At 26.8% G+C, this 69,231-nt stretch overlaps 4 protein-coding genes and 2 pseudogenes across 7 annotated transcripts in view; 5 read left to right on the top strand and 1 right to left on the bottom strand.

Annotated features, from left to right (window-relative positions):
* Nucleotides 1–6,796: 6,796 nt before the first annotated feature.
* On the bottom strand, nt 6,797–7,754 carry LOC145973262 (uncharacterized). The gene is made up of 2 exons (XM_083102521.1): nt 7,634–7,754; nt 6,797–7,368 (listed from the first exon to the last, which is right to left on the bottom strand). The coding sequence occupies exons 1-2, from the start codon at nt 7,752–7,754 to the stop codon at nt 6,797–6,799; spliced, it is 693 nt and encodes a 230-aa protein (XP_082958647.1).
* A 3,295-nt stretch (nt 7,755–11,049) lies between these two features.
* LOC145973261 (aminopeptidase N-like) lies at nt 11,050–20,257 on the top strand. The gene is made up of 10 exons (XM_083102520.1): nt 11,050–11,507; nt 11,653–11,836; nt 13,437–13,584; nt 14,981–15,062; nt 16,425–16,786; nt 17,134–17,411; nt 18,280–18,458; nt 18,623–18,982; nt 19,072–19,141; nt 19,922–20,257. The coding sequence occupies exons 1-10, from the start codon at nt 11,050–11,052 to the stop codon at nt 20,045–20,047; spliced, it is 2,247 nt and encodes a 748-aa protein (XP_082958646.1). The 3' UTR covers nt 20,048–20,257.
* Nucleotides 20,258–22,301: 2,044 nt separating this feature from the next.
* Nucleotides 22,302–34,795, top strand: LOC145973260 (aminopeptidase N-like; annotated as a pseudogene).
* A 2,521-nt stretch (nt 34,796–37,316) lies between these two features.
* LOC145973244 (aminopeptidase N-like) lies at nt 37,317–46,836 on the top strand. Of its 3 annotated transcripts, none has more exons than XM_083102490.1 (12): nt 37,317–37,470; nt 38,446–38,947; nt 39,059–39,517; nt 39,646–39,829; nt 40,803–40,950; nt 42,335–42,416; nt 43,052–43,413; nt 43,765–44,042; nt 44,922–45,100; nt 45,263–45,619; nt 45,714–45,783; nt 46,544–46,836. In XM_083102490.1, the coding sequence occupies exons 2-12, from the start codon at nt 38,466–38,468 to the stop codon at nt 46,682–46,684; spliced, it is 2,742 nt and encodes a 913-aa protein (XP_082958616.1). In that variant the 5' UTR covers nt 37,317–37,470; nt 38,446–38,465; the 3' UTR covers nt 46,685–46,836. The 3 variants fall into 3 exon arrangements, with proteins under 3 accessions (XP_082958616.1, XP_082958614.1, XP_082958615.1); XM_083102488.1 differs by having other exon boundaries at nt 39,056–39,517; nt 46,544–46,832; XM_083102489.1 differs by having other exon boundaries at nt 37,395–37,452; nt 39,056–39,517; nt 46,544–46,832.
* A 4,434-nt stretch (nt 46,837–51,270) lies between these two features.
* On the top strand, nt 51,271–55,189 carry LOC145973243 (putative G-protein coupled receptor Mth-like 11). Its single transcript, XM_083102486.1, has 5 exons — nt 51,271–52,175; nt 52,688–52,766; nt 53,648–53,829; nt 53,973–54,138; nt 54,579–55,189. Exons 1-5 carry the CDS (start codon nt 51,308–51,310, stop codon nt 54,850–54,852), a joined length of 1,569 nt encoding a protein of 522 aa, XP_082958612.1. The 5' UTR covers nt 51,271–51,307; the 3' UTR covers nt 54,853–55,189.
* Nucleotides 55,190–63,514: 8,325 nt separating this feature from the next.
* Nucleotides 63,515–69,231, top strand: part of LOC145973644 (putative G-protein coupled receptor Mth-like 10) — a 5,759-nt pseudogene continuing 42 nt past the window's right edge. The window contains exons 1-5 of the transcript XR_014439525.1: nt 63,515–64,481; nt 65,058–65,136; nt 67,887–68,071; nt 68,215–68,380; nt 68,802–69,231. The exon at nt 68,802–69,231 is cut by the window's right edge and continues 42 nt beyond it. The product of XR_014439525.1 is annotated as a putative G-protein coupled receptor Mth-like 10 (transcript). The remainder of the gene's footprint in view (nt 64,482–65,057; nt 65,137–67,886; nt 68,072–68,214; nt 68,381–68,801) is intronic.

Below are 69,231 nucleotides of genomic sequence, written 5' to 3'. Positions count from 1 at the left end.
ATAATGAGAAGAATCAATTGGTGTAGAGAAAACACATAATTGTTTTTAAGAAAAAATATGAAATTGTTAATTGCAAATTACATATTTTTTAGCATAAGCTGTCATCCGTGTACGTTCGACGTTCGGTCATCTTCGGTTTACAGAGGAAGACGGATAGATTAGCTTCTGTCTCATTCTCTCCTGAGAGGTCTATTGTATCTTACCTATCTCTCTAAATACAATAGCTATGTGATCTTCGAAATCTCGATCTGGCGAGTTGGCGATGCAAGTTGCATCGTTGCAAGTATCGCAGCGATACTTATTATCACACATAATATTTTCCTATTGATTTTTTTTTTTATAAAAGTTTATATGTTGTTTAAAAAAGAGAATATAACATATACAAAAACAAATTTTACATATTTTTATCTAAATTTTTATCTAACATATTTTTATCTCAATTTTTATCTAAATTTTTCCACTCTTGGCCAATATGTACGCTTTTTTATTAAAAAAAATTTCTTTAAAAAAATAATTGTAATAAAATAATATTTAAATTTATTTTAATAGAATTGTATTTTGTTATTATTATTTTGTATTAATGTATGACGTACATCTTGTTGCTCAACGGAAACCGCGAGAAGGTGGTGGTCTCTTCCGTTAAAAAGGAAATGTAAAAAATTTAATAAATGAATAATAATAAAAATAAAATTAAAATAAAATAATAAAATAATGATAAATAATAAATAAAAATAAAAAATAAAATTATAATAAAATAATAAAATATAATCAATTTTCTAATTGATAAAAGATCAAAATATTATTTCACATTTCCTTACATACATATATATATATATATATATATATATATATATATATATATATATATATATGTATCTTTACACACTTATTTTTTAAGTGATGTATATAAAAATTTATTTTAAAATTATTTATCGCAGGAAGGGCCTGCTATGTCAGCATCCGCATGGACTTTTAAATTGTTTTTATTAGCGGCATATAATTTATCCGCCGACATAAGAGAAATGCTCTTCATTAATGAGCATTATTTAAAGCTGTTTCTCCTCTAGTTTTTAATGCGGACTTAAACATACAAATAGCATTAACGGAAACCGTTGAAAAGCTATTACGTATTTTCGTTTTTAAATTGTTCAAAAGAGAAAACATTCTCTCAGGATCGGCATTAGAATTCGGAAGCGTTCGAATAGTATTTATAATATTCGTTAAATTGGAATATTTAGGAACATTATTCGTGTGCCGACGTTGTAAAATTGCTTTCCACATATTGTCAAAATTTAATTTAGAAAAATTTTGTTTTTCTTCCTCTGTAAGGTCTGATGCTAATGCAATCCATTCTTTTTTTAAAGCATCTTCATCAAAACCGCCGAGAGTTTTAGCTACGAGAGAAACATCATCAAATGATGTTTGTCTATTATTATCGAATAAACTTACAGATGGTTGAAAAACTTGTAACTTTAATAAAAATTCATTATTTATAGGTAACCTTTTACAAATTTCTTCTGCAGCAGTCACATAAAATGTTAAACAGTTCTCTCGAACAATTTTAACTATGTTTATAATCTTTCAACGTTAATTCGTTCAGATATTCCTCACATTCTGATCCCAAAATAATTTCATTTATAACTTTTTGATTTTCTTTTAGTGAGAATATAATATTTGTAAAAAATGGTTTTAAATATTTTTCTTTTAAAAAATTTCGACAGATTTGGAAAAGAAAGTTTCTAGATTTTGGATGTAATAAATAAATCCTTGTTTCTAATGCTTGAAAGAATGCATTAAATGCATTAAAGAAATTTAAAACGTATTTTAAAAACAGGAAATAAGCTTTCATCTCTACGTTGTCCATCATAGACAATAGATATTCTCCAGAATTTGTTTTTTCACTTACAACCATTTCAGTAAGAAAGTATTTAATTGTATCCCAAGATTCAAGAAGCCTTTCGATGCATAAATAGTGCGAAAGCCAGCGTGTATCACATAATTTCAATATTTTGCGATTTGTTTCTTGGAAACACTCACAAAATTCACGAAAAATAGCCGTACGTTTGGGACTGCTATTTAAATATTTAGCAATTTTTGTAAGAAATTCATCGCAGAAATATGCAGGCATTTTAGAACAAGCAGCATGCGCTGCTAATGCGGAGGAATGACACGCGCATGAAAATGTTAATACATGTGGGCATATTTCTTCCAATTTTTTTTTAAACGATAAATTTCTCTTAAACGATAAATTTCCCCGATAAGTTTCCCTGTCATGACGGAAGCATTGTCGCATGACAAGGCAACAATATTTAAAAATGGTATCTGTAATTTCCACATTTCACTTTTAAATGCATTGAACAACTTTTCTGCGCTTGAATCTTTGGCATCAATATTTATTAATTTAACTAATTGCGAGCGAACATCTAATGTCCCCGGATCAACGTATCGGACAAAAAAAGTCATCCATTTATTATTAGTGAGATCAGATGTTTCATCGATAAATATCGAAAATTTTGTGTTTTGAATAACATTGACAACACGATTAGTCTCAATCGGGCATACAACGTTTGTAATAATATTTGTACATTTTGTTCAGCCCATACTCATACTATTCAACACATTAGGATCTTTTCCTATATGTTGGAAAAAATTAAGAATTTCTTTTGCCGTTTGATAAGGAATATTTTTCTCAGCAATTAATGCGACATATCTGATTTCCACTGATTTCTTACGCTCATCAAAAGATAAAAGTGATTCATTAATTTGTATATTTGAATCCTCATTCGAAACTCTTGTTTCAATATAATTTTTTTCTTTATTTATATGAACATTAGATTCTGCGTGACGATAGATTTGCGATAAACCGCCAGCGATAGATATATCACAAATCGAACAAAAAAATAAGCTTGCATCATGTGGCACTTCACGTAACCAACATTTAAATTGCTGAATTTCTAACCATTTTTGTTGAAATTTTGATTTACGCAATTTTTTTATTGGCGAATCAACATTATTATTATCAAAATAACTATAAGAAATTAGGCTCTGTATAAAATATGAACTTAAATTTAAACGGGCCATCAGAGCCAAACGCGGATGGTAGTGCGTAAGTTCAACGAGAATTAAGTTTTCGTTGAAACTTTATTTGTGTGCACAGGACACAAAATGAATAGCTCAGTGATAAGAGCAGTCGCCCGGCAAGCGAAAGACTCGGGTTCGATTCCCGATTCAGCGACTTTCGGCCCGATATTTTTCTCGCCTACAACACTACAGGGGGAGAAAGAGGGATAATTAAATAATTTCTCGAATTGAGAATTATTTTAAATTCGCTTAGTATCGTACCAAGAAAATTTTGTGCACACAAATAAAGTTTCAACGAAAACTTAATTCTCGTTGAACTTACGCACTACCATCCGCGTTTGGCTCTCATGGCCCGTTTAAATTTAAGTTTATATTATTATTATCAGTTAGCGTATTTACCTTAATATTATTTTTGTGACACGCAAAATCCGCATGTCTTGATAGTGTTGAATTGCACGAATAATTATTATTGCATATACTACAATAATAAAGACTATCGTCGGATAGTACTTTGCGTATCCAAGATTTATATCGATCATCACTAAGCCAAGCTTCTAAAAAATTTCGCTTACATTTTTTAGTTAATTGATCACACATTTTGATTATCTATTCTTAACTTAATTTACTTTCTCGTCGGCACAATATCACCAATCTTTTATCGATTGCTTTGAACTATCTTTTGACTGGGTCACGTATTCGCAAGACGAGCACAGTCAACAGTCAACAATCAACAATTAGTCGATAACAGTCGACATATGAGTCGAGAAAAAAACAATGTCAAACACATATAATATTTTTAATATATATTTGAATATACAGGGTGTCCCAGACCACCCGTACATCCCTTTTAAAATGAAAATAAATGGCTTTTATCAAAAATCGCGAACAATTTTTAAGTAAATCGGATACGCTCTATCAAATGGTGATATTTTCAACTTCTGATTCCGACCGGAAATACGCCATCCGGATCGGAAGTTGAATTTTTTTTGGAGGAACATGGTACTTTTTATTACAGATTCGAATTGTACATGAAAAAATAAGAAACTTTTGTATCAAACGTTTTTTCTGAAAATGCCTCTGTCAATCTTACAGTTTCAGTCTTACAGTTACTTTCAAGGTCAATTTTAAGGTTGACAGAGGCACTTTCAGAAAAAACGTTTGATACAAAAGTTTCTTATTTTTTTCACGTACAATTCGAATCTGTAATAAAAAGTACCATGTTCCCCTAAAAAAATTCAACTTCCGATCCGGATGACATGTTTCCGGTCGAAATAAAAAATTGAAAATATCACCATTTGATAGACCGTACCCGATTTACTTAAAAATTGTTCGCGATTTTTAATAAAAATCATTTATTTTCATTTTAAAAAGGGTGTATGGGTGGTCTAGGATACTCTGTATATTTCATTTTTATACCTCTATTTTTGTATAACATTTTATATAACATTTATCTCTTTATGTAAAAATTTATGTAAAATTTATTTATTAATTATTATTTATTAATGTTATACATTTTTTTATACAATATATAAAGTTTGAAAAAAAAGAAATAATAGGGAAAGATTATGTGATAATAAACGTCACACATGTTGCATCGCCAACTCGCTAGCTCGAGATTTCGAGGATCATACTCTCTAAAAGTGAATCAGTGAAAATATCACTAATTTAAACAGTAAAATAGATTTCACTGAGAATCAGTGAGTATTTTACTGATCTTCAGTGGAAACGCTTATTTTTTTGTTATTTTATCTTATATCTCACTGATTATGGTCAGTTAAAATAAAATTCACTGTAAAACCAGTAAATTTCACTGTAAAACCAGTAATCGCTAGTTTTCGTTCGTTTACCGATACGATCACTATTTCTCTCGTATTTAATTTTAGTCATAAGAATTATATAAAGTTTGCAAAGAGCGACATTTAAAATTAGAAGTATTATTTCGATTTAATTTCTGATACAATCTCAATAGAGAGGCTTCAGATATTAAATCGATCTTTATAAATCGGACAAATAAATGTCTGGCGACTTAATGAAAATTATTCGTTATCTATTTAAAATAATAAGTTCAATATGCATGTAATATATAAATAAAATAAAATTTTTAATATAATAAATATTTAGTAAATATAAATAAAATTTTTAATTTTATATGAAAGAGAGATAAATTGTAGTTTAATATTACTGACAATAACGAAAAAAATATTACTGATATTGAGAAATATTACTGATTGAAACAGTCAAAATTATTAACTGATTCTTTCAATAAAATATCACTGATTTACAGTGCTGTACTTATAACTGCTGTAATCAGTGACTATTTACTGTTTTTCAGTGATAATACACTGATTCACTTTTAGAGCGTATATTGTATTCAGAGAGATTGCTATTGTACTCAGAGAGATAGGTAAGATACAATAGACCTCTCAGGAGAGAAGGGAACAGAAGCTAATCTATCTGTCTTCCTCTGTAAACCGAAGATAACCGAAAGTGGCCGAACGTCGAGCGTACACGGATATGAGCTCATGCCTTAGTGCGAAAGTGGTGGGGATACGAATCGTGCCGCCGCTGGACGCAGCGTATGCAATCTGGTAGCCTTGCTTTCAGAGCATTTTCTCGAGAAACAAAAAACGATTATCTGTATACCTACAAACTGACAAAGGTAAAGAATTTATCGCGAGTGCTATAAATTCTTAAAAGAAGAAAACATCTGTTTTCATATAGCTCGTAATTCTGACATTAAAGCAGCTATAGTAGAGCGTATGCAATCTGGTAGCCTTGCTTTCAGAGCATATTCTCGAGAAACAAAAAACGATTACCTGTATACCTACAAACCGACAAAGGTAAAGAATTTATCACGAATGCTGTAAATTCTTAAAAGACAAAAACATCTGTTTTCATATAGCTCGTAATCCTGATATTAAAGCAGCTATAGTAGAGCGTTTCAATAGAACACTTAAGAAGAGGATGTGGTATTTTACGCATAAAAATACTCATTGTTCAATATTGTTAACGCTTACAATCATACTCGTCATTGATAATGTTTACGCTTACAATCATACTCGTCATTCTAGCAACCCTTTCATTAAAATGAAATCCGCGTCCGTTACGTTGGAAAATGCGTGTATCAAACAACAAAAGTCTAAATACAAAGCGGGTGAACTCGTACGCATCAGAGCAAAAGCAGCGTTTGAGAAAGGATACGAGGGTAGGAGTGAAGAAACGTTTTCGATTCATCGCGTTCTCTGGAAACCGGTATATAAACTAAGTGATTTACAGGGCGAGGGGATTATAAACTGGATTTTTGATGAGCAAGAATTAACGGATTTTAAAGACTTGCGAGAGGGGAAATTTATCATAGACCGTGTCTTAAAAATCAAGGGACGGAATAACAATACAAAATTACTAGTTAGCTGGCGGGGATACTCTTCTGAATTCGATTCTTGGATTCCAGCCTCGAGTTTAATATCAAAATGAGAGGGGAAGAATTTTACATAATCCTCCCGAGCAATAGTAGCATGCGATACGATCTCCGACCTGGTTTATCTGAAACAAAAAATTCCAAAAGGGTCTTAAAGTATATTAAAAATTGTAGTCTCTATCGGGTGGCATTTTAATTTTTTTTATTTTTAACAATTTTATGTTTCAGATAAACCAGGTCGGAGATCGTATCGCATGCTACTATTGCTCGGGAGGATTATGTAAAATTCTTCCCCTCTCATTTTGATATTAAACTCGAGGCTGGAATCCAAGAATCGAATTCAGAAGAGTATCCCCGCCAGCTAACTAGTAATTTTGTATTGTTATTCCGTCCCTTGATTTTTAAGACACGGTCTATGATAAATTTCCCCTCTCGCAAGTCTTTAAAATCCGTTAACTCTTGCTCATCAAAAGTCCCGTCTATAATCCCCTCGCCCTGTAAATCACTTAGTATATAAACCGGTTTCCAGATAACGTGATGAATCGAAAATATTTCTTCACTCCTACCCTCGTATCCTTTCTCAAACGCTGCTTTTGCTCTGATGCGTACGAGTTCACCCGCTTTGTATTTAGACTTTTGTTGTTTGATACGCGCATTTTCCAACGTAACGGACGCGGATTTCATTTTAATGAAAGGGTTGCTAGAATGACGAGTATGATTGTAAGCGTAAACATTATCAATGACGAGTATGAATGTAAGCGTTAACAATATTGAACAATGAGTATTTTTATGCGTAAAATACCACATCCTCTTCTTAAGTGTTCTATTGAAACGCTCTACTATAGCTGCTTTAATATCAGGATTACGAGCTATATGAAAACAGATGTTTTTTTCTTTTAAGAATTTACAGCACTCGCGATAAATTCTTTACCTTTGTCATTTTGTAGGTATACAGGTAATCGTTTTTTGTTTCTCGAGAAAATGCTCTGAAAGCAAGGCTACCAGATTGCATACGCTCTACTATAGCTGCTTTAATGTCAGGATTACGAGCTATATGAAAACAGATGTTTTTTTCTTTTAAGAATTTACAGCACTCGTGATAAATTCTTTACCTTCGTCAGTTTGTAGGTATACAGGTAATCGTTTTTTGTTTCTCGAGAATATACTCCGAAAGGAAGGCTACCAGATTGCATACGCTGCGTCCAGCGGCGCGGCGCCAGGGGCCGAGTGGTGGGGGTTTGTTTTGACGCACCATAGTAGCCCGTATCTACTATTAAATTTACTCACTATGATATTGTAACATATTTTATATAATCTTCTTCTATAATTCTATTTATAATGATACTTCGAATGTGTGATAATAAGGCAATTACAAAATCATTTATTGCTGACAATTGTTAAAATCTTTTTTAGATAAATGTATTCATCAGAAATGAATTTAGAGAATCCAGGTATCCATTTGAAAGTCTTGATGATATTGAACGCAAGCTAGCAATACGGTGGTCGGAGATCGACAGACAGATAAAATATTTTCAGCTCCTATTCAGCTATTGAAAAACTAGATTTATAAAACATCGAATTATTTAGAAATATCAAAAATATATCATGTTTGAAATATATTGAAATATATTTCCAAATTTATTAATTTACACACACATACACATATTCATATATATATACATACATGTATGTGTGTACATATATGATATTAACTTAATTTAAATATACAACTTTCTGTTAAATATTAAAATTTATAACATATATTAAAATATATCACATAATACTAGATATGTATTAAATTTGAAATATGTATAAGAAATAAAACTTATTATATATAATACGACTTATTAATATTTACTATTTCAATTTTTAATTTAAACTGAGAATGAGAAGTAGATAAATAATTATGCTTTTCGAATGGAGTTTGTATTCATGTATGTTTAAACGTAACATGAAAGAGTATTAACATGATAAAAAACTTAATTAAATGTGTTATTGATACTGCACCCATTGTGTATTTCGAAATACCAGCCAAAATACTGATTCCACACTAATAAATTCAAAAATGATTTGATTTGTTCTTTATGAACATTGATGATCGGCAGAAGTCGAGAGAGAAACTGTTTTATGATCTTTAAATTTATAAATTTTTTCGTCAGTCAAAATTGATCGCATCAGAATACATATAACAAATGTGTTTCTGAAATTTCTGAAATAAGAAATTTATCTTAAAATGTAGTGGAGAAATGTAAATTAACATTTTTTCTTCTTTGCCATGAAAAAACATTGCCTGTAGCAAATACAATATCAAAATAAAGCAAGTTATTCCGTTTATTGCTCATAATATTAGAACAATAAATGATAAAAATAGAAATAATTATTCACAAACGTTATAAGCAAAGTAAAAAACAATATTATACATCGCCGCACTTGTATAGGATTAGTGCCAAATAGAAAGTATAACATAAAATATCTCAAGTGATACGATATAGGCAAGTCTCTTTTATTTATTTTATACAATAAGCTCTTGAAGAAAAAATACTTTCTTATGAAAAAAATATAATATAATATACAAAATATCTTTATCTTATATATATTTAGGGAAGAATCTTCTCAATTTTAATTCTCTCTCGCGAATGTTTTCCCAGAAAAATTGTCCTTACAAAGGGAAGTTTTAAATATAAAAACAAGGAATATAAAAGAATACAAAGACTAAATAAATATATACGAATTGACTTCTATCGATGAGTAACATACTCCTGTGTTATGTATAACCAAGGCGATATCTATATAATACTATGTACATCACCTGTTATCCTGTTTATTATCTGGTATGCCGTATCTGTAACATGTTAGCGCCGTCAGTTTGTGATAGCCTCTTGAAGCTATAAGATCGCAGATTGACTGTTCATGCTTTTGATATTAAACCTATAATTGTGAGTTCAACAAATAGGGTAAGACATGAATTAAATATTCAATAAAATATTCTACTTCTACATTTCTTTTTTTTGAATGTATGCATATGGAGTAAGAATGTGTGAAATAACAATCAACTATTTTATTTCTTAAAAGAGACATTTCTACTTTCGGTTGAATGTATTTATTTATTGCAAATACTATTTTCATTCCTTGCATATATGCTAGCTAACAATATATTTAGACATGTAACGGCATAATTTGACTTAAAATACAGAAAATGTAAAATACAGGCAACTTTTTTGACGTTATAAAATATGTGTATGTTCTACCTTTCATTGTCTCTATTAAATTATCTCAAAAATATTTAATACTATTTATATTTTGTTTTGAAACAAAATTTTTTTAATAAATATTTAGAATATATATTTTGTAAAGTTAATAATAAATATTCGCTAAAAAAGTTATATAAATAGAATATGATAATTTAAATATATATAACGAATAAGAATGAAGAATGTGAGATAGGTTAATATTTTATTCGAATAAATTTATTCTATGACAAATGCTAACAAAGTGATTTTTAACATTTTTATGTTAAAAGTTTGATCCGAATAATTATATCAACAAAACTTTTAATAAATTTAATATCGGTTTATTGTTCGTTTATTCTTCGTTCGATTTTAATACAGCACTCTCTTAAGGTTGAAAGAAACAAACACACTTTGAAAGTAACATGTTAGTAAATACACAAAGTTCATCACGTACAGAAGTCAGTTGCTATAAAACGCAAAACATAAAAATATGTAAGAAGAAATCTTGAAAGTAATTGAATTTCAGAGAAATAAAAATTATGATTAATGTGATTTCACCTTTTCAGAATTACATAAGTACGTTCTTCAATAAGTTTATATTTTTAAATTCTATCATATTTGTATTTGTATTTAACATTACGTTTGTATATATTTCTTGTACATATGTTTCTAATAACGGAAATGATTTATATAGATACCTGAAAGAAATTTAACATGAGATTATTAAAACTATTCTTGAGTAGTAGTATAATATACATTGCTGCAATAGCAATGAAGGATACTACCGATAAAGAATCGGATATCGTGCAATGCAATGCGTTAAATTACAATTTGTTAGACAATATATTTCCATTGCATTATAATATAAAGTTAAATTTTATCCACAATATCTTGGCGAGTGAATATGTAATCACTATTTATATCAAATATGCAACACAATTTATAAATTTTCATCTATCGAATTCAATAATAAAATCGATATCATTAATGAGTTCGGAATTAAAGCAAATTCCCAGTGGAAACATTTCTGAACTAAAAACAACAGATTATGATTTTAAAACCAATATTGTCCTCTGCAATTTCAATGCTACCATATTGCCAGGAATATACAATCTGCATATATGGTTCGAAATTCCGATTAATATAGTAAGAGAGTTTTTTGGAATTACGTACATGAACGAAAATGGAGATAAAAAGTAGGTAGAAGAATATATTAAAATATCAAAAACAAATTGTGTATATTTTTGTATTTACGCTTATAATTGTCTAACATTAGTAATTATTTACAAATCGTTAAAATGTAGCAGGTTGTTAATCATAATGGGTATCCCAACAAGAGAGCAGCAATTATTTCCGTTTTGGAACAAGTCAAAATCAAAAATTACTTTTGATATTTCCATAAAGCATCATCGAATTTATAAAGCTTTGTCGAATATGCCGATAGGAGAATCGTCTGAACTGTTATATGATGAAACATGGACACATTTTAACAAAACTGTTTTGAATTCTATAGATGATATAGCATTTGTGGTGTTTGATTTTCATCGATTCAAAATGACTGATACCATTAGCATGTGGTGCAGACCGCAATTGATACCGTATATAAAATTTGCGTCATATATTATTAAAAGTATTACTATGTACTTGAGAAATTATTGGAATAATTCGAAGAGTTTCCTTGAGTGGACTACTGTTTTATCTGAGAGCAAAGTAGATCATATCGCAATCCCGAATTTACAAGATGAAGTCAAACATATTTTGGGATTCGTCTTTCACAGGTAATATACACATATAATTAAAAATAGATATATATTATATAATAATTTAATAATAATCTAATGTATTTAAATAAAAATTTATATTAATATATCTAAAATTTTTCATACATTTATACAGCATACATATTAGTATAATAATTTTTAGAGAAACAGATATCATGTATAATGAAGAATTGGATACTATAGCACGCAAAATGATAATTGCACCCTCAATAGTACGTAAGATGATACAAAAATATGTTGGCAATCTGTTCAATCCATTTTATTGGTTTCATGTATGGTTAAATGAAGGCTTTAATGTATTTTTCCAAGTATATATTATCGATGAGGTAATTTTATCTTTAATTCTATTTTTGAAAATGCAGTCAAAGTAATTAATAGTACAACAATGTATACAGAAAATTCTTAAATATTTGCGTAAATTTTTTTGGATATTTTTTCAATTGAAAAATATGCTAATTCGAATGTAAAACTTTAGAGAAAGACACCAGACTCGAATCGTCTTGGCCTTGCCATATGTTGTCAAAGTCACTGTCTTGAGTAACATTCAAAAGATTTTAGTCGTCGCTCGTTGTTTATTAAAAAGTTATTAACAAAAAGAATTTCCACGAATTATATGCAACATGCGATTATATGAATTCCTAAGCAATGTTGATTTGACTTCTAAGTAAGTCAAGGTTATTTTAATTTTCTATGTTGTATATACGCTTTTGTTAATAACTTTTTAATAAGCAACGAGTGACGGCTAAAATCTTTCGAATGTTACTCAGGACAGTAACTTTGACAACATATGTCAAGGTCAAGACGATTCGACCCTGGTGTCTTTTTCTAAAGTTTTACCAAAACTAACATTATTAACACAAATTTTAATTTTATAACAAATAGGAGTCAGACGCGAATAGGAGTGCGCCATACGCTTGGCCGAAACATGGTGTTAATAATTATTAGTAATAGATATTTGTAAGCAAAATGAGAAATATCGAGGTAGAAGTATAAAGTCTGAATAGCTTAGTCGGAGGTAAGAGCAATCGTCCGACAAGCGAAAAATTCGGGTTCGATTCTCGATCCAACTTCGCCCAGTCATTCTTCTCCCCGATGTTTCCTTAGAAGTGTAAAGAGGGATTTATGAAAAATCTCGGATTTTTTTTAAAACTTAATTGTACATTTGGTATATGGATCAAGAAAAATTTGTGCGCCATATACAATTAATCAATTTCATCGAAAAATTAATTTTCAAAAAATTATCATATATAATATACTATCATATATAACACTATACGCGTCTGGCTCTTCTTTGCTGTGAAATTTAAATTTGTGTTATTCATATTGTTATTTATATAAAGCCTTTTAATCCTTAATTGTTAAAATTATTAAAGAGGAATTTCTAACCTAAAATTATTAAACAAAAATCTTATAAATTTATTTTTTATGTAGTTATAAGAACATTTACTTTTTTTAAATCATGACCATAGACGTATAATATATAGACTACGCATTCCCACTCTCTCCATTGTTTTGGCAACGTCAAATTTTAGAAAGAGAGAGCTTATTTTTATGACAGTTTCTTCTTTGTCTAACGACGCGTGATGGGGGAGAGAAATCGATCAAGACATATGTCAAATGTAGTGTTATGGTACCATATTAAATTTTTGCCCCACTCTTGTTATTGATAGATAGAGAAACTCACACCTCGAAACCATGTTATCTCCTTCTCAAATTTGTTCAACTTTTTAGCCAAACGCGAAGTCTATGTATTCTACGTCTATGACCATGACACACTTAAATATAAAAACACGCTTTGCTATAGTTTCAAACTTTATAATGTACAAAATATATAAAATTATGTTTAGCATCGATTGATTATAATTTTTTATATGTGTCTTAACAACTTCTTTTTCTCGATTAATTTTACTCGAATTATACTTCTAGACTGTGCCAGATTTTCGGATGATGAATTTGTTTATAGTTCAAATTCAACATGAATTACTTGATCTCAATACTTATGTCAATTTAAGTTCTATAGAATATGAAGACGATATTAAAAATTATCTATACATTTTTCTTTCTCGTGTTAAAGGTATGTACATATAACATTGTATAAATAAACAAATAAGCTATAATTCAATATTATAAAGAAATCAATATCATAAAGAAGAATGAATATCAGAAGAATCAATTATAAACAAAGTTATTTGTAATTTGCAACTTATTTATTTACTATTTATTTATATTATTTACTTATTTATTATTATTTTATTATAATATTTTATTACAAATTAATTCTTGCTATGACAATAAGAAAATAATATCAAAATCTTAAGACCTATTTCCTTATATTGTTTCCAATTATAACATGTTACAATTGCACATGTTACAATTGCGAAAAATATGAAAAGACATAAATATGATTTTGTATAATGATTTAATTTATTAAATTTAAATATATTTAATTATAAACAGATTCTTCCTACACATATTCGAACAATTGTAATTACTGTATTTCAGAAACTAGGCTTTATTTTTTGAATATGTAAATAGTTCATTAATGTCAATATTATTCAATTATTTTATTGTGCGGTAATTCATTTCCATAAAGTTTACTTCTATTATAATTTTCTTATCAGTATAGCATTTTGATTGAGAATGTGTTCAATATCTTGCATAAAATATGTTTTTTTTTTTTAAATACGTTTATGGGCATCGTGGCACTTGTCATGATTATGCCTATAATGAACTAAATTGAATGCTATATCTACATAATAGAAGACTTTCTTTTTGGTCTCACATTTTTACATAAAGTTATAAATGATTGCACTGATTGTTTCGATAACTTAATGTTACTCAATTGGCATATTCTGAATGCATCTCAGCTGAGCTTGTTTTTTCATGGGTGTTTTATCGAAATGCCTGTATATGGTAGATATACGTCTACTAATAGTTTGTCAACAAAAAGATATTCAGATAAGATTGATTTTTTTTATTCAAACGCTCATTCCCTTTAATAAACAGCCGATTCGATATCTTAGTTATATAGTATATATAAACAAAATAATTAAAAATTATCGTACATTTTTTTATGTCTGTTTTCACTTTTTCTTATTTTATTTTTTTCCTTTTTAATTTTTAATCATGTTATATATGTATTGTTTACCTCTCTTTTTTCTTATATCTTTTATTTTTTTATGATGTAATGCTATCACTATCACGACCAAAAAGAATTTGAGGTAAATGAAATTTATCAAATTTATCTAATCGTTTATACTTTCTATCTGTTATAATTATTATATTTTTTTGCTTGTTTTTCATTGAAATATACTAAATATTTTTTTAACTTTTGTTAGATAGGTTTAAATACGCAAACTTTGTTACTTAATTTTAATTTCAGATTTATTTATGTAACGAACTTATAAGCAATGCACAATAGGAGCATTTTAAATATATTATAAATTATTTTTTTATTTGTATCATTATAGGCTCCATCATATGGCGCATGTTAGAACGAACATTGTCGCGTAGTATATTTTCAAAAACTATCAACATATATTTGAACAACCAGTGAGTATAATATATTGTAATATAATAATATAAATACATCGTAGTAAAAAAGAAAACCCAAATATACAGAGTGATTCATTTTAATCTTAACAGAGAAATATTTCGAAAATATGCAATTTTACAAAAAAACTTTCCAAATAAAAGTTGTATGGTATAGAGGGGGACGTACAATGGTGACTTTCATTTGACCTTGAGATGTCTACTTAAGGTCAGATGAAGGTCAACTTAAGTTTTTTAAATAGAAGTCCCTATTTTTTATTATTTATTCTTGTAGCTTATCTCGAGAGCTTTCCAAAACACTATAATAAAGTATTTCTTCATTGAGTACTTTTCGAGTTATGAGGCTTGAAATAATTTCTTAATTTTACATAAACCATAAAATATCTAATAAAATATTTATTTTCCGATTATCTTACCTTAATACTTTTATGTACAAAATAATGAGAGGAATCAATTGGTGTAAAGGAAAAACATGGTTGTATTTAAGAAAATATGTAATTGTTAATTGCAATTTACATATTTTTTCTTCGAAACAATTGCTTAATGAAGAAATACTTTATTATAGTATTTTGGAAAGCTCTCGAGATAAACTACAAGAATGAATAATAAAAAATAGGGCCTTCCATTTAAAAAACTTAAGTTGACCTTCATCTGACCTTAGTAGACGTCTCAAGGTCAAATGAAGGTTACCATTGTACGTCCCTCTCTATACCATACAACTTTTATTTGGAAAGTTTTTTTGTAAAATTGCATATTTTCGAAACATTTCTCTGTTAAGATTAAAATGAATCACCCTGTTTAATAAATTTGACAATATGTTTTCTTTCTTTATTGTTTAAAAGAGATACATATTTGAAGAGTCTCAGATTTCCGCTGTTATTTTTATTTATGAATGTTTCTTGAATGAATTTCAACTTGAGTTTTTCTTAAGAAGTAAAGTACAGTTTAATCATTTTTAAATTACAAACTGTGTAATGCAAATTATGTAATATTTCAAATGCAAATTATATAATATTTCAAAAACCAAGTAACATACAAACGTATGGATAGTATAAAATTTGAAAATGAAAGTGAAAAAAGATAATGAAAAAAAAATTTTCAAATGTGACCATTTTTGACGGTTATACTTATTTGAAGTTTTGCGAAAATTTGACATTAAATTACCTATGCAATAATTTTGTTGACGAGTGTATTAAATATTAAATTATATTTTAAAATTAAAAAATTTCTATATTTCTATGAAACTTACATTATAACATTAAAATGTGTAACTATAAATAACGCAAATTATGATTTTCTTTTACGATGCTGATCAATTATACACAATGTTTAATATTATTGCCACAATGTTAAATCTTATAGACATGTTAAGCCTTTGGAAACAACTTCCGATAATTTATGGAATGTTATACAAACCATCATAGATGAATTAGATTATAAGTATCAGTTTAATGTAAAAAGTATGATATATTCGTGGGTTATGCAGACATGTTTTCCCACATTGGAGGTGATGCGAAATTATTCTAATAATATTGTAACTATATCAGCACAATTTCACAACAAGTCGGATGAGAAACAATATTATATACCTATTACTTATACTACGGAATCGAAGTCCAGTTTTATCATAACTTGGTCAAATATTTGGTTAACACCATCGAATTCAAAAATTGAACTCTTTGTTGAGAAAGATCAATGGATCATTTTAAACTTACAACAAGCTGGTAAACAATGAATGATAAACTTTTCTATTATCTATTATATTGTATGTATAATTTCAACATTGTGATAATAATCAAACCAAATTAAGTTCAAACAAAATTTCTAGCATTAAAGTTTTTCAAAATTATTGAATTATCATATGTAAGGTTTTAATTAAAAACAGTGAAGAAACATGTCAAATCTAACACACACACACATATAAAGATAGTAAATAAATAAATAGAAAACATCTTTAAATATAATAATACATTTAATATCAAAATATCTTTAACATTTTAAAATATGTTAAATCAATATATGTAATTTCAAAGTACCTAATAATCGATAAAAGCAATTTGTTTTATAATAGGATACTATCGTGTCAATTATGAAACTGAGAATTGGCGAAAAATTGCGCGATATTTAAATTCTGAAGAATACAGAAATATACATGTTCTCAATCGAGCGCAAATCATCGATGACGCATTTCATTTTGCGATAGAGAAGAAACTTGAATTCTCCGTATTTTGGGAACTCGTTAATTATTTGCGAAAAGAGGAAGATTATATAACATGGTATCCTATGATCAAAGCTTTTGAATTTATGTCGAATATCTTCGCATTCTTTGAATTTTATCCTCAATTCAAGGTAAACACAAAATCTAGAAATTTTCTATTGAGCCAATGCATAATACAAATCATAATCGTGATTTCATATATCGATATACCGATAGTGAAATAAATTTTTAAAAATTAGATTCATGTAGAGAATTGAAAAAAATGAACTTAATGATATAGTTTCTTCTTCGCTAACAAAACTCAACAATTTAATTTCAAGAGACGCTTAGTTTTTAAATTTAATAATTACAAAACGTAATAAAAAGGAAGACCGTGGCGCAGGATGTTAGAGCGTAAAGAACATAGAAATAATAATAAAAGCTCTAAGAGACATAATATATTAATAATCAGTTAGGTATAAATATACAAAAATATGTCTGAAAAAATTGATTCGATTGAAAAAAGAAAATAATACATACGTACATTTCAATCTTTTCACGATTTCCTTTTCAATGTTCGGAATGTCGTTAGAAAATAAATAATTAATAATTACATTTTTTAAATTTTGAATTTTTCGAATTGCTATTTCCTTGTAATATTAATATTGTGAAATTTATAGTATAAATAATATAAATTATACTTAATTTTAGAAAATTATAGAATACAATTACAATTATTTGCTTTATATTAATTTTCTTCGGTTATAAAATATTTGTGGCGATATTAGAAACTTCATAAAATATTTTATACAAATTGACTTAAATTTTTAATTTTATCACATTCTATATAACACATATTAATCTATTTGTAAATATCTGTTTTATAAGAAATGAGTATTTACAAATTTGAAATTTTTAAAACCGATATTTGTACGTGATATGTACATTTAAGACATATTTATATATAACATCGAAAAAAGAAGATATGAAAAAAATTTAAATAAAATGATGCTTTTTTAGGAAGTGCGAAAGCCGCTTGAATTAGAATGGAATTTGTTCAGCAAAGATAGCTATGATGAGCATACTGAATGTTTAAAGCAAGAACTCGCAAAGTGGAAATGTCTTATGAATGATTACATATGCAAAGAGACGGCATATGAACAATTGAAATGGAATCTGATAAATCCTATAAGAAACAAGTAATTCTTCTTATAATACTTGATTTTTTATAGAGTTATTTTTTATATGTGCATGTTTGAGAAATTAATTATGATTTGCGTCAAAAATTATTTATGTAATACTAGAACAATTAGCACAATTTCGCTAGAATATTTTTACTTATTTTCTGAATTTTCTTCTGTAGACTTTCGCCTGGATGGAAGAGGTGGACATATTGTAATGGTTTGAAAACGCCAGATCATAATATATGGATTAAAAGTTTTAATTTTTCCATGAAAGAGATTGATTACACAATTTTAGAGTGTTTAGCTTACAGTGAAAGTTTTATAATTATATTCAATTATATAGAGGAAAAATTACCAGCTAGTTTTGAAACATTTCGACATAATTTTATGAACAATTTTCTATCTTATAATCAATCCAAATCGGTAGAGAAAACTGAAACCTTATGTGCTAATATTTTTCGTTTTACTCTTGCCAAAAATACTAAATATATGCTTAAAGATATATTAAAATATATCAGAAAATTTATAATTTATTACGGGTAACAATTCATATTTCATAATTCAAAGTACATAGCTACGAAAGTTTACTGTACATATTAATTATAAATATACTATTTTGTTCTGATAGGAAAATCAATGAGGTGGCGGTATTAATTGTTATAATTAACAATGTGTATTCTGAGGAACAATTGGGCGAGGTAATTTTAATGAATCAAAGTTCGATATTTATCGTTAAATTTTTATTATAAAATTTATTTTTTACAATATGTTGTTTGAAGATCGATGTTACACACATTTTTGCTAGGTAGAAGTGCTAAAATTGAATTTTTTGATAGTAAACGTATGTTTGCAAATTCATAATTTTAACACGATCCGAAAATAATACTTTCATATTGTTCAGAGCCTTGCTAGAGATGTTAAATTTTTGATAGAATCAACAGAAACATAGTCCGACATTGCCATGCATACAACGACAAATAAGCTCATTTTGAGCAATTGTTGTTTGAAACATTTTTTGAAAAAAAAAAGAACAAAACAATAATTTCAAAATAAAAATATAACAAAACACTTCTATTGCACTTCCTTTGCCGCTCAATCAGTGTATAGGAAAATAGGTCTCATAAATCGACAGCCCGTGCAGGACTTTAGTATGCACCTACCACGCAACGTTTGATAGGTTGTCTTCATTAAAACGCTAGACTGAAAGTATTATTTTTTTATTTGCTATCGCATTGAAACTATACATTTGCGAATATAAGTTTATTATCAAAAAAATGTTCAATATTAGCTCTCGTACCTACCATAGAAGTTTGTAACAACGAATAAAACACACAATTTGTATATGTTATATATTTTATATACAATCTTCTACATATTTTGTTTTATAATTCTGTCAATAATGAAACTTTGATTGTATAATAATGCGATAACATTTACGAAATCATTTACTGATGATAACTTAAAATAATCTTTTTTAGATAAAAGAATTCATTAAAAAGGAGGTTGAACAATCAATTCTTTCGGATGTTGAACGTAAAATAGAAACACGCTGGTCAGAGATTGAAAAACAGACAATATTTCTTCAATCTTTAATCATTGATTAAAAATATAAAGATCTATAACGCGATAAACTATTTGGAAACCGAAAATGTAGCATAATTGTTTTAAGATATATGAATTGATGTATGTAACCGCTATTATATGTTAATCACTATTTTCATATAATTGTTAATAATTCTTTAATTGTTTTTAATTATATTTTAAGTTATTTATACATATGTTGGTCTTTTTATAAGATTTAATATTTATATAGATAGTTACGAATTATATTTACGTAATATTTATTATAAATACATATATGTATATACACACACACACACACATATATATATATATATATACATATTATAATAAGTATTACATATTTATACGTATTTGTAATATTATGTACTTATAATAAATATTTATATATACATGTATGTATTTATCATAAATATTATTATATACATATACATATACATTTATGACATTAATTTAATATTCTTAAATATATATGTTTACTTAACATTATAATTCGGATGTATTAATTAAATTAGCAAGTATGTGTATTAAATTTAAAATATATAGATTGAAAATATATAGAAAATATAAAACTTGATACTTTTATTACTCGCTATTATAATAATAATTACCTTTACAATTTTTAATTAATCCAAAAACGAAAAGTAGATAAATAATTACACTTTATAATCTTTGTAAATGATCTTCTTCTTAATCTATGCTTATACATATAATACGAAAACATTTAGCATTATATAAGCAGTTCAATTAAATATGTCATTAATACTGCATTTATCATGTATTTTTCAATAATCGACCAAAACACTTATTCGATACCAACGAATTCAAAGTTGTGTGTTTAATTCATTATGAATATTGATAATCTGTGAAGAGAGAAAATGTTTCTTGATCTTTAAACCTATAAATTTCAATCTTCAATCAAAATAGATCAAATCGAAAAACAACGAATATTCCTTACATCTTTGAAATAAAAAAGTTATCAACGAAGAGTGGAGAAATGTAAATTAAGATTTCTTTAATTTTTCTTTTTTCTTTGCTATGAAGGAACACGGCCAAGTAAGTATAACATCAAAATAAACAGCTATTTTGCAGACCCGTTTATTGCTCATAAAATTAAAATAAGAAATAATATAGAATAGAATTAATTTTTTATAAACAATATAAGCAATTAATTTTTATATCATATATTAAATAAAGATGCTCATTATCTTGTTTTTGTAACCGTTTATCATTTGTAATCGCCATAATAAAGAAATACCTGTATATAATCGAATGATGTAATTCCAAATTTTGTAATTCACAATTGAACTTTCCGCAATTAAAGAAATAATATTATAAACATCCCGGAGTATCATAGCAAGAGAAATATCGTTTTCCGAATTAATGAATATGTCAATGTATGGGACAAATATTTCAACCATTACATTAACATTCCGATTGTCGCTCATTTTTCGAACATGCAAAAAAGGTTAATATATGAACTCAACATATTTCCCATAATTTTATTTCTAAATAGCCTTAGAGGTATATATATAGAGTCCGATAAATTAAAATGCTCGGAAACTTTATTCGATGATATCGTGTGTTCCGTTTTACGATATTTTATATTTGTTAGCTTTTTCATGATGCATTCTTCGCTCTTTTAGTAGAAGATAATATGTATAAATTTATTCGCAATATTAATATAATTTTTGTTATTCTCTTCTCACATAGTCGATAAGTGATCTCATAATATTGGTATAAATTTATCGACGTTCATAAAGCTATTTTGAAAATTCATAGTACATATTTCAGAGCCATAACTGCATAAAAAATAACAGCAGTAAACACCTACAAGTTGAAACAAATATTATATTTATTAAAAACTTCGTAACTAAATTTGGTAATTATGCATAAAAAGGGCCCACCTTCGCACAAATGTGTTATTGACGTATGTTGTGAAGATATTATCCCTGATTAACATTCTGAAGGTTTTAGCCGGCGGTCGTTCTTTATTCAAAAGTTATTAACAAATAAATGTGAGAAATATTGACATAAACATTCTACTTTATTTGTTCATCGATTTGTTTTATTTTTAAATATGTTATAGGGGAGATCTTCCCGAGTAATTTCGTATATATATATAAGGGTCGGACTCAAATAGCTTTGGAGATATAGACTGAAAAAGGATAAAAATAATAAATACAAAAATAAGGTAAACCTTTGGAAAACTCACCTATATGAAATAATAGGTAAGAATACCCAATTTCTACGTATTTTTACCTCCTGAACACGAATATGAAACTTAAAAATGGCGGTCAAACTCGCAAGTCGGAGAAAAACGCAAAAAAAGGTAAATTAAAGGTAAATAAAAAAAAGGTAATCAATTTAAATTTATATAGAATTTAATACAATTTAATACAATTAAGAAATATTCGGTAAGCAAGGTAGACCTCGCTTTACAACTTACAGCATAAATACTTTAATAATTTTTGAATAAAGAATGACCGCCGGCTAAAACCTTCAGAATATTAATTAGAGATAAGACCTTAACAACATATGTCAATGACACATTTGTGCGAGGGTGGGCCCTTTTATGCATAATTATCCTAAATTCTATTGCGTCATAAAGTGAAATTCTCTATCAAATGTTATCGAGCATTTTCAGCATTCCAACATCTTATATTAAATCATTCTACAATTCTTGCGTACTAGAAAGGAAGATGTGAAGACTTATTTACTGTGTCAATATTGTTTTCTATGCATTAATATAAAAAAATTTCTCTATTTATTGCTTAGTCGTTTCACTGTTAAAAATAAACCATTTAGAAATTCGAAAAATTAAATAAACATATTTTTTAAGCAAGGGAATATTTATACTATTATTTGCAATCATTTTATTATTACTTAGTTGTTCTGAGTTAAAAGCAGAAAATGTGCAATTAAAATTTATTAAAAATTTTACTGACATTTAAATCATTCCGTCAATGTTATGATTAACTGTATATTGCTTTATATTATAACGACTAATTGATTTGTAATCGAAATTTTATAAATCTATCTTGTGGCTACTATGATGATGCATGATGAAAGCTATCCCTAATTTCTATAATTAATAATTTAGAATCAATTCTATGTGAAAAAAATGGATTTTCAGCCTCTATAGCGATTAAATGATCGAATATATTAATTTGCGTACAAATTAATGCCAAATAGGAAATATAGTGTAAAATATTTTAATGATATGGATATTTTAATGACATCTCTTACGATACGATATGAACAATGCTTTTTTATTTATTTTACATTCTTAAACTTAGTTAAATTAAATTCTGGAATTTTCTAAAAAAGATAGATATAATATATAAAATACAGAATATTTTTATCTTATATATCGAGTGTACACGCGATTTCTCAATTAATTTTATCTTGCAAACGTTCCAGAAAAATCATCGTTATAAATAAAAACTTTAAATATGAAAACGGAATACAAAGAATGTATACAAAAAGACAACATATAAAAACAAATATATGCATATTAATTTTTATCGATAAGTAAAATATTCCTATGTTATATACACATACAATCAAGGTGTGTGTAAAATATTTACAAGACGCGCGCGCACACACACACACACACATACACAATGTATCTTGTATATTTACTATCAGGTATGCCGACAGTGCCGTCAGTTTATAACAGTCTTTTGAAGCGATAAGATTGCTATTGAATGTTTATTTGGAATTAAACTTAACTTAAACGTCTGGTTCAACAAGTAGAGTAAGACTTTATATAAATTAATTTACTTAAATAAATTTACAATAAAATATTTATAAATCTCCTTTTCTTTGAATGTATATATACAAAAATACGTTGAATAATAAGGCAGTTATTTTGCTTCTTAAACGAGATATTCCTTTTCAAAAGACATGTTTCTATATTGCAATTATTATTTTTATTTTCTATAAATAATGTAGCTAATAAGAAGATATTTAAAAGTATATTGTAATAACATCATTTAATCATATTTTAATATTGAAAATATGAAATCTCTCTAAGCCAAGTATTTATTGACGTTATAATATTATTATATGCGTTTAAATTTACACACACCATAGCTATAAAATTATATTAAAAATATTTAATGTTATCTGTATTTTGTTTTTAAAATATTTTTTTTATAATGAATGCCTAAAGCCAATGTTTCTCAAAAATTCTCTCCTAATGTTACTTAAATAGAACATTTTTAATTAAATATGTAATGAACGTGAATGACGAACGAGCAGTAGATTAATATTTTGTCCGAAAAAATGAAAGTGACATGACATATACTAATATCGTCTTTTTTTCATATTTGATCCGAATTGTTATATCAATTAAGTTTCAAATAAACTTTATTTTGGTACATGTTTATTGTTCGTTCGTTTTTAATACATCTCTTACTTAATATTAGGAGAGACATATAAACTTTGAAGATAACATGTTAGTAAACATACAATCCACTCATAATATCCGGCTATATTGAGAATATCTCTCCATTTCTCATATATTTTAATGCTTCTATAAATTTAATATGTATATGTAAGGAAGAAATTAAAGTTTTTAAAACTTGTTATATATATATCATAGAATACTAGAATATGAAGAACACAGAAATATGTAATTGCACTAGAAGAAATCATAGAGATGAAACTGAACTTGAAATAAACAAATAAAATTACTGTTTGCTTTGTTTGTTCTTTTCGGAATTATCTAAACATGTTCTTTATGTTTTCCAATATTCATTTTCAAAAAAATTATCTAATATAACATTTCATTAAGTTATAATTACTTTTTATTAATGATTTCTTTTATTTATAAATAAATTGTATTGTGTTGTATCTTTCTTTATATAAATCTTATTTTCTTAAAAATTAATATAAATTTTCTTGAAGCTTTTTTACACAAAAGTCAATTGAATTGCATACTCTGTGTACCTTGTTTCTAATAAGGAAACGTTTTTATAGATATCCGAGTGAAATTTAACATGACATTCATAAAACTATTATTAAGTAGTAGTTTAATATACATTGCTACAATGGCAACAATAATTTCTATTGATAAAACAATTATAGAAAGCGCACGACGCAGCGCATTAATCAATAAATTGTCAAATTATATAATGCCATTACACTATAACATGAAGTTAAGATTAGTCAACGATTATTTCATTTGCGACTGCACAATTACTATTTATATTATTCATGCAACGCAAAATATAAGTTTTCATATGCTGGACCCAATAAATAATGTAAGGACGTGGAAATTAACGCAAAATAACAGTGAAATGAATGTTTGTAAAAACATATCAACAAATTATTATGAAAACAATACATTCGTGTTCAATTGCGAAAATGTCTTGTTGCCTGGAATGTACAATCTATACATAAAGGTTAAAATTCCAATTAATATCGCAAAAAACTCTTTCGGAACTCCGTACATAAACAGAGATCAAGAGTAAGTAAAAAAATATATGAAATCATATGAAATGATATTGAAATAACAAATTGTATCTTTACGCATTCTGCGCTTATAATTGTCTAAAGTTAACCATTATTTAAAGCATATCGTTAAAATGTGGCAGGTGGTTAATCACAACAGGTATCCAATTAAAAGAACAGCAAATATTTCCGTTTTGGAATAAGCCCGAATTAGGAATTACTTTTGATATTTACATAAAGCATCATCGAAAGTACAGAGCTTTGTCGAATATGCCGATACGAACATCTAGACCGGTAGAGGATGATATGGTGTGGACATATTTTAACACGACTGCTTTAATCTCCATAGATAATGTAGCATTTATGGTGTTTGATTTTCATCGGATTAACTTGAATGAGACTGTTAGCATGTGGTGCAGATCGCAACTGATACCGCATGTAAAATTTGCGCTATATGTTATTGAAAATGTTACTATGTACTTGAAAAATTATATATATTGGCATAATTCAGAGAAAGTCGTTGAGGGCACTCTTGTTTCATCTGAGAGTAAAGTGGATCATGTCGCAATCTCGAATTTACAAGACAAAGTCAAAGATATCTTTGGATTCGTCTTTTACAGGTAGTATATGTAATTAAAAATAGATATATATTCTATAATAAGTTAAGGTATTTAATTAAAAAATTATATTATTATCCGAAATTTTTCATACATTTATAAAGTAGACATATTAGTATAATCATTTTTAGAGAAACGGATATCATGTATAATGAAGAATTAGATACTACCGCACGCAAAATGATAATTGCACCTTCAATAGTACGTAAGATAACACAAAAATATATTGGCAATCTATTGTGTCCATCTAATTGGTTTCAATTATGGTTAAACGAAGGTTTTGCTATATTTTTCCAAACAGATATTATCGATAAGGTTATTTTATTTCTTAAATATAAAGAAAATATATTTTCCAAATTTTTTAAGAATTCATAATTCTACACAAAGAAATTTAATAAAAAATAAGGAATGTATGTGTTTATATTTAAATTATTAAGGAAAGAACAAACATTATTTTTAACAGAAGCACTTAATAAAGCCAATTTGTATATATACTTTAAGTCTTTTATTTTTCATTAATTATATTGATTATATTGCATTTAGGCTTTACCAAATTTTCGGATAATGGATTTATTTGTAGTTCAAATTCAACAAGAATTATTCGATTTAAATTCTTATGTCGTTATCAATTGTGCTGTAGAATATGATAGTTGGAGTTACCTGGAAAATTATTTATTTCCTTCTCTTTCTCATTTCAAAGGTATGTAAATAACATTGAATAAATAAATTTTAAACATCTGAAAGTTAATTTCATGAAAAGTTAAATATGTAAATTATAAACAAATGTATTTGTAATTTAACTTTATTATTATTATCATATTTTATTATATTTTGTGCAATGACAGTATTAAAAGAATATGTAAAACTAAAAACTAACTTCTCTTTTTTGTATAGTTTTTATTAAATTACATAATATAATTTTTAAATTATAACTGTAAATATCTATCTACTATTGAAATTAATGTTTTTACATATACTTAATTATTTGCTATATAATTGTTACAATTAGTTGCAAACTTTGTTACAAAATTAGTTTTAATTAAATGCTATTTAAAAACTTATGTATTACGAAAGGTATTTTAAATTATAATTTATTAAATCATTTTTTTTTAATTTCAATAATCATAGGTTCCATTATATGGCGCATGTTAGAACAAATATTATCGCATGACGAATTTTCAAAAGTTCTCAACATATATTTAAAAAATCAGTGAGTATTATATTGTAATGTAATATATGTATGTAAATTGTATAGGAAGAGAAAATCTAAATTTACATATAATAAGTTTGACAATATACATCCTTTTATTATTTAAAAAATATGAATATTTTAAGAGTCACATTTATATCCTGTTATATATTTATAAATTTTTCTCGAATAAATTTCAACTCGAGTTTTTTATACTAAATAAGTGATAGAGATTGATAGTTTCCGAATTATAAACAATTCAAACTAAACAATCTTTGGCGAAACAAGTTTTACCAACATGCGGATAATATAAAAATTACTTTAATTTTTGTAATAAAAATTAAAATAATTAATTATGCATATTAAAATTATATTGTAAAGTTTAAATATTTCTATGTTAGTAATAGTTTAATTTTTTATATATACATAAGTACGAAGAAAATTGTGTAAATTGTTATTTTCTTTTTTATGATGCTGATTATACATAGTGTTTAACATTATTAACATTTACCATCATGTTAAATCTTATAGTTACACTAAGTCTATGGAAAAAACTGCTGATAATTTATGGAATGCCATGCAAAGTGTCATAGATGAATGGGATTCCGAGTATCAGTTTAATGTGGAAAGCACAGTATATTCCTGGGCCATGCAGAAATGTTTCCCCGTGTTGGAGGTGATGCGAAATTATATTCTAATAATATTGTAACTATATCAGTACAATTTCACAACAAGTTGGATGAGAAACAATATTATATACCTATTACTTATACTACGGAATCGAAGTCCAATTTTACCATAACTTGGTCAAATATTTGGTTAACACCATCGAATTCAAAAATTGAACTCTTTCTTGAGAAAGATCAATGGATTATTTTAAATTTACAACAAGCTGGTACAAATTCAATGATAAAGTTATATTTTATTTGCTTATATATATATATATATATATATATATATATATATATATATATCGATTCCTCACAATATTTCCGAAAAAATTATAAGAGTAAGATAGACAAAAATTGAATAATTTATGTGATATTTTAAATTGATAAAAGATTACTTTAAGTTGACAAAATTTTACATAAATCATAAAAAATATCTCGTAAAATATTTATTTTTCGACTCTTACAATTTTTCGATTATTTTATGAATAATTTTATTATTTATCATATATTGTGTATAATGTCAACATTATGATAGCAGTCAAATCAATTTAAGTTTAAAATTTCTTACACATTAAAGTTTTTCAAAATTATTAAATTATCATTATATATAAGGTTTTAAATAAAAATAATAAAGAAACATATAAAATCTAACACATACACACAAACACACACACACGCACACACAAATAAAAAACACAAATATCTTTAAATATAATAATACATTTAATATCGAAATATCTTTAACATCTCGAAATATGTTGAATCAATATATGTAATTTTAAAATATCTATTAATCTACGAAGCAATTTATTTTATAATAGGATACTATCGTATCAATTATGATACCGAGAATTGGCGAAAAATTGCGCGATACTTAAATTCTGAAGAATACAGAAATATACATGTTCTCAATCGAGCGCAAATCATCGATGACGCATTTCATTTCGCAATAGAGAAGAAACTTGAATTCTCCGTATTTTGGGAACTCGTTAATTATTTGCGAAAAGAGAAAGATTATATAGCATGGTTTCCTATGATCAAAGCTTTTGAATTTATGTCGAATATTTTCGCATTCTTTGAATTTTATCCTCAATCCAAGGTAAACACAAAATCTAGAAATTTTCTATTGAGCCAATGCATAATAAAAATCATAATCGTGATTTCATATATCGATATACCGATAGTAAAATAAATCTTTAAAAATTAGATTCATGTAGAGAATTGAAAAAATGAACTTAATGATATAGTTTCTTCTTCGCCAAAAGTAAAAAATCTCATTTCAAAAAAATATGTAAATTTAAAAGGCATGTTTTTTTAAATTTAATAACTACATGTTATAAATTTTGGACTATTTGTATTCGGTTTATCCTATAATACTAATATCGTGTAGAATTTACATTTTAAATAATATAATTTATATTTAATTTTATAAAATTATAGGTTACAATTACAATTATTTACATTATATTTATTTTCTTTCGTTATTAAATATTTATGGCGGATATTAAAACTTGGAAATACTTTGCATAGACTGAATTATATTTTTAATTTTATTCAATTATATACAATACATATTAATCCATTTTTAAATGCTTATTTTTTTAAAGAATTTGTAAATGATTGTTTTATAAAGAAAATTTACAAATTTTTGAAATCGATATTTGTGTGACATGCAGCATATTTAAGTTAGATCAATTAAAAACAGAGGATCGCAAAGCAAATTCATCGACATATCAATATATACAAAGTTGCATCACATCTAAATACATATATTATTGACATATATATATATATATATATATATATATATATATATATATATATATAGGGGAGACCGGACACAAAAGTAACATTTTTTGTATTATACGTCACTAATTAATTATCGTTAGAGATATAAAAAAAAGATTATATGTTAAAAAACTCCATTTATTGCTCTATTACTTGTAACAATTTTATTTTATGTGGTAATGCTGACAATAGATAGAGGTTCAGTCGAATCAATCAAAAATGAATTACAAAATATATATTAATAATTCGTGAGATCTCTTGCCAAATCACTTATCTCATTGCTCCTCGAGATGTCTTATTTTCTATCCCTCGTTGGCTCTCTCACCTGTTCCGGGGCCTCAAATTCCTTCTCTTGTGTGAGGAAGACGATGAGAATTCAGAAAGGGTTGGCCAGACCTCACTTCCTCGATTTTCGTACTTCTCCGATTTCCTTTTTTATTTCCCGATCGGGCAGGTCAATAGGATAGTCGATTCCTCGATGTTGACTGTGCGAGCGCCCCAGAACGAAAGAGGATGAGCAGAGACGAGGCTCTCACACCTCGATCATTATAGATCGATAGGCATGTGCGTCGTATTCGTCGAATATTCGCGTCAAAATGAGGGAAACCTTGCCTTTAAAGGCGGCCGTTCAAATATTATAATTACTTGTTACATACTATACCTATGTTTCCATCTCAAATGATAAATATTTAAAGAATTATTATAGCTTTTCGCAATTACGTTGATTGTTACTTTTATCCTGAGGGCCTGAGACGAAAATAACATAGTCTGGGGATAAAAGTACCAGTTTTTATTTTCGGAATAAGATAAATATGACTTTTTTCAATTTAAGGCAACTTTTATTATAATCTTTTATTAAGCAAGATAACTTTTTTTTTAAATTTGTATTATATTATATTAAAATAAAAAATAAAATAAATATTTAATTTTATCATCTTTGAAAAACTTAAAAGAAATAATCTTCGTTAAGCAAAATAATTATAAGTAATATCATAAAATAATTATACTTAATATCACACTAGTTTTGTACTTTTCTAAGTCTAAATAATAGTTTAATTCTAAATAATAGTGTAAAAATTGTATGATAACTACTTATACAAAACAGATTGGTATCTATTCCGAATCACAATTATGGCATACGTAATAATAATCGCCTTTGGTACAATTATTATGGGACCAGCCCTTACATTCTAAGCATTGAAACATGTTACTTTCGTCCACAGAGGGTCATGTTACTTTTGTCCTCAAACGTATTTTTTAGAATAAAAGTATTACCTAAATATGATACAAGACTTAGCCAAATCAACTATAAAAACTTATGAATACATTTTAGAAGAATGCACCGGCAAATAATTACGCCAATATATACACTTTAATTAGGCATAGATACAAAAAAACTAAAACAAGAAATACTTAGGTGAATAATGCAAATACACTAACTTCACTCCTGCATGTGCAACCGACGCGATCGTTCTACAACAATTAGCTGAAAAGGAAGAGAATCGGGGCGTACGCGTTTGACTATATAGTACAAATTATTCAATATATTGTGTAGTTTAGTAGGAGGCTTGTTACTTTCATGACGCTGTTACCTTTGTCCCCGGTCTCCCCCATGTATATATATATATATATATATATATATATATATATATATAATTATATCACATTTAAATACATTTATTATTGATATATATACAGGGTGAGCCATTTTAATTAACGCACGCAATTATTTCGGAAACAAAGCATTTTAGAGAAAAATGTTTCAGACAAAAGTTTTATGGTTTCGAGGGGGCCATAAGATGATATCATTGGTTTGACCTTGAAGAGTTATTTGAAGGTCACATGAAGGTCACCTTCAATTTCTTAAATGGAACCTACTATTTGTCATTGCATATTCTTGTAGCTTATCTCGAGAGCTTTCCAAAACACTATAATTAAGTACTTTTTTGTTAAGTACTTTTTGAGTTATGAGGCTTGAAATAATTTCTTAATTTTACATAAACCGTAAAATATCTTGTAAAATATTCATTTTTCGATTATCTTACCTTAATACTTTAATGTACAAAATAATGAGAGGAATCAATTGGTGTAAAGAAAACACATAGTTGTTTTTAAGAAAAAATATGGAATTGTTAATTGCAAATTACATATTTTTTCTTCAAAACAACTATGTGTTTTTTTTACACCAGTTGATTCCTCTCATTATTTTGTACGTAAAAGTATTAAGGTAAGATAATCGAAAAATGAATATTTTACAAGATATTTTACGGTTTATGTAAAATTAAGAAATTATTTCAAGCCTCATAACTCAAAAAGTACTTAACGAAAAAGTACTTAATTATAGTGTTTTGGAAAGCTATCGAGATAAGCTACAAGAATATGCAATGATAAATAGTAGGTTCCATTTAAGAAATTGAAGGTGACCTTCATGTGACCTTCAAATAACTCTTCAAGGTCAAACCAATGATACCATCTTATGGCCCCCTCGAAACCAAACAACTTTTGTCTGAAACATTTTTCTCTAAAATGCTTTGTTTCCGAAATAATTGCGTGCGTTTATTAAAATGGCTCACCCTGTATATATATATATATATATATATATATATATATATATATATATATAATTATATCACATTTAAATACATTTATTATTGATATATATACAGGGTGTTTCATTTTAATCCGACCAGTCGAATATCTCGAAAACCAAGCCCGGGAGAGAAAAATATTTCAGACAAAAGTTGTTTGGTTTCGAGGGGGCCATAAGATGGTATCATTGGTTTGACCTTGAAGAGTCATTTGAAGGTCACGTGAAGGTCACTTCAATTTTTTTAAATGGAACACCCTATATATTTTTGCACACTCTTGTAGCTTATTTCGAGAGCTTTCCAAAACACTATAATTAAGTACCTTTTCGTTAATTACTTTTTGAGTTATGAGGGTTGAAATAATTTCTTAATTTTACATAAACCGTAAAATATCTTGTAAAATATTCACTTTTCGATTATCTTACCTTAATACTTTTATGTACAAAATAATGAGAGGAATCAATTGGTGTAAAGAAAACACATAGTTGTTTTTAAGAAAAAATATGGAATTGTTAATTGCAAATTACATATTTTTTCTTCAAAACAACTATGTGTTTTCTTTACACCAATTGATTCCTCTCATTATTTTGTACGTAAAAGTATTAAGGTAAGATAATCGAAAAATGAATATTTTACTAGATATTTTACGGTTTATGTAGAATTAAGAAATTATTTCAAGCCTCATAACTCAAAAAGTACTTAACGAAAAGGTACTTAATTATAGTGTTTTGGAAAGCTCTCGATGTCAGCTACAAGAATGTGCAAAAATATATAGGGTATTCCATTTAAGAAATTTAAGGTGACCTTTATGTGACCCTCAAATGACTGTTCAAGGTCAAATCATTGTCACCATCTTATGGCCCCCTCGAAACCAAACAACTTTTGTCTGAAATATTTTTCTCTCCCGGGCTTGGTTTTCGAGATATTCGACTGGTCGGATTAAAATGAAACACCCTGTATATATATATATCAATATTAAATGTATTTAAATGTGATATAATTTATTTATATCATTATTCAAATAAATGATCGGTTAATATGGATATTGTAGTATATATAGTTGACGCTATAAAATTTTATTAAAATAAACACTTATTAAAATAAAATTTTCTAATAAAAATACCTATACATTTGCACATATATTAAATCTATTTCTGTAAATAAAGTGAAAGAAATAAAAAGATGCTATATTTTTTGCCGAATTTTAGGAAAAATTAAAGCTTGAATTTATAGCATGGAAACTTGAAATAGATTTGTGGCAAACCGAAAATAACGATGATTATTTTACATGTATTTTAAAGCAAGAACTCGCAAAGTGGAAATGTATTATAGTACATCATGTATCATGCAAAACGAAGGCCTTTCAACTGATGCAATAGCATCTAAAAAATCCTAAACAAAAGTAATTCTTTCTATAATACTTGATTCTTTATAGGAATATTTTTTATCTTGTGCATATGTTAGAGAAATTAATTATCACTTATATCAAACATTATTTATGTAATACTAGAACAATTAGCACAATTTCATTAGAAAATATTCTTTTCTGAATTTTTATAGATTTATGCCCGGATGGAAAAGATGGATATATTGTAATGGTTTGCGAGAGGCAGGTCGTTTATGGTATACAGTTTTTGATAATTACATGAAAGAAATGGATCATACAATTTTAGAATGTCTTGCTTACAATAAAAATTCTGAAATCATAATCAATTATTTAGACAAAAAATTACCAGAAATTTATTTACACCATTCTTTTAAACTACCTTTTGATCAAGTTAACTCAACAGAAGCTTTAATTGCTAATACTTTTCTTTCTACTATTGCGAGAAATGCTAAGTTCATGCTTAAAGACATATTAAATAACTTCCAAAAAATAAAATACAGGTAAAAACATTGCTTAATGAACATATACACGTATTGCACACAGCAAAGATATATTATATACATAGGCACATGAAAATTGATTGAATTAATTATAATAAACTTATTGTTTTGTTCTCGTAGATCAGTCAGCAAGATTGCAACATTAATTGTTATAATTAACAATGTGTATTCCGAGATACAATTAGACGAGGCAAATTTTAATGAATCAGAACTCCATACACTTATTATGTCTTATTATAAAACATATTTAATTAAATTTTTTTATATTAAATTTACTCACTATGATATTGTAACATATTTTATATAATCTTCTCCTATAATTCTATTTATAATGATACTTCGAATGTGTGATAATGAGACAATTATAAAATCATTTATTGCTGACAATTGTTAAAATCTTTTTTAGATAAGAAAGTTCACCAGAGACGAGATTAGAGAATCCAGATATCCCTTTGAAACTCTTGATGATATTGAACGCAAGATAGAAACACGATGGTCGGAGATCGAAAGACAAATAAAATATTTTCATTTCTTATTTAGCTATTGAAAAACTAGATTTATAAAACATTGAATTGTTTAGAAGTATCAAAAATATATCATGTTTGAGATAATAATGTTTAAGATAATATTTATAAATTTATATATATACTAAATCACTATAATAAATATCAAATCAGTAATAAATCGGTATATATAACTATTAATAATTTATATAAGCGTTAATAATTTTTAATTGTTCTTAATTACGTGAACGTTTTTAACATTATATTAGCCTTTTGTAATGTCGATTTAGTATTTATATAGATGTTAATTATATTTACGTAAAATATATTGTGTGCGTGTGTGTTTGGTGAATACACACAGCATTTCTTTTTGCATCTCTGATTCAAATTCAAACTCGAAAGTTTATTGTTTGTATCAATTATGTATTTACTATTTTGTTTTTATAAGCCTGTTGATAAGATTGTGGCATTAACTGTTATAATTAACAATATGTGTTGTAAGGGAGATTTGAACGTTTAATTTTAATGAATCAGAATTATATATATATATATATATATATATATACGTATTTATTTGTTAAAAATTTATTATAACGTTTATTTCTTACAATACACGGTGTTTCAAGGTCGATGTTATAAATTCTTATGGAATAGATGGATGTGCTAAAATTGAGTATTTTTTGACAATATATTTATGTTCGCAAATTCGTAATTTCAACGTGACAATACAAAAATGATACTTTGCATATATTAATGCCTTGATAGAAGTGCTAGATTTTTGATAGAATTAACAGAAATTGATGGTCGTTATCGTACATGCAACGATGAAGTAAATCAGTTTGGATAGTTATTGTAATATTTTTTTAAATAAACCAAAATAATAATTAAAAGAAGACATAGAAAAAACATTTCTTGCAGTTCCTCTACCGCTCAGCGAGTAAGAAAAAAGGTCCCAAATAGACTAGCCCATCGCCGGTGCAGGACTCTAATATGCACGTACCATGCAGTAGCGTTGTCTTCATCAAGACACTAGAATGAAAGTATCATTTATTTGTTATGGTATTCAAACTATAAATTTGCAAACATAAGTTTATTGTCAAATAAATGTTTAATTTTAGCCCTTATGGCATAGCAATTGATAAGATACCATGAAACTCTGTGTACATGTTATATATTTTATAAATAATTTTCTGCGTATATTCTTTTATAATTATGTAAATAATGAGATTCTGCTTGCATAATAATGCAACAATTACGAAATCATTTATTCATGATAATTGCTAAAATAATTTTCTTTAGATACAATATTTCATTAATAATGAGGTTGAAGAACGAATTCGTTCCTGGTTGAATGCAAGCTAATAACACACACACGCTTGTTAGAGATCCATAAGACAGAGATACTTTCTTGAATCTTTATTCATCGATTGAAAACATAAAGATCTATAATGCGTTGAATTGCTTCCAAACCACAGCATGAATGTTTGTTAATTTACAAATTTATTAATTTACACACACACTCACACATATATGTGTATATATATGTACATATATTATATATATATATATATATATATATATATATATATATACATGTATATGTGTACATATATGATATTAACTTTATTTAAATATACAACTTTCTATTAAATATTAAAATTTACATATATTAAAATATATTATATCAAAATACACAAATTACGTAATATCAAATATGTATTAAATTTGAAATATGTATAAGAAATAAAACTTATTATATATGTATAATACGACTTATTAATATTTACTATTTCAATTTTTAATTTGAATTGAGAATGAGAAATAGATAAATAATTATGCTTTTCGAATCCTTGAATGGAGTTTGTATTCATGTATGTTTATACGTAACATTAGAAAGTATTAACATTATATGAAAAGTTTAATCTTAATAATCTTATTAATAATAACAATTTTTTCTTCAATCAAAATTAATCGAATTGGAACACATATAACAAATGTGTTACTGAAATTTCTGAAATAAGAAAATTATCTCAAAATGTAGCGAAGAAATGTAAATTAACATTTTTTCTTCTTTGTCATGAAGAAACATTGCCTCTAGCAAATACAATATCAATACGCAATATCAACGCAAGTTATTCCGTTTATTGCTCATAATATTAGAACAATAAATAGAAATTATTATTCACAAACGTTATAAGCAAAGTAAAAAACAATATTAGACATCGCCGCACTTGTATAGGATTAGTGCCAAATAGAAAGTATAACATAAAATATCTCAAGTGATACGATATAGGCAAGTCTCTTTTATTTATTTTATACAATAAGCTCTTGAAGAAAAAATACTTTTTTATGAAAAAAATATAATATAATATACAAAATATCTTTATCTTATATATATTTAAGGAAGAATCTTCTCAATTTTAATTCTCTCTTGCGAATGTTTTCCCAGAAAAATTGTCCTTACAAAGGGAAGTTTTAAATATAAAAACAAGGAATATAAAAGAATACAAAGACTAAATAAATATATACGTATTGACTTCCATCGATGACATACTTCTGTGTTATGAATAATCAAGGCGATATCTATATAATACTACGTACCTTACCTGTTTATTATCTGGTATGCCGTATCTATAACATGATAGCGCCGTCAGTTTATGGTAGTCTCTTGAAGCTATAAGATCGCAGATTGACTGTTCATGCCTTTGATATTAAACCTATAGTTGTGAGTTCAACAAATAGGGTAAGACATGAATTAAATATTCAATAAAATATTCCACTTCTACATTTCTTTTTTTTGGATGTATGCATATGGAGTAAGAATGTGTGAAATAACAATCAACTATTTTATTTCTTAAAAGAGACATTTCTACTTTCGGTTGAATATATTTATTTATTGCAAATACTATTTTCATTCCTTGCATATATGCTAGCTAACAATATATTTAGACATGTAACGGCATAATTTGACTTAAAATAGAGAAAATGTAAAATACAGGCAACTTTTTTGACTTTATAAAATATGTGTATGTTCTACCTTTCATTGTCTCTATTAAATTATCTTAAAAATATTTAATACTATTTATATTTTGTTTTAAAACAAAATTTTTTTAATAAATATTTAGAATATATATTTTGTAAAGTTAATAATAAATATACGCTAAAAAAAGTTATATAAATAGAATATGATATGTAATTTAAATATATATAACGAATAAGAATGAAGAATGTGGGATAGGTTAATATTTTATTCGAATAAATTTATTCTATGACAAATGCTAACAAAGTGATTTTTAACATTTTTATGTTAAAAGTTTGATCCGAATAATTATATCAACAAAACTTTTAATAAATTTAATATCGGTTTATTGTTCGTTTATTCTTCGTTCGATTTTAATACATCACTCTCTTAAGGTTGAAAGAAACAAACACACTTTGAAAGTAACATGTTAGTAAATACACAAAGTTCATCACGTACAGAAGTCAGTTGTTATAAAACGCAAAACATAAAAATATGTAAGAAGAAATCTTGAAAGTAATTGAATTTTAGAGAAATAAAAATTATGATTAATGTGTTTTCTCCTTTTCAGAATTACATAAGTACGTTCTTCAATAAATTTATATTTTTAAATTCTATCATATTTGTATTTGTATTTAACATTACGTTTGTATATATTTCTTGTATATATGTTTCTAATAACAGAAATGATTTATATAGATACCTGAAAGAAATTTAACATGAGATTATTAAAACTATTATTGAGTACTAGTATAATATACATTGCTACAATAGCAATGAAGGATCCTACCGATAAAGAATCGGATATCGTGCAATGCAATGCGTTAAATTACAATTTGTTAGACAATATATTTCCATTGCATTATAATATAAAGTTAAATTTCACCCACTATCACTTGGCGGGTGAATATGTAATCACTATTTATATCATATATGCAACACAACATATAAATTTTCATCTATCGAATTCAATAATAAAATCGATATCATCAATGAGATCGATATTAAAGCAAACTCACAGTAATAGGAGTTATGAACCAGTATTAACAGAGAAACTTTGTGATACCAATATTATCCTCTACCATTTCAATGCTACCTTACTACCAAGAATATACCATCTGCATATACAGTTCCAAATTCCGATTAATATAATAAGAGAATCTTTCGGATTTTCGTACATAAACGAATATGGATATAAAGAGTAAGTAGTAGAATATATTAAAATATCAAAAACAAATTGTATATATTTTTGCATTTGCGCTTATAATTGTCTAACATTAGTCGTTATTTACATATCGTTTAAATGTAGCAGGTTGTTAATCATAACGGGTATCCACACAAGAAAGCAGCAATTATTTCCGTTTTGGAACAATCCAAAATTAAGAATTACTTTTGATATTTCCATAAAGCATCATCAAAGTTATAAAGCTTTGTCGAATATGCCGATAGAAGAATCGTCTGAACCGTTATACAATGAAACATGGACATATTTTAAAAAAACTGTTTTGAATTCTATAGATAATATAGCATTTGTGGTGTTTGATTTTCATCGATTCAAAATGACTGATACCATTAGTATGTGGTGTAGACCGCAATTGATATCATATGTAAAATTTGCGTCATATATTATTAAAAATATTACTATGTACTTGGAAAATTTTTGGAGTGAGAGATTCCTTGAGTGGACTACTGTTTTATCTGAGAGCAAAGTGGATCATATCGCAATCTCGAATGATGAAGTCAAACATATTTTGGGATTCGTCTTTTACAAGTAATATATATAATTAGAAATAGATATATATTATGTAATAATTTAATGTATTTAAATAAAAATTTATATTAATATCTAAAATTTTTCATACATTCATACAGCATACATGTTAGTGTAATGATTTTTAGAGAAGCAGATATCATGTACAATGAAGAATTGGATTCCACTGGACGCAAAATCATAATTGCACCTTTAGTAGCACGTAGGATGATACAAAAATATATTGGCAATCTGTTCAATCCATCTTATTGGTTTCCTGTATGGTTAAACGAAGGCTTTAGTGTGTTTTTACAAGCATATATTATCGATGAGGTAGGTTTACCTTTAATTCTATTTCTAAATATGCAGTCAAAGTAATTAATAGTACAACAATGTATACAGAAAATTCTTCAATGTTGTGTAAAATCTTTTTTAATATTTTTTCAATTGAAAACTATGCTAATTTGAATCGTATGATTACTCGAATCTTTTAAATTTTTATAAATTTAGAAAAATTTAGAGAAATTTAATAAGAAAATAATGTACTTTTAAATTAACATTATTAACACAAATTTGAGTTTCACAATAAATAAGAGCCAGACGCGAATGGTAATGCGCCATACGCCTGCCTGAAACATGGCGTTAATGATTATTAATAATAGATAATTGTCGCCAAATAAAAAGTATCGAGGTCTGGTAGAAGTATAGAATAATTTAGTCGGGGGAAGAGCAATCATCCGGCAAGCGAAAAATTCAGGTTCGATTCTCGATCCAACTTCGCCCCGTCATTTTTCTCCCCCACGTTTCTTCAGAAGTATAAAGAGTGATTTATGAAAAATCTCGGATTAAGACTCAATTGTACATTTGGTAGATGGATCAAGAAAAATTTGTGCACCGTATACAATTAATCAATGTCGTCGAAAAATTAATTTTCAAAAAATTATCATATATAACACTATACGCGTCTGGCTCTTCTTCGCTGCGAAATTTAAATTTGTGTTATTCATATTGTTATTTATATAAAGCCTTTTAATCCTTATTGTTAAAATTATTAAGGAAGAACTTCTAACCTACAATTATTAAATAAAAGTCTTATAAATTTATTTTTTATGTAATTATAACAACATTTAATTTTTTAAACCATGACACACTTAAATATAGAAACACGCTTTGTTATAATATTTCAAACTTTATAATGTGTAAAATACTATAAATTATGTTTAGCAGCAGCGATTGATTATGATTTTTTATAAGTGTGTTAACAGCTTCTTTTTCTCGATTAATTTTATTCAAATTCTACTTTTAGATTGTGCCAGATTTCCGGATGATGGATTTATTTATAGTTCAAATTCAACATGAATTACTTGATCTCAATACTTATGTCAATTTAAGCTCTATAGAATATGAAGACAATACTGAAAATTATATATACACTTTTCTTTCTCGTGTTAAAGGTATGTACATATAACATTGTATAAATAAACAAATAAGCTATAATTCAATATTATAAAGAAATCAACATCATAAAGAAATAATGTCAATATCATAAAGAAATCAGAAAAATCAATTATAAACAAAATTAATTATATAATTCGCAATTTATTTATTTATTATTTATTTATATTACTTATTTATTTATTATTATTTTATAGGATTTTATTACAAATTAATTCTTGCTCTAACAATAAGAAAAAGGTATCAAAAACTTAAGACCAATTTCCTTATATTGTTTTCAATTATAACTGCACATGTTACAATTGCAAAATATATGAAAAGACATAAATATGATTTTGTATAATGATCTAATTTATTAAATTTAAATATATTTAATCATAAATAGATTTATCCTTTGATAGATATATTCGAACAATTGTAATTACTGCATTTCAGAAAATAGGCTTTATTTTTTTGAGTATGTAAATAGTTCGTTAATGTCAATATTATTAAATTATTTTATTGCGCGGTAATTCGTCTCCATAAAGTTTACTTCTATTACATAGTCTCTTTATCAGAATAATCATAGCATTTTGATTGATAAGAATATATTCAATATCTTGCATAAAATCTGTTTTCTATTTAAATAAGTCTATGGGCATCATGGTACTTGTCATGATTATGTCTATAATGCCTATAATAAAATTGAATGTTATATCCGCATAAGAGGAAACTTTCTTTTTGATCTCACATTTTTTTATGAAGTTATAAATGATTGCACTGATTGTTTGGATAACATATAATAATATTACTCAATTTGCATATACTGTGAAAGTATTTCAGCTGAGCTTGCTTTTTCATGTGATTTTCATCGAAATCTGTATATGGTCTATTAATTGTTTGTCAACAAAGAGATATTCAGATAAGATTAATTTTTTTAACCAGCTCATTTCTTTTAATAAACAGCTGATTCGATATCTTAGTTAGATTCTATAAATAAAATAATAAAAAATTATTGTATATTTTTTTATGTCTGTTTGCGTTCTCTTTTTTTATTTTATTTTTTTCTTTTTAATTTTTAATCTTGTTATATGTGCATTGTTTACCTCTCTTCTTTCTTATCTTTTACTTTTTTTTTAATGTAATGCTATCACTATCACGACCAAAAAAAATTTCAGATAAATAAAATTTATCAAATTTATCTAATCGTTTATACCTTCTATCTGTTATCATTATTATATTTTTTAAATTGTTTTTCATTGGAATATACTTAACATTTTTTTAACTTTTGTTAGATAGATTTAAATACGCAAACATTGTCACCTAATTTTAGCTTATAAGCAATGCACAATAGAAGCATTTTAAATATATTATAAATCATTTTTTTTATTTGTATCATTGTAGGTTCCATCATATGGTGCATGTTAGAACGAACATTGTCGTCTAGTATATTTTTAGAAGCTATCAACATATATTTAAACAACCAGTGAGTATAATATATTGTAATATAATGATATAAATACATCGTAGCGAAAATCCGAAATATATGATAAATTTGACAATATGTTTCCTTTCTTTATTGTTTAAAAAAGATACATATTGGAAGAGAGTCAGATTTACGTTTATTTTTATTTATGAATGTTTTTCCAATGAATTTCAACTTGAGTTTTTCTTAAGAAATAAAGTAATACAGTTCAATCATTTTTAAATTACAAACTGTGTAATGCAAATTATATAATATTTCAAATGCAAATTATATAATATTTCAAAAACCAAGTAATATTATACATATAAACATATGGATAATATAAAATTTTAATCTTTATAACATAAAAATTATAAAACCATTATTTAGTCAGGGTAAATCAGCTTTAATCATTAATAAAATTATATATGTTATATTATAAAAGATAAAAATATATATATATACATATATATATATATATATATATATATATATATATATAATTATATTAAAATTTAAAAATTTCTATATTTCTATAAGACTTATATTATAGCATTAAAATGTGTAACTATAAATTACGTAAATTATTTTCTTTTATGATGCTGATTAATTATACACAATGTTTAATATTATTGCCACAATGTTAAATCTTATAGACATGGTGAGCCTTTGAAAACAACTTCCGATAATTTATGGATCGTTATGCAAACTATCATAGATGAATTAGATTATAAGTATCAGTTTAATGTAAAAAGCATGGTATATTCGTGGGCCATGCAGATATGTTTTCCCATATTGAAGGTGATGCGAAATTATTCTAATAATATTGTAACTATATCAGCACAATTTCACAACAAGTTGGATGAGAAACAATATTATATACCTATTACTTATACTACGGAATCGAAGTCCAATTTTATCATAACTTGGTCAAATATTTTGTTAACACCATCGAATTCAAAAATTGAACTCTTTGTTGAGAAAGATCAATGGATCATTTTAAACTTACAACAAGCTGGTAAAAAGTGAATGATAAACTTATATTTTTATTATCTATCATATGTATAATTTTAACATTGTGATTATAGTCAAACCAAGTTAAGTTTATACAAAATTTCTAACACATTAAAGTTTTTCAAAATCACTGAATTATCTTATGTAAGATTTTAAATAAAAACAATAAAGAAACATATAAAATCTAACACATACACACAAACACACACACACACACAAATAAAAAACACAAATATCTTTAAATATAATAATACATTTAACATCGAAATATGTTTAACATCTCGAAATATGTTGAATCAATATATGTAATTTTAAAATATCTAGTAATCGACAAGAGCAATTTATTTTATAATAGGATACTATCGCGTCAATTATGATACCGAGAATTGGCAAAAAATTGCGCGATACTTAAATTCTGAAGAATACAGAAATGTACATGTTCTCAATCGAGCGCAAATCGTCGATGACGCATTCCATTTTGCGATAGAGAAGAAACTTGAATTCTCCGTATTTTGGGAACTTGCTATTTATTTGCGAAAAGAGAAAGATTATATAGCATGGTATCCTATGATCAAAGCTTTTGAATTTATGTCGAATATTTTCGCATTCTTTGAATTTTATCCTCAATTCAAGGTAAACACAAAATCTAGAAATTTTCTATTAAGCCAATGCATAATACATATCATAATCGTGATTTTATACATCGATATACCGATAGTGAAATAAATCTTTAAAAATTAGATTTATGTAAAGAATTGAAAAAAATGAACTTAATGATATAGTTTCTTCTTCGCCAACAAAACTCAAAAATTTAATTTCAAGAGACGCTTATGTTTTTAAATTTAATAATTACAAAACGCAATAAAAGGGAAGGCTAAAAGACTGTGGCGCAGGATGTTAGAGCGTAAAGAAAATAGAAATAATAATAAAAGATCTAAGTAAGAGACATAATATATTAATAATCAGTTAGGTATAAAAATACAAAAATATGTCTGAAAAAATTGATTCGATTGAAAAAAGAAAATAATACATACGTATATTTCGATCTTTCCAAGATCCTTTTCAATGTTTGGGATGTCGTTAGAAAATAAATAATTAATAATTACATTTTTTAAATTTTGAATTTTTCGAATTGCTATTTTCTTGTAATATTAATATTGTGAAATTTATAGTATAAATAATATAAATTATAATTAATTTTAGAAAATTATAGAATACAATTACAATTATTTGCTTTATATTAATTTTCTTCGGTTATAAAATATTTGTGGCGATATTAGAAACTTCATAAAATATTTTATACAAATTGACTTAAATTTTTAATTTTATCACATTCTATATAGCACATATTAATCTATTTGTAAATATCTGTTTTATAAGAAATGAGTATTTACAAATTTGAAATTTTTAAAACCGATATTTGTACGTGATATGTACATTTAAGACATATTTATATATAACATCGAAAAAAGAAGATATGAAAAAAATTTAAATAAAATGATGCTTTTTTAGGAAGTGCGAAAGCCGCTTGAATTAGAATGGAATTTGTTCAGCAAAGATAGCTATGATGAGCATACTGAATGTTTAAAGCAAGAACTCGCAAAGTGGAAATGTCTTATGAATGATTACATATGCAAAGAGACGGCATATGAACAATTGGAATGGAATCTGATAAATCCTATAAGAAACAAGTAATTCTTCTTATAATACTTGATTTTTTATAGAGGTATTTTTTATATGTGCATGTTTGAGAAATTAATTATAACGCGTCAAAAATTATTTATGTAATACTAGAACAATTAGCACAATTTCGCTAGAATATTTTTACTTATTTTCTGGATTTTCTTCTGTAGACTTTGGCCTGGATGGAAGAGGTGGACATATTGTAATGGTTTGAAACTACCAGATGTTATTACATGGAACAGAACTTTTAATTTTTCCATGAAAGAGATTGATTACACAATTTTAGAATGTTTATCTTACAGCGAAAGTTTTCAAATCATATTCAATTATTTAGAGGAAAAATTACCAGCTAGTTTTGAAACATTTAAGCATATTTTTATGACCAATCTATCTTATGATGAATCCAAATCGATAGAGCGAACTGAAGCCTTAATTGCTAACATTTTTCTTTCTACTATTGCCAAAAATACTAAATATATGCTTAAAGACATATTAAATAATTTCAGAAAATTTACATATTATTACTGGTAATGATGTTTCATAATTGAAAATACATAGATAAATTTATTCTACATATTAATTATTAATATGTATTTGAAATGTATTATTTTGTTCTTACAGGACAGTCAATGAGATGGCGGTATTAACTGTTATAATTAATAATGTGTATTCTGAGGAACAATTGGGCGAGGTAATTTTAATAAACACAGTTTGAAATTTATCGTTAAATTTTTATTATAAAATATATTTTTTACAAAATGTTGTTTCAAGGTCAATGTTACACATATTTTTGCTGGATAGAGGTGCTAAAATTGAATTTTGCGATAGTAAATTTATGTTCGCAAATTCATAATTTTAACGTAACGATCCAGAAATGATATTCATATTGTTCAGAGCCTTGCTAGAGATGATTAGATTTTTGGTAGAATTAATAGAAACATAGTCCGATGTTATGCAAAACGACAAATTTACTCATTTTGAGCAATTGTTGAAATATTTTTTGAAATAAAAAAACAATAATTTTAAAATGAGAATATAACAAAACATTTCTATTTCACTTCCTCTGCCATTCAATCAGTGTATAGGAAAATAGGCCCCATAAGTCGACTAGCCCACAGCTCGTACAGGATTCTGCTACACACTTACCAGTAGCGTTCGATAGGTTGTCTTCATCAAGGCGCTAGACTGAAAGTATCACAATGAAACTATAAATTTGCGAACATAAGTTTATTATCAAAAAGTATTCAATATTAGCTCCCATACCTACTATAGAAGTTTCTAACAGCGAATAAAACACACAATTTGTATGTTATATATTTTATACACAATCTTCTATATACCTTGTTACATAATTCTGTCAATAATGCTCTCTGTCAATGAAACTCTGCCTATATGATAATGCAACAATTACAAAATCATTTATTGATGACACTTGTTAAAATTTTTTTTAGATAAAAACATTCATCAGAAATAAGATTGAAAAATACCGGTATCCTTTTGAAGCTCTTCATGTTATTGACCACAAGATAGAAATACGCCGGTCGGAGATCAAAAGACAGATAAAATTTCTTCAATCTTTGTTTACCAACTAAAAATATAAAGATCTATAGTGTGTCGAACTGTTTAGAAACCAAAAATGTAGCATAATTGTTTTGGATAAGATATATGAATTGACGTAATTAATCAGTATTTTCATATAATTGTTAATAGTTCTTTAATTGGTTTTAATTATATGTTAAGTAATTTTCATATATATTGACTTTTTTGTAATTTAATGTTTGTATATAGTTAATTATATTTATGTAATATTTGTTACAAATACATATATGTATATATATAACGTATATATAACGTATAAATAAATATAAATATATACATATATGTATATATTTATGACATTAATTAAGTATTCTTATATATTTTTACTTAATATTAAAATTTAGTATTAACTAAATTTACTAAATATGTGTATTAAACTCAAATATTTTTGTTACTCGCTATTATATAGTATTTATCATTATAATTTTTAATTTAATCCAAAAAATGAAAAGTAGGTAAATAATTACACTTTATATAATCTTTGTAAATGATGTTCTTCTTAATCTATGCTTATGTATTACGAAAGTATAATACTTAGCATATGTATGTAGGAAGCTCAATTAAATATGTTATTAATACTGCACGTATCCTGTATTTTTCAATAATCGACCAAAGTAGTAACACTTATTCGATACTAACGAATTCAAAGTTGTGTGTTTAATTCATTATAAATATTGATGATCTGTTGAGAAAGAAAATGTTTCTTGACATTTAAATCTATAAATTTTAATCTTTAATCAAAGTGGACCAAATCGAAAGACGACGAATATTCCTTACATCTTTGAAATAAGGAATTTAAGAAGGAGTAAAGAAATGTAAATTAAGATTTGTTTAATTTTTCTCTATTCTTTGCTATGAAGAAACACAGCTAAGCAAGTATAACATCAAAATATGCAGCCGTTTTGCTGGCTCGTTTATTGTTTATAAAATTAAAATAAGAAATAACATAGAATAGAAAATTAAATCGAGATTGACACATGAGAGCCACAGCACGGTAATTGGAGCGCAGGAAAGAAACAACATTTCCTTCTTTTTTATTGTTAGTTTACTTCGAACTCAAAATTACAATAATAAAATTTTATAAATTTATCGATTGTGGCTACTGTGCATGACGATGAATGCCGTTCTTAACCTCTACAATTAATAATGTAGAATTAATTCTATGTAGAAAAATGGATCTTTAGCCTCTATAGCGGTTAAATGATCGAATATGTTAATTTGTGTACAAATTAGTGCCGAATAGGAAATATAGTGTAAAATATTTTAATGATACGAATATTTTAATGATAAATAACTCTTACGATACGATATGGACAACTCTTCTTTATTTATTGTACATACATATACACGAAATATTAAATTGTACAAGTATATTTTAAGTTATAAATTAATTATTTATTAAACAATATCACGGAGAATTTTTTGTTATGCTAATTATTCGAACGTTTCGATGCATTCCATATTTGAATCATCGAAAAGTAGATTATTTCGTTACAATCTAGAAACAATAATTACTTCTTTAATAATATATGTAGTCAAATATATTTCGTTATTTTTGTGATTGCATGACAACGAAAATACGAGAGTCGGAGTAGGTACAGCCTAGATACCCTCTAATAAGAGACTGGCTATCAGATAGAGTGAGCGCATATTGAGAGTATGTTTCGTCCATGTTTATGCAAAATCTTGCGAGAGAGATAGATATAGAATCTATGCAGAGACTCTAGATTTCACTTACACGAATGTGCACGAATGTATGTGTTTGCAGATGTGTCTGTTAATATTCTTGCGTAGTTAAGAAATAAAAATAAAATGGATGAATGTACAGCAGAATTTTGCAATAATTCGTCAATAATATCAAAAAAATATGAAAAATATTGTGAAATAATATGAAAAATTATTTTGACATATATTATTTAAAAAAAAATTTAAAAATTAGTTTTTAGTATTTCTATAATATTTATATTACTATAGAAATACTAAAAAATAATAATTTTTAAAATTTTTCTAAATAATATATGTCAAAATAATTTTTCACATATTTAATATTGAAATAAAACCAAATTTATCATTATAATTTAATTATTATTATTTATAATATTAATATTATTAATATTTAAATTTAAATAAAATTTATTATTATAATTTATATATATATATATATATATATATATATATATATATATATATATATATATATACAAGGTGATTCTGAACAAACGTTTGTCTTTAAAATATCAAATTCTTGAATGAATTCTAAGACGATTTTTCCTCTTGCAAAATTTTGCCCGGAGCTTAGTTTTTAAACTATAAAGGAAAATAATTAACTACTTACAGACCGAATACAAGAGGTAGGCAGGAACGGCGCGATATAGGCGATTACGTGGGGCGCTCGCCGCGATCAGCTGATTGCTATATGCGATGACTGTAACAATCAGTGTGTGTGTGTGTACACATTCTCACATGTGTAAAAATAATTTTACGTTTTGGTAATGTTTGCTTTTTCTCCTTGTTGTTTCGTCGTTAAAATCTCAGCAAAATTTTACAAACAACGAAGAGAAAGATAACAATTTGACGGTGCTGAACGCAAACTCTACGATAAATTATGGCGATCGAACTGAAAAGCCACGATATTATTTGTATGAAGGTTCTATTAAAAATACTCAATATAATGGTACGCAGTATGAATATCATTAACTCTACGTATAATGATGACAATAACTCGGTGCATTATGAACTTGGCATACATACAGAATCATGAGGATGATAAGCAAATCTGTGCAACTTCGTAGGAGTTCAACGAAGATTATCAATAAGAAAAACTTCACATCACGAGAAATTTATGAAAATTTCATGAGACTCGAAGACAGAAACGATTTTATGTCCCACGAGTTCTTTCAAAATTCTAGTAAAAATAATATTATTCCATACGACATATGCAACAATACAATCATCTATACATCTACATTCAGTTATATTGTCCTCTCGATAATCGTTTGCTTGATAATAAATATTGCATCTGTGGAGAAAAATACCTTTTGCCAAATGTGTACGGATATACGAACGATTCGTTGCAGAGCGAAAACAAAAGAGTAGATAAAGAGTAGATAAACTGGTTATTCACGATCCATGCCAGGAAAATCGCTTCCTGTTACCCGAGGATTACCAGTACGATTACACTATTTTTGCCAATGGTTTTCTCTATTTATTTTATTATAAAATATTTGCCAAATCAACATCATATTGTGTCGCCGTGTGAATGGGGATAAGTTCGAAGTGACCATTTGCTCAGAGGCTTCTAACGAGAACTTCAATACGATAACTGATAATGATACCTCGATCGATGACATAATAATCATATTTGTGAGCTTCCACATAATGTTTACATTATTTTTGGTGACGATAATTCTGGTGTATTCCATATTATTAAAGCTTCGAAACATATATAGCTTCAAATTATGCAACTACTGCGACGTCTTATCCCTTGCATACGCAATTGATATTGTGAATATTCTAATCAAAACGAATATTATACAAAATCCCGTTTGTATTACAATACAGTATATTTAAATTACATAACTGCAATGAAATAAATATATTTGTCATGTATACAGTATATATTCGAATATTAATTTCTTTAATAATTTGAATACGATTTGTTAAAATCTTAAAAACGTAGGAATTAATGATAAATAAAAGTTTAATTTTAGATGCACTTTAATATACAACTAACTGAAATTTCCTTCAATAAATATTTTTTTTATGTTTTAGAATTTTACAGAGTTATATCTTGAATCGAAATATTATTTAATTACATATCAGTATGTATTTATTAAATATATTAGTACCGTCCCATAAAATTTTAGTACAAAAAGGTAGAATAAATCTATTTCTTTATAAGGAAACATAGTGATGAGTTCATCTGCATTTTAACATTCAATAGTTAAGATGTTATTTTGCAGCCTTCTCCTGTTTTTTATCAAGTTTTTTATCAAGTTTAGCTAATTATAGTAACCTTTGATATGATGTGTACATTCAAATAAGTTATCAAGTATTTCATATTTATCTTTATTTTTTAAAAATATGTTTTATCTTAAATTATCTTTATATAATTGATTCATATCATATAACATGACAAAATAAAATTTTCTGTAATATACAAACGTATTTTATATCATATGTATAATTGGTAACGACAAGGGCAGAACATGATACAATATTTTAAATTAACCTAATTGTAAGAAAATTTTTTCTCATGTGTTATTGCGTTACAGTGTAAGCAGCTACTTGCAATTATAAATTTAGTAATAATAATAAAATAAGCGGGTAGGGCTAGGTGGGTCCCTGACGTCATTTAGATTAATAAGTTCTTCTGTGACAATTAACTTAGTTGTTTCATTAGCAAGTTTGTTGTCGATGATGATTGCGTCTTATTATTCGCGCGAATGTGCCTATTATTTTATAATAAGTAGTTTTACAAGTTTTGTCTTTAGACGGAGAGTGTTGTTGTCGTGATTTAACCATCGCAGACAATATCATACGTATTTTGAAAAAAATAGCAGATTAAGAAATTGCAGATTAAAAAGAAATTAAATTGAGTTCACAAATTGTTGACGATGTGCGGTGGAAGTTTTGCATTTTGGTTTTGCGTAGTTTTACTTTTCACTTCATCTTCAAACACTCCGCGAAACTTCACAAGTGACAACGAAGAGGACAACATATGGGAGGAGACATATAATTATACAAACTTTATTAGAAACAAAACGAATAATAATAATAAAAATCACATCGTTCCATACGAAGAATGCGGCAATATTACTTGCATTCAGCTCTGTTGTCCACCCGGTAAGAGCTTGGTTGGCAAGAAGTGCATTGCTAGTAAAAATGAATATGTTTTCCCAAACATATATAGCTACTCGAACAATTCGATACAGAGCGAAAATAAGAAGGTGGACGAGCTTTTTCCACTAGTCGTTCAAAATCCGTGCCAGGAAACTACAAGTTTTCATCTTTATCCGGACAATTATCTCAAGGATTTCAACTATATCTTCGCAAACAGCTCTCTGTATCTTCCTTATTTCGACATATTTGTCGAATCAACATCTTATTGTTTGGCTCCCGTCCTGGATCGTAATCAATTTGATGCAATTATCTGCTGGGAGGTTTTCAAAAAAGCGTGTAAAACGTGTAAATGGGGAAAAAGAGTGCCATATCGGGGCGATTTCGTAAATGAAATATACAAAATAAGCTCTTCATACGAAATAAGCTCTTTATTTGTGAGTTGCCGTATAGTGTCTATATTGTGTTTGCTGACAATATTTGTAGTGTATTCTATACTGCCGGAGCTGCGTAATATGCACAGTTTCATGCTACGCAAATACTGCAGTTTGTTATTTTTCGGATACATAATTGAAACTATATGTTTCCAATCATTCTATTCAATCGACATAAGAGATATTTCATATATCATCTGTGTTATAATTGGTACAGTACAATCAAATCATGTAATAATGCAGTCAATGCAGTACATTAGTTCTTTTATTAATTTTTGTACCAAAAAAATATTTAGGCGAAGTAATTTAAATTTTATTGTACGTTAAAATAAAATAAAATATTATTTTAATTCTTTTCACTATTAATTCTTGTGTTTATACAATTTTAGTGTATCGTACATTAATAGAAGTACATTGGTATTTAATTTTTATTAATTTTTTTTACGATAAAACTTGAATGTACGATACATTAAAATATTATAAACAAGAATTAATAGTGAAAAGAATTAAAATAATATTTTATTTTACTTTAACGTAAAACACAATTTAAATTAATTCGCCTAATATTTTTTTGATAATATTAATTAATTATATTGTTTCCTGTGATAAATTTTTACTGTTAAAGTTAAAAGAATACTTTTTATAATATAATACAGTTCTTAATGATATACAAAATACTTGTCAATTAGTGACATTTTAAAATTGTTTATTTTATTGTTGCAGCTTTAGTCAGCTATTTCTGTTTTATGTCAAGCTTTTTCTGGTTAAGTGCAATGAGTTTCGACATGTGGTGGGCATTTAGGTAAATTGTTTATTATATATACATATATATATGCTGTACTTTATCTGTAATATAAATTTATTTTTATAAGATTGTGATATTTTTTATACGACGTGAACATGATATGATAAAATATTCATGTGTGATATGTATAAATAATACATTCAGATTATGTCTATAACAATCCATAAAGATAAAAAAGAATAATGATTTGCATTGATCAGAAAGAATATATCGTGTCTTGTAAATTGGTACTATAAAAATAATTATTTGGCTTGAGAAACGATAATTTTAGTGCAGATATGACAGGTACACAGGTTGCATTTCAGAAACATGTACATCTTTTTGTTGGAAATTTCTAATCTGCTTTTTTTAAAACAAAAAATTGATGTGTATTTTATAAACATTCAATTGTTGAAGGAAAAATAATATATTATTAAAATAACATATTTTAAATTATTAATAAAGTTATATTTAATTATAAAAGAAATTCATAATATAATTTCAAAATTCATAATATAATATTACTAACCTGTTTGTAATTTTTCATTTTTTTAAATTTTATAAATCCTAAGCCAATATCGTTTAAAATTTTTTTTTCTTTTTTTTTTATATAATAATACAAAATACTCAAGCTTTTTAACGGAAATTGATTTCTCATTTTTTTATTAAACACTTTGCTAAATCAAAATTAATCTAATGTTAGTAAAATATCAATATATTTCAATATATGGTAATATATTTATTATTTTGAGAAATTATATAGCATGAATAATTTTTTATCGTTTATATAAAGCAGACATTCAAGATATTTGATGGAAGGCATATTTATTTTAATATTTGCATCGCAATTTGTTTTATTTGTTACTAATTAATTGTAAAATAAACTCTGCATTTCGCAGAGATTTTCGCTTGTTACCAGAATGCAAGAGAGCGAAACAAGAGAGAAAAAAATTAATATATTCTATCTTTGCTTGGGGAGGTCCCTTCATTTTTATTATCATTTGTATTATCATGGATTTCGTTCCCAACGTGCCGAAAAATTTCCGACCGGAATTTTGCGTTGATAGCTTTCGGTTTCATGGTGAGTGTATGTCACTATTAACATAACTCTATTAACAAAACATTTAATTAATTAATCCTTTGAGAATTCATCTTAAAAATAGAAGTATGTTCTTCTGTTTTATTTGCAACATGTGATGTAAAGAAGTTTATTATTTAGTTTAGAGGATGCGGCATTTCTATTGTATTTTTACGGGCCGAAAAATGTCTGTGTTATTAGTAGCATTTGCTTATCTATTTACACTGCATTGAAAATTGGGCGTTATGAAAAGGACACAGCCCGTCATCTGAGAAATTCAGAGAGCAGATTTTCTAATGACAACAAGCGATGGTTTGTACACAAACATTTTTATATCAATGTATAATCAGTCTTGTTTAACAATAAGACATGTCCCGCTGTATTCGCTTGTCAACGGTATTGCTTTTAATAAAATCAATTGTTTTTTTCGATCATTTCCGATACAAGAGAAAGAGAGGGATTATCATTTTGAGACTTCTTTATTGGCGACAATATATTTTCATAAATACGAGCTCTCTTGTAGAAACACATCGTTGTTTTCAATTTTAATTTAAGTTAGTAGTATTATTATATAGTTATTTATTATATAGTTATTTAAATATATTTAATAATGTGAAATACTTATGATTTTTTCGAAGGAAATATTTATCTTTATGAAACAAATTACTTAAAATGCGTCCGCTCATAACATACTTTTAGAATCAAATATATCATAACTTCAAAAAATATAAAAGAGATATATTCATTTGCAGGTTAAATCTGTATCTGAGACTGTTTATCATGCTGTTTATCATAATGGCCATAAATTGGATTACGAAAGCAGTGTTAAACTATTGGCCTTTTAATGATGACGATGATATTGATTTGGTGATTAAACAGTCGTACGTCATACGTAGTATATATGTGATGGATACCATGCAAGATATCGGTATGTTCATCATATTCGTGTGTAAGAAGACAATCATGCGACAGCTATTGAAGCGTTTCTGTCAGAATTGCAAGTTTTTTTCCAAAACTTCGACATGAAACGGTTACAGGTTTGAATAACTGTACCATGTCAAGAACAATTTTTTAATGGAAAAACATTAATTATGGGAAAGCGAATCGTCACACAAAAAGTTTGTCTGATGAGAATATATAATCTTATATATATTTATTCTTGTCAAAATTAGGATGTCTAATTTGATATATGCTACATAAGTGTGTACATTTACGTATCTCTGATATATCTCTAATTCCATGAGATGTGTATATCTCATCTTTTAATTTTAATTTGTACATATTTAAATGTAATAAAAATTATTTTGCAGCTTGAGCAATTTAAAAATTATTATTTTTTATAAAAAACAAATTTTATGCCATATTATGAAATTTTTACACATTACTTTTTTTGAAAAAGAAATTTCAAAAATATCCTAATCGATTTATAGAAGAAATTAACATTTCTGGCAAACTTAATGTATAAAGAAGAACGAGAGCAACAGGGAGCGAGAGAGAGAGAGAGAGAGAGAGAGAGAGAGAGAGAGAGAGAGAGAGAGAGATATTATAGATAATATATATAATAACTTATAAAGAACATTTTTTCAAATTTAGAAACGTGTAACTACCAGAAATATACGTACAAACAGGTTTGAAAAAAAAATAATTTAACTTTGAATAAAATAAAAAATTGAAATAAATATATTAGTGACAAGATAATAAATAACAGATTGTGGAATACACTAAATTTTAAATAAAACAAATATATTCATACTTTTCTCTTTCATGTATTATATTGTACTTTGCTAAAATGCAATATAACGTATAGGATATCGTGCGATAAAATTGTAGTCTTGTTCTATAATAATTTCTGGAGATAAAATATTTATCGCTACGAACGCTACAAGGTAAACAGATATAACTTGTTAGCGTTGTGAAGCATGAGAAATAGTGATAAACGTAATAAAATTATTTTATATCATAATTATGTAAATTATTTTAACTCTTTCTGTCACGTATCAGTATTCCATTCTTTTTAATCTCGTTACTACTTGATGATCCTAAACATATTGTTAATATTAATATTAAAAATTATTATAAAAAAATATAAAAAAATGCAGTTAAAAATCCTAAAAATGTTGTCATATTGTGAAACTTAAAAAATTAACCTTTTTGTCAAGTCAAGAATGGTATTATTCTCGGCAAATCAAAGATTTGAGGCACTTATTTAACGATATCGTTCTTCTGCAAATACATGTCTTGTAAGTTGTCTTATAAAATAATATGTCTTATAAAAGTAAAAATTAAATTTCATTTTTTCCTGGTACAAAAATATTCCTATCGGTTGAAACGCTACAGTACGAGGCGAGTCAGATCACTCGCATTATATTGATACATGCACACATGCATGCATACACGCACACACATACACATATATACATATATGTAATAATATTTACACTTAGTAGTCACCTATTTATGAGGTTGCTGTTGTCAATAATTAAAATATGTAATTGCCAATAATTGAAGTATGTAAATAGTAATTTTGAAAAAAACTATAATAAACTATTTTGCTTCTTTTTCTGGATGATAAACTGTGATGAACAATTTGCTCTTCATTTATATTAGCCATTGCAAATCTTGGTCCATATTCCAGCCTGTAATCGACAGTTTACTAAGCACATCTATTAGTTCATTTGAAAGTCACAGAATAAATCATTACTTGGACGATTATCAAAAAAGTAAATTACATCATTATTTTTCTTTATAATTATGATAATATATTTAAATATATAATAATAATATATTAATATATTTAAATTTATAAATAATATATTTTATATTTAAATTTATATCGCTTAAAATTGAAATTCTATAATGTATATATGTATGTGTATATGTTACTATTATTTAATATGTTCAAAAACAACATCACTCATTAAATTCTTTCTTCGATGTGGAATAGATATTCTTTATAATAGATCAAACAATTAATATCTTGATTCATTCAACATTTGACCATGTTCTACGAAACAAATCTTTTCGATGATGTAATAATAGAAGTGACATCGTCATCGAGAAAATGATTAAACCTCTTTGGTGACGTTGTTGATCTTCAGCAGTTTCTTCGATGATACTGATCAATGACAATGACGCATTAGTGCTGAAAATTTAGTAACATTATTATAATTCTATTAAATTTTCATTTAATAATTATTAAAAATATGACTAAAGTATTATTAATTTAAAATACAATAATATCACATAATAAACAATTTTTGAAGTTTACAACATAATCAAATTATGATTCCAGAATTTTAATTATTAAAAAATGTCGTGTACAAATCTAAAATCAATTCTTCTACAAAAATAATACAAGTTCTATTATAGATAGACTCGATATTAAAAAGCGCAAAGCTGTATATTCCTCTCGAGAAGCAAATGTATATTATGAATGCGCACAATAGAATAAAACATGGTGGAATTGTGAATGGTGAATTGTGACATGATGAATTTGCAATTATCAATTACATATTTTTTCTTCGAAACAATTATGTGTTTTCTTTACACCAATGGATTCCTCTCATTATTTTGTACATAAAAGTATTAAGGTAAGATAATCGAAAAATGAATATTTTACAAGATATTTTACGGTTTATGTAAAATTAAGAAATTATTTCAAGCCTCATAACTCAAAAAGTACTTAATGAAAAGGTACTTAATTATAGTGTTTTGGAAAGCTTTCGAGGTAAGCTACAAGAGCTTTTTTTTGAAACAGATAGCCCTGACTCCCTGAATCCTGTATATACATATATATACTTTTATATACATAGATTCCAAACCACTCCTTCAAATCAGAAAGTTTCCTTGATGACTCGTCGTCTTTAGTCTCATTTCCTCCGTTTTATTATTTTTATAGAATTGATTTATATCATATAACATGACGAGATAAAATTTTCTGTAATATACAAACGTATTTTATATTATATGTATATATTGGTAAAGACAAGGACAGAACAATATTTTAAATTAACCTAATTGTAAGAAAATTTTTTCTCATGTGTTATTGCGTGACAGTGTAAGCAACTACTTGCAATTAAGTTTAATAAGTTTAATAATAATAGTAAAATAAGCGGGTAGGGCTAGGTCAGTCTCTGACGTCATTTGGATCAATAAATTCTTCTGTGACAATTATAAGTTTGAAATATAGAGATTTTATTACGATTTGAATTAAACAGTTTTTTGGAAATTTGAAATTATTGCATGAAAATTTTCAAACGGTTAATTTCTATTTTGTTAAGTCAATTTTTGAAAGCAAAAATAACTAATATTTCGCGATATAATATAACAAATTTTCCTTGAACTTCTTTCCTATTTTATTTCCTTTTATTTCTGATTGTTGATAAATGCGAATTGACACAAAACGAAGAAAGTATGCATTTCACCAAGTTACACAATAACTTTTTAACAAAATAGATTTTTAATTTTCCTTTCGAAAATTTGTTTCTAAAAAATAAATTAAACTTGATAGAAGATCGTTATGAAAAAGGATACAGACCAGATACGTCTGACAGTTTCGGAAAACAAGCAGTATAGTGACGAAGAAATGGTTTGTATTCAAACATTTTTGTATCAATGTATAATAATCTATCTTGTTAATGAAATTTATGCCGATATATTTTTACCAACGTCTCTGCCAACAGTTTCACATCCAAAGATTTGCGTTCCTAATAAAAAAGAAGAAATGATAGAAGAAATATTATTTTTCATTCTTATTCTTTTATTTTTCTCTCCTTTTTTTTCTTTTAATTACTTACAATTTTTTACATAAACATATCTTGCTACTACTTCAATCAAGCGCGTATTTCTTTGCAAAAGTTTGGAATTTTCCGAATGTGAGAAATAGTGAGAGTTTAAAAGTTAATGGAATGAAATAAAGAGTTAATGAATGCATTTATTTCACATGAAGAAAATCTTTTAAAGAATCTTTAAAAAATTGTACCATTGTATCTCTTTTTTTTAGAAATATAATTTGTTTCATTACTTTTTGAAGAACTTGATTAATAGTACTTATTTGTTATTTTCACACAAGGACATTTAAATGCACAATTCAAAGTTGTACAATTTTCTAAAAAAATTCATGTATGTATATGTATATATACTTGTTTGCAGGTTTAATCCATATCTGAAGCTATTTATCATATTGTTTATCGTGATGGGAATAAAATGGTTCATGAAGGCAGTGCTGTGGTTGTCCGGAAATAGTACATCAAATTACTCGTATGCTATTAATTTGATGGACATTGTACAGAGTTTCTGTATCATTATCATATTCCTGTGGAAGAAGAAAGTTAAATGGATGTTATTGAACGATTCGGCAGCAGTTTGTTTCCAGAAGCTCAATGCGTAATAAATGCAACATTGTCGAGCACCTTCACATCAGGAGAGAAATCTATGTAGGAAAAGATGAAATCTTGCAAACAACGGAACTGTCATACAAAAGATTTATCCGATCAGACTGAACTCTAATGTCGCAAAAAAAAATGTTATCAGATATAGATCGGTAATCAACGGTTAATCAGTAATGGAATATATCTCATAATTTTTCAATCGAGAATTAACTTTACGATATTACATGTGTTAATGTTTTGTCTTGATCTACAAAGCTCAACCCCATATTTCACGTAGAAAATTTTTCGATCTCTCTTACTATTTAATAATTTGTGCTTTAAAAAATTTATTTATAAGCTTTTTCAAATATATTTTACAATCTAAGAGATATTATATGTAAACTTTTTAAATTTTTTGGGCATTATCACTATTAGTTCAAAAGTTATGATGAAATTTTATTATTTGCTTTGTAAATGTAAAATACATACTTATTATAGTGATGTGATTATTTATTACACTGTCAACATTTTTCAACACTTTTATGTCACAAAAGGAATGATAGGTCATTCCGATAGGATTTTTCTTGTAGATTACGAATCTGAAACCCAAAATGTTCCATCACGTTACGTTTATGACGTGAAAGGATAAAAGCCCGTTTGCTCTATAACTTATGGACGATTGCTCCATAACATTAAAATTTAAAGTTCAAGCTTTAATTTGAGCCCACGTAAAGAATTCTATCACGTCCCATTATTTTGTGACAAATCTTCAAAAAGTATCCCAACGGATTTTTTTACCGTTTGGCTTCTTGTTTCTCAAAAACGTGATGGAACATTTTGTGTTTCAGATTCGTAACTACGGGAAAAATCCTATCGAAATGACCTGTCATTTCTTTTGTGATAAAATCAATGTTAACTAGTGTTATTATATCAAATATAATATTGTCATAATAGAAATTAAAATTTTATTTTTAATTTTTAATTTCATACTAACAATGAATCTTTTGTCAATTCATTATTAATACATTTGAGTCAAATTAATGATTGTAGTCCTATAAAAATTTTGATCTTGTAAAGAACTGTATAGAGTATTGTATGATGTTGATAAATTTCCTCTCACAAAAATAAATAATATACAAAGAGAGAATAAAATCCTAACTTTCAAATTGATATGATTCGAATCAATTACAAAAATATTTGAACACGACTCTTTTAAATGTATCCGTTGCTTAAAATTCTCTATATGTTTGATTTCAATTTATTTTCATATAATTATATTTTACGTGCGCCGTCAACGCCATGAATGTTTATCATATAATATTATGCACTTGAGGGCGATTTGTATTTAAATATTTTTGTAAATTGCACTAAATAATATAATATTTATAAGTGTATGATATGTATGAAAAATTAATTCTCCACAAATTAATCATTAAAAAAAGCATGTTAAATTGATATTTGAATCAAATTCTTCTCGAAAATCTCGAAATTTATTATTACTTCTTTTCTATGAGTCTATTGACTATTTTATTGTGAGCACACACAACTGTCATCATTTAATTTTATTCTTCTTTTTAACCCTTTTACATGTCTCATTAATATCTATATGTATATTTACATATAAATATTTTTTATATGAATTTATAAAAATATCAAATTTATAATCTATCACATATATCACATATATATACATCATAATGTATAAATGAGTTGTTAAATACATAAATCACTTAATCTACCATAATATCGAATATAAATAAATGGTATTAAATGGTATTTGCAATTGACTTATATTTTTCTGATGCACGATTTTTATATATAAAACAATACACAATTTGTACACAATTTGTACATTACATTTCCTGTATAATTGTATTATTTTGAAGAATTCTATGCGAATGAAAAAGTTTTTTCTTAAAGAAAAATTAAAAAATATCAATCGAAAATAGTCAGCATCATTTGAATTATCATTCTATCTTCACACACAATATCTTAAAAATATACTTAATTAATTGTTTCCGGGTGTAAATCCTCCGATTGTACGTGAGATGTAAATACCCATATAGGATTTTACTAACGGTCCTATTCTGGCCCAAAATTGGTTGCCAAGTCACCAATATTGGCGCGATAATGGTGCCTATGACTGGCCCAGCAATGGGATTTCTCTGAAATGATAACTTCGGTCCAGCAATAGATAACAATGTACGGCCAAACATGGTAACCAATGATGGGCCATTAATAGTCAATATATCTTGCCAATATTAAGCCATTAATGATCAATATATCTTGCCAATATTTTGCCATTAATGTCTAATCTATTATGCCAATACTTGGCTATTAATATCGTTCTTACGATGCTCGACTTAGCCAAATTATTTTTTTTTATTGCTTTATCGCGTTAATACATTTTTACAAATATACATTTATCAAAATATATTTTACTAAAAATTTTTTCCCTTTTTATTAAGAATACTTATATATAATTATTATATGTTGATGTATTTTTAATAAAAATTTGAAAAATATCCAATAAACTATTTTATAAGTATATATTTATAATAATTTATTTCTGCAACAAAGCAATAAAAAACGTTTGCAGCAATCGCTCGGACTCGAGCGATTGCTGCAAAATTGGTGCGAAAAGAAAGAAATGCTGTGCGACAACGAATTTAGAGCGGTTACGGACTGCGCAGAGGATTTCTTTCGCTGGCTATTTTATACCCGCCAAGTTTCTAGAATTTTCTGGCAAATTTGAAAATGCCAGGCATGGGCAAATACAGTTGGCCAATCATTGGTCACCATATATCGGGCCAAGCATTGGCGTTGTAGCAAAGTGTAGCGTTTTCTTATGTAAATGGCACTCAATTATTCCCCAAGCATGGGCCAACATAGAATACCAAGTATCGACTAATCATCGGTTACCATATGTCGGGCTAAGCATTGGCCCTCTTGTCAAGCCTAGCTATTCCTATATGGGCATTCTATCTCCAATATCCTAAAAATATACTTAATTAATCGTTTCCGAATGTAAATTCTCCGATTGTACGTAAGATGTAAATAACTGCAAACCGGATTTTGCATAAAATTCCACAATTTCCATTTAAATAGATATATTATCATCTATAATGTGAGATAAAAAAAATGAATAAAATTTTTTTTTACATCCGTAATTGATTTTTTAATTGTTTTTCGAGATAAATTTTTCAATCGTATGATATATTTAATATAAATAAAAAAGTCTTCATTATTTATCCGTTGCTTCATAAAATTCTTAAATATCATAGTATTTTTGAAACTATAGCTTAGCAATAAAGTTTTTTCTGCGAAGTATCCTGTACATACAGTATATTTTATAATAGATAAGTTGTTTCATTAGCAAGTCGATGATGATCGCGTCTCCTAAGAAGAATCGCTTTACATTCCAAATGCAAGTCGATCCTTGATTTCTTTCTTCCACGAAATCGTTTCGAGGAAAGAAAAGAATCGTGGAGTTTACCGGACGTAACATATAACATGACGAAATAAAATTTTCTGTAATATACAAACGTATTTTATATCATATGTATAATTGGTAACGACAAGGACAGAACATGATACAATATTTTAAATTAACCTAATTATAAAAAAATTTTTTCTCATGTGTTATTGCGTGACAGTGTAAGCAGCTACTTGCAATTATAAGTTTAGAAATAATAATAAAATAAGCGGGTAGAGCTAGGTCGGTCCCTGACGTCATTTAGATTAATAAGTTCTTCTGTGACAATTAACTAAATTGTTTCATTAGCAAGTTTGTTGTCGATGATGATTGCGTCTTATTATTCGCGCGAATGTGTCTATTATTTTATAATACACTAGGACCTCTATTTAGTAAACTTCGATATAGTGAAGTCTCCCCACTATGCGACCGATATCGATCGGTGGCGAGCGTGGTAGGAGAAGCGTCGGGCGTATACATTCAGGCGCGTAGCGCGCTATTAAACACTGTGTGTAGAGAGGTACATATTTAACAACAATGACAACGTCGACGAAACGCGCTCGAATTACATATTGTGATCGGTTGAAAATTATTGACAAATTAGACCAAAAAAGTGAAAAAGTATTTTTAACTGAAAAATGTCGAAAACAAAATCGGGGACCCGTCCCTACACGTGGCTGCTGATACGGTTCTGCAAGAGACTACATCAGTTGCGCAGAGTCTGCTTGGGTGGAGCGTGCACAGCCTTCGATTTATGCAAGTGTGATGCGATGCCGGTCCCACCGCAGTTCATTAAATCGAGGTCCTAGTGTAAGTAGTTTTACAAGTTTTGTCTTTAGAAGGAGAGTGTTGTTGTCGTGATTTAACCATCGCAGACGAACAATATCACACGTATTTTGAAAAATAGCAGATTAAGAAATTGCAGATTAAAAAGAAATTAAATTGAGTTCACAAATTGTTGACGATGTGCGGTGGAAGTTTTGCATTTTGGTTTTGCGTAGTTTTACTTTTCACTTCATCTTCAAACACTCCGCGAAACTTCACAAGTGACAACGAAGAGGATAACATATCGAAGGAGACATATAATCATACGAACTTTATTAGAAACAAAACGAATAATGATAATAATAAAAATCACATCGTTCCATACGAAAAATGCGGCAATACAACTTGCATTCAGCTCTGTTGTCCGCTCGGTCATCGCTTGGTTGGCAAGGATTGCATTGCTAGTGAAAATGAATATGTTTTCCCAAACATATATAGCTACTCGAACAATTCGATACAGAGCAAAAATAAGAAGATGGACGAACTTTTTCCACTAGTCGTTCAAAATCCGTGCCAGAAAACTATACGTTTTCTTCTTTATCCGGACAATTATCTCAAGAATTATTTCAAGTATATGTTCTTCGCAAACAGCTCTCTGTATCTTACTCATTTCGACATATTTGTCGAATCAACATCTTATTGTTTGGCCGTCGTGGATCATAATCAATTTGATGCAATTATCTGCTTGGAGTTTATGAACGCAACCATCAATAAAGAAATGGATAACATGATAAACGATCTGATAAATGAAATTTCAAACGATTTGATCATTTTATGTTTGAGTTGCCGTATAATATCTATATTGATTTTGCTGACAATATTTGTGGTGTATTCTATACTGCCAGAGCTTCGTAACATACATAGTTTTATGCTGCGCAAATACTGCAGTTTGTTATTTTTCGCATACATAATTGAAACTATAAGTTTTCAACCATTATATCCAATCAACGTAGTAGATATTTCACATTTCATTTGTGTTATAATTGGTACAGTACAGCCAAATCATGTAATAATGCAGTCAATGCAATGTGTACAAGTTTCTTTGTTAATTTTTGTAAAAAACATTTAGGCGAAGTAATTTAAATTTTATTGTACGTTAAAATAAAATAAAATAATATTTAAATTTTTAACTATTAATTCCTGTGTTTATAAAATTTTAGTGAATTGTACATTAATAAAAGTACATTGGTATTTAATTTTTATTAATTTTTTTAACGATAAAACTTGAATGTACGATATATTAAAATATTATAAATAAGACTTAATAGTGAAAAAAATTAAAATAATATTTTACTTTATTTTAACGTAAAACACAATTTAAATTACTTCTCCTAATATTTTTTTGATAATATTATTGAAATTCTGTAGAGTTATATATTTCTGAAATAAAAACATTATTTAATTTAATATTAGCGTGTATTAATTAATTATATTGTTTTCTGTGATAAATACTTACTGTTAAAGTTGAAGGAAAATTTTTTATAATATAATACAGTTCTTAATGATACACAAAATACTTGTCAATTAGTGACATTTTAAAATTGTTTATTTTATTGTTGCAGCTTTAGTCTGCTATTTCTGTGGTTTGTCAAGCTTTTTCTGGTTAAGTGCAATGAGTTTCGACACTTGGTGGACATTTAGGTAAATTGTTTATTATATATATATATATATATATATATATATATATATATATATATATACAGGGTGGCCCACATAACTCTTAACAGCTCAATATCTCGAAAATTATGCCATCGATTTTAATGTTCTTGGTCTTAAATTGCATGGATCTGAAGGGCCTTTCTAACTACATAAACGTGAAGTGGCCCCCCCTTCCCCTTTAAGGGGGGGCGGGGGTAACTTTATAATTTTAAATGGAACCCCCTATAAAACGTTATACATTTAGATTCTACAGGAAAAAACAAGTAAATTTTGTCTGAAACATTTTTTTGTCAGATATTTCCATGATGAGATATAACAGTTTGAAGTTTCGACTTGTAGGTACTTACTTGAAGCGCTCGGAAATAGCGTTGTTGAATTATACGCGCTTGAGTTCTTTGCTTATTCGTGAAAAAACAAAAATAATAATATTTACAATTCTTGAGTTTGACTCAATTATCCATGAAAACGTTTTCAGTTTAGAGCTGTTATTCAAGCAGTAACATTGTGATTATGGCTATTTTTGATACAGAAGTGAATATGTTATTAGTGTTAGGTGAATGCCAAAAAAATTATCGGCGTGCAGCAGTGATGTTTTTTGAACGTTATGGGATCGAAAAATCTCATGTAACATTTTATAATTTAGAAAAGCGGCTTCGTGAGCACGGTGAATTGTGTAAAAAAATTCGCAATAAACCTAAACCTGTCACTAATGAAAATAATAGTGTCAATATTCTTGCTGCAATTACATTAAATCCTCATATTAGTCAACGTAAACTTGCACAAACATCACATATCAGTCGTTCTTCAATTCAACGAATTTTGAAACGGCAAAAATATCATCCATATCACTTGATTTTATCACAAGAGCTTTCGATGGCAGACTACGATCACCGCGTAACATTTTGTGAGTGGCTGCAGGGTGTTATGGAAAATGACTTTTTATGCAAAATACTTTTTTCCGATGAGGCTACTTTTATGAATTCAGGACATATAAATAAACATAATATGCATTATTGGGCCGTTGAAAACCCACATTGGATGCGATCTGTTCCCTTTCAACATCGATGGTCTTTAAATGTTTGGTGTGGCATAATAGGAGATTTTGTGATTGGACCTTATTTTTTTGAAGAAACTGTAACATCTGAAAGTTATTGTGATTTATTAAAAAATCATTTGCCTGCGCTTTTGGAAGATGTGCCACTACACATTAGAAGAGAAATGTGGTTTCAACAAGACGGCGCTCCTCCACATTTTGCAATCATCACCAGACAATTTTTGAATGAAAAATTTGGGAACAAATGGATAGGTTTTGCAATTAACAATTCCATATTTTTTCTTAAAAACAACTATGTGTTTTCTTTACACCAATTGATTCCTCTCATTATTTTGTACATAAAAGTATTAGGTAATCATACATAAAAGTATAAGATAATCGAAAAATGAATATTTTACAAGATATTTTACGGTTTATGTAAAATTAAGAAATTATTTCAAGCCTCATAACTCAAAAAGTACTTAACAAGAAAGTACTTAATTATAGTGTTTTGGAAAGCTCTCGAGATAAGCTACAAGAATATGCAATGACAAATAGTAGGTTCCATTTAAGAAATTGAAGGTGACCTTCATGTGACCTTCAAATAACTCTTCAAGGTCAAACCAATGATACCATCTTATGGCCCCCTCGAAACCATAAAACTTTTGTCTGAAACATTTTTCTCTAAAATGCTTTGTTTCCGAAATAATTGCGTGCGTTAATTAAAATGGCTCACCCTGTATATATATATATATATATATATATATATATATATGTTATACTTTATTTATAATATTAATTTATTTTTATAAGATTGCGATATTTTTTATACGACGCGAACAGGATATGATAAAATATTCATGTGTGATATATATAAATAATACATTCAGATTATGTCTATAACAATTCATAAAAAAAAAAAAGAATAATGATTTGCATTGATCAGAAAGAATATATCGTGTCTTGTTAATTGGTAGTATAAAAATAATTATTTGGCTTGAGAAACGATAATTTTAATGCAGATATGACACAGGTTGCATTTCAGAAACATATACATTCTTTTGTTGGAAATTTCTAATCTGCTTTTTTAAAAACAAAAAATTGATGTGTATTTTCTAAGCATTCAATTGTTAAAGGAAAAATATATTATTATAATAACATATTTTAAATTATTAATAAAGTTATATTAAATTATAAAAAAATTCATAATATAATATTATCGTGTATTAATTAATTATATTGTTTTCTGTGATAAATTCTTACTGTTAAAGTTGAAGGAAAATTTTTTATAATATAATACAGTTCTTAATGATATACAAAATACTTGTCAAAGCCTTTTTGTGATTTTTCATTTTTTGTGATTTTATAAATCTTAAGCCAATATCGTTTAAAATTTTTTTTTCTTCTTTTTATATAATAATACAAAATACCCAAGCTTTTTAACGGAAATTGATTTCTAATTTTTTATTAAACATTTTGTTAAATCAAAATTAATCTAATGTTAGTAAAATATCGATATATTTGAATATATGGTAATATTTATTATTTTGAGACATTATATAGCATAAATCATTTTTTTTATAGTTTATATAAAGCAGACATTCAAGATATTTGATGGAAGGCATATTTATTTTAATATTTGTATTGCAATTTGTTTTATTTGTTACTAATTAATTATAAAGTAAACTGCATTTCGCAGAGATTTTCGCTTGTTACAAAGAAACAACAAAGCGAAACAAGAGAGAAAAAAATTAATATATTCTATCTTTGCTTGGGGAGGTCCCTTCATTTTTGCTATCATTTGTATTATCATGGATTTCGTTCCCAACGTGCCGGAAAACTTAATCTGACCGGAATTTTGCGTTGATTCTTTTTGGTTTTATGGTGAGTGTATGTCACTATTAACATAACTCTATTAACAAAACATCTAATTAATTAACCCTTTGAGAATTCACTTTAAAAATAAAAGTATGTTTTTCTGTTTTATTTGTAACATGTGATGTAAAGAAGTTTATTATTTATTTTAGAGGATGCGGCGAATCGATTGTATTTTTACGGGCCGCAAAGTGTCTGTGTTATTAGTAGCACTTGCTTATCTATTTACACAGCATTGAAAATTATGCGTTATGAAAAGGACACATCCCGTCATCTGACAGATTCAGAAAGCAGATTTTATAATGACAACAAGCGATGGTTTGTACACAAACATTTTTATATCAATGTATTATCAGTCTTGTTTAACAATAAGACATGTGCCGCTGTATTCACTTGTCAACGGTATTGCTTTTAATAAAATCAATTGCTTTTTTGATCATTTCCGATACAAGAGAAAGAGAGAGATAATCATTTTGAGACTTCTTTATTCGACAATATATTTTCATAAATACGAGCTCTCTTGTACAAACACATCGTTGTTTTCAATTTTAATTTAAGTTAGTAGTATTTATTATATAGTTATTTAAATATATTTAATAATGTGAAATACTTATGATTTTTTCGAAGGAAATATTTATCTTTATGAAACAAATTACTTAAAATGCGTCCGCTCATAACATACATTTAGAATCAAATATATCATAACTTCAAAAAATATAAAAGATATATTCATTTGCAGGTTAAATCTGTATCTGAGACTGTTTATCATGCTGTTTATCATAATGGCCATAAATTGGATTATATCAACAACATACGAATTTTGGCTGTTTGATGTTATTACAATGTTGTACATCTTACGTAGTACTTTTGTGATGGACACCATGCAAGATATCGGTATGTTCATCATATTCGTGTGTAAGAAGACAATCATGCGACAGCTATTGAAGCGTTTCTGTCAGAATTGCAAATGTTTTTCCAAAACTTCGACATGAAACATGTTACAGGTTTGAATAACTGTACCATGTCAAGAACAATTTTTTAATGGAAAAACATTAATTATGAAAAAGCGAACCGTCACACAAAAAGTTTGTCTGATGAGAATATATAATGTTATATATATTTATTCTTGTCAAGATTAGAATATCTAATTTGATATGTGATGCATAAGT

Source organism: Camponotus vicinus, unplaced genomic scaffold, assembly GCF_025532165.1.
Source record: "Camponotus vicinus isolate PSW18456_S1 unplaced genomic scaffold, iyCamVici1.0 SCAF_6, whole genome shotgun sequence".
NCBI lineage: Eukaryota > Metazoa > Arthropoda > Insecta > Hymenoptera > Formicidae > Camponotus > Camponotus vicinus.
This window is presented reverse-complemented; position numbering and strand designations above follow the sequence as displayed.

Bases quoted from the DNA above. Each gene is read 5' to 3' on its own strand.
- LOC145973243 (XM_083102486.1), top strand. From the start codon at position 51,308: ATGTGCGGTGGAAGTTTTGCATTTTGGTTTTGCGTAGTTTTACTTTTC. The intron at 52,176-52,687 runs GTACAGTACAAT...TTATTGTTGCAG, and splicing joins TATCATCTGTGTTATAATTG to CTTTAGTCAGCTATTTCTGT. The intron at 53,830-53,972 runs GTGAGTGTATGT...TATTTAGTTTAG, and splicing joins TGATAGCTTTCGGTTTCATG to AGGATGCGGCATTTCTATTG.
- LOC145973244 (XM_083102488.1), top strand. From the start codon at position 38,466: ATGAGATTATTAAAACTATTATTGAGTACTAGTATAATATACATTGCT. The intron at 40,951-42,334 runs GTATGTACATAT...GTATCATTGTAG, and splicing joins TTTTCTTTCTCGTGTTAAAG to GTTCCATCATATGGTGCATG. The intron at 45,620-45,713 runs GTAATGATGTTT...TTGTTCTTACAG, and splicing joins AAATTTACATATTATTACTG to GACAGTCAATGAGATGGCGG.
- LOC145973262 (XM_083102521.1), bottom strand. From the start codon at position 7,754: ATGGTGCGTCAAAACAAACCCCCACCACTCGGCCCCTGGCGCCGCGCC. The intron at 7,369-7,633 runs GTATACCTACAA...GTTTTCATATAG, and splicing joins GAAACAAAAAACGATTACCT to CTCGTAATCCTGATATTAAA.
- LOC145973261 (XM_083102520.1), top strand. From the start codon at position 11,050: ATGGGTATCCCAACAAGAGAGCAGCAATTATTTCCGTTTTGGAACAAG. The intron at 11,508-11,652 runs GTAATATACACA...AATAATTTTTAG, and splicing joins TTGGGATTCGTCTTTCACAG to AGAAACAGATATCATGTATA. The intron at 15,063-16,424 runs GTGAGTATAATA...TAAATCTTATAG, and splicing joins AACATATATTTGAACAACCA to ACATGTTAAGCCTTTGGAAA.